At 43.4% G+C, this 71,224-nt stretch overlaps 1 protein-coding gene across 5 annotated transcripts; it reads right to left on the bottom strand.

The window, feature by feature from the left end:
• Nucleotides 1–17,647: 17,647 nt before the first annotated feature.
• Nucleotides 17,648–20,462, bottom strand: LOC121998419. 5 transcript variants are annotated; one of them, XR_006116493.1, is made up of 7 exons: nt 20,089–20,462; nt 19,928–20,003; nt 19,577–19,771; nt 18,278–18,628; nt 18,126–18,183; nt 17,953–18,036; nt 17,648–17,863 (listed from the first exon to the last, which is right to left on the bottom strand). XR_006116493.1 is itself a non-coding variant. In XM_042553350.1 (6 exons), the coding sequence occupies exons 3-5, from the start codon at nt 18,549–18,551 to the stop codon at nt 17,985–17,987; spliced, it is 384 nt and encodes a 127-aa protein (XP_042409284.1). In that variant the 5' UTR covers nt 18,552–18,608; nt 19,577–19,771; nt 20,089–20,462; the 3' UTR covers nt 17,648–17,863; nt 17,953–17,984. The 5 variants fall into 5 exon arrangements, 1 of the variants encoding a protein (XP_042409284.1); XR_006116492.1 differs by having other exon boundaries at nt 18,278–18,608; XR_006116495.1 differs by having other exon boundaries at nt 17,648–17,837; nt 18,278–18,608.
• Between the last annotated feature and the right edge of the window lie 50,762 nt (nt 20,463–71,224).

Raw genomic sequence — 71,224 nt, 5'->3', positions numbered from 1 at the left:
ACGCGTGGACATGTATGAGTGTAAACCAGGGTCTAGATCTCACGTGTAATCATCAAGTGAAACAGTTGACCATTAGTGGTCAACGATTGACATTTTCAGCTCAGTGTGTAATGATGATTCACTAATTTTAATGTTCGGGTACTCACTCAGCTCTACCTCGGAGCACTGGGGGACTCATAACCTGGAAGCACTACTGGAAGGAGGAATCTATTTCAAGAAAATTACGTCAAACACGTATGGGAGAATCAGATACAAAGATCTGATTGTGATTTGGATTTTGAAATTAAAACGTTTGTATTTTTTATATAGTTTTTCAATTCAATGGAAACAACATAAGGATTTTTTTTTTATCAATTTGTTTTGTCCTTCATGGTATCAGAGCTCTCAGTGTCTTTTTTTTAATAAAACCCTAATTTCTTCTCTCCCTGCTCCCCATGCCACTGATCAAACTCAGGTGACCATCCACAATTCTGTCAATCCGGCCTCCCCTCTCATGCTCATCAATATTTCTCATCAAAATAATATTAAACTTACTTCTACCAATTCTATCTCATAGAAACTACAGATTAAAATTATCCTCATTAGATATGATCTCTTCAAATTTCTTGATAGTTCTCACCCATGACCACCACCTACCACTTGTGTGAACGATGTTAACATGCCAATTGCCAAATTCCAATGAGGTCTAGTGGCTAGCGCATGAGGTGTTGTCATAATGAGATCTGAGGTTCAAATCTCGACAAAGTCGAAGTAAATACCTCCCTTATGTGCTAGTCATTATTCCAAAGGCTAGTAGCCGCCCGTGATTTACCTCTTCCGTGTTGGCCTTGGAAGGGGTTGGCGGGAGCGCTGGGGACGAGCATATTCGTCTTTTTTGTCACGATGTTAACATGCCAAATTCGAATTACCTTCCTTAGAATCAACAGGGCAAGCTTTTTTTTTGGTGTTCTTGTGGGCTCCATCTCTTCTCCTCTAATGCCTCTCATTCAAGAAGCAACTACCTCTCATGATGCTTGAACTATTCTTGCTAATACTTATGCTTGTCTGTCTCATGACCACATTAAGCAAATCAAGGATTAGTTTAAATGAGGTGTTAAAGGAGTTGGGTTGTATACCGGTTACAATCGTCAGAAGCTCTGTTTCACACTTCTGAGTTTGTGTCAGATGCACAAATACAACTTACAAACAAGTAGGCTTAAGCAGATAATCTCAAGCTGTCGGCTATAGCAAGCCGAGCCCTGCGTCGAGTTGATATGTCGCCTTCTCGAGCGGACACCGTGAGTTGTTGCCCGTTCTTCGTCGAGAGTCGAAGTTTGATGCTTCCTAGATACCGACTGGATGCCGAGAGCTGCAACACGAACACTGAGTGGATGCCGAGTCCAGCAGAGTGTTGTCTCCTTAAAACAGATTCGTCCTCTCCACCGTGCTCAGAGGATTAGATGGGTGTCTGTTTACCAGGATAAAATGACAGGATCACGAGCACAATCAAGCACTGGTTGTCGTGATGATCTGAACTATACCTAAAAACTCTCACAGATATCTACTGGGCAAAAGATGCACAGTAGAAAAGAAAGAGTACTTAGAGGGGATTCTTGCTCTCAAATTGTTTTGCTCTTAGACAAGAATGGTGGAAAACGATCACAAAGCACTCATGCTCTACTCTGCTTTAAGTCTTCTCCACCTTATATAGATAAGAGTGTTGCAAGCTCGTGGCTTGCATGTTTGCCAAGCAAACCACAACATGGCTGCTTCACAAGATCACACCGTTGCTTAGTTTCCAAGCCACAACGTGGCTTCTTCTTAGCAAGGCAAGCCAATGAATCATGCAACCATAGGTGGCATGCATGCAAGCCAAACATGTGGCTTTGCTTCCAAGTGATACACGTGGTTTTACATGTGTCATTGAGCAAATGAAAGCGACACATGGCCTTTGCCAAAAATGAAAGAGACACATGGCCTTACTTGGCAAACTTACGTGGACATCTCATGTCCCGATCAGTTTGTATGAGCATTCCGGGCCCTGAATTCTCACTTCTTTTGCTCGATTTAGTCGTAAAGCCTAAACCCTAAACTCTAAACCCTAAAGTCATTCTTTCGTTGTGGGACTACAACCCACAAGTCGCGTTTCCATTCAACGTTTTCCAACAAAAGGTTCATAATCAATTTCAAAATATATGCAATTTATTAAATGTTGTTTTGATGAATACTTACATGAAAACTTGATTAATCAGAACTGTCTCAATACCATTCTCAGTCCTCGACCTATTCTCTTCCTGTCACAGCCAATATAGTAATTGGCTGACCTTGATCCAACACACATGATTTTTCTTGGTAAAATTGTCAGTCGTCACAATAACAGTTTGTCTTGTCCAATTCTCTTTTCTTCTGGCAGCTCTCAATAGCACCAACCATGTCTATTTCTTGGAAGGTGTCATACACAAGGCCACACAGTTTCTCAATATCCATTTTTTCAAATTGTATCAGTTCTCATCACAAACTCAGCTTACCCTCTGATATATTCCAATTGGGCAGCCTTGGCCATCTCAAAGGCAGTGGCAACCAAAGGCCAATGTGGCCATTGCTTCAGTCTCCGTCTCTTCAACCTAGCTTCTTGGCAATGTGCATTTCATCATGTTATCTTTGCCCTGAAAAATCTGTCATTTCATTCTCCATATAACAACCCTCATGACATTGTAATTGATGACGGTACTAGGTTACATATCACTCATACTGATTCTACTACCTTAAACATTGTCTCTCATAATTTTAATTTACAGAATGTTTTATGTATTCTCACTATGAAGATAAATATCATCTCTATTTCTAAATTTTACACATCCAACAAAACTTGTATTGAATTTTTCTTCCACTTATTTTTTGTGTGAAGGATTTGCAAACGAGGGCACCACTACACACGGGCAAAGTAGATATGGTGTTTATGAGTGGTTTGCCTCACTAACTTCCTCGCCTTCCATCATTGCAATGTTTAGTGTCAAAGCTTCACCTTCTGAGTGACATCGTCGTTTAGGACATCTGTTTGAGTCTGTTTTTAAACATTTAACTACCAACTTTAATTTAAATTTATCATCTAATTTATCACATTTGTTTCATTGTCATGATTGTCATTGCAATAAAACTCACAAATTATTGTTTTCTAAATCTTCTATTGTCTCTACTGTTCCTCTGCAAATTATTTTTTCTTAGGTCTTGACCTCCCATATATATTTCGTTGACAAATATAAATATTTTATTATTTTTGTTGATCACTTCACCCATTATATCTAGCTCTGTTCCCTTCAACGCAAATCTGATGTCTCTTTAGTTATTCCATACTTCAAAGCTCTTATTGAAAAATATTTTAAATAGAAAATTATCACACTTTATTCTGAAAATGGGGGAGAATACACAACTTTATCTTTGTTCTAGGTCAACATGGCATTTCACATCTCATATCACCACATCACACTCCATAACACAATGGTTTCTCTAAGCATCATCATCCTCACATTGTTGGAACTGATTTTGCTCTCCTACTCCATGCCTCTTTGCATCTTACCTTCTGATCATATGCCTTCTCCATTGCAAGCTACCTCATTAATCACATGCCCACTGCAACTCTTCATATGATATCTCCTTACCATAAATTGTTTGTCTCTCCTCCCAATTACTCCAAACTTCTTACTTTGGAGTGTCTCTGCTACCTTTGGCTTTGTCCCTACTCTTCTCACAAACTTGATCGTCACTCTGTATCTTTTATTTTTCTTAGGTATTCTCTCACTAAAAGTGTCTATATATGCCATGATCCTACCACCTTGAAAGTTTATATCTCTCATCATTTTCGTTTCGTCGAGTCCATTTTTCTGATGTCTAGTGGTCAACCTACACTTCCTCATCCTGATGAGTCTATCAGTTCCACTTGGCTTTTGGTTTCTGTTCTAGTTTCATCCTTATATACACCATCTGTGGTTTGCTTAGGTACAACACCTTTGTCTTCCCCTCCAACACTATGGTACTTGTCCAGAACCCACAATTGATACCACCTATCCCACATGTGCCTTCAACCCAAACATCACCCATCACCTGTTGGTGCGGTTAGTACTAACGGTCTAACTCATGTTTTGATAAATGATAAAATAGATTAAGTTAGTTTCATTATGATCTAACACTTTTACTAATTGTGCAGGAGAAGCCCAGCTAGGTCGATGGGCCGATCAGATAGCTGGCACAAAGCTCAGCTAGGTCGACGGGCCGACCGGATAGTTGGCACGAAGCCCAGACAGGTCTACGGGTTGACAAGATGTCTGGCACGAAGCCCAGCTAGGTCGACGGGCTGATCGGATAGATCACACGAAGTCCAAATAGGTCGACGAGCTGACCTGATGTCTAGAACGAAGTCTAGCTAGGTCGATGGGATGACTTGATAGCTGGCACGAAGTTCAGACGGGTCGATGGGCTGATCGGACGTCTGGCAGGTAAGTTAAGGTAAGTCACTGGAAGAGAGTGACTGTGAGGACGCATTCTCGGGTACAGAACTTAGGCGTCGATCCAACTTAGATCCATTTCAAAAATCTAAGTTAAGATCGTGACTAGATTCCGATCTCGAGGAGACGGAATCTAATTACTACTCTATTTGACTATGAATTGCGCTAACATTTATTTTGCAGGGTAGTATAACTTGTATTTTGCCTTGGACTAATATTTTCTTGCAGAAAAAGAGATTTTCTGGAAAATTGTGGTTCGGGCGCCCGGAAGGGATCCGGGCTCCCGGAAGGCAAATTTTATCCATCGCTCCCATCGCAACGTAGAGCGCTCTGGTTGGTCGGGCTACGTCACACTCCAGGCGCCCAGAAGGGATCCGAGCTCCCGGAGCCTCCTATATAAGGAGGGTGAGCCCTAGAGCAAAAAACAACAATGTCTTCCAACGACTGCTCTACTGCGCTATGCTCCTACAACACTGCTTCTCCGACAACCTGCTAAAGTTTTCTTTCTTTCATTATTGTCGGTATTTTTTTAATAGTTCTTGTACTCAATATTGTAATCTGACTTTGCGAACTATTAGTGATTGTCCAACGAAAGTACTCGACCAGTGCGGACCTTGGAGTAAGAGTCGACCAAGACTCCGAACCAAGTAAATTGGTTTGTGTTAGCATTGTTTTGCTTTTATTCTTCCGCTGTGTTTACTCTAATTCGATACGATAATTTTTAGATCGTTATTCATCCCCCCTCCCCCTCTCCTCTAGCGACTTTCACGATCCAACATCACCAAGCTCAACCCTTCTAATCAACTAGCCCAGGAAATTGAATCAATCTTTGTAACCCAAGCTCTCATGGATCACAAATGGTATCAGGCCTTGTCTATCGAGTTTGATGCTTTTGTTAACAATGACACTTGGGGATTGGTCCCTCAGTCATTGATTCAAAATATAGTTGGTTGACAATGGATTTATCACATTAAATGACTAGCTAATGGTTCTTTTGACAAGTACAAAGCTCGGTTAGTATATTAGGGTTTCCAATGTCGACTATCATGATACTTTTAGCCCTATTGTCAAACCAACTATAGTTCATCTTGTTCTCTCTCTTGCTGTCATCCATAGTTGGTACATCCGCCAACTTAATGTTAAAAATGCCTTTCTTCAATGCACCCAAACAAAGGACATTTATATGATGTAATTGTCATGCTTTATTGATACAAGTTATCATTAGTATGTTTGCAAATTGAGAAAAGTTATCTATGGTCTCAAACAAGTTCATCATGCTTAGTACAATGAATTATGTCAATTTCTCGTCACTTCTAGCTTCCACAATTTCATTGCTGATACTTCTCTCTTTATCATCAACTGTATAAGTTTCTCTCTAGCCATCACTATATCTTCTTGTATATATTGACAATATTATCATCACCAACAATGACATAAGAATTGTTCAGCATTTCATTGATCTACTAGCCAAGCGATACGCTCTTAAGGATCTTGGCACCTTGACTTATTTTCTTGATGTCGAAGTACTCCGTCATCCACTAGGTTTATCACTTTCTTAGCGTCGTTACATTGCTAACCTTCTTGCTTGGACCAAGATGACAAATGCTCGTCCAATTTTCACACCACTACCTACCATGCATACTGTAACGCCCGAAAATTCTCAAAACTATTTTAGGAATATTCTATGATTTTTCTGGATTTATTAGATATTTTTCTAGAATTTTTAGGGTATCGGAAGTAGCAAAAATTATTAGAAAAGTAAAATGGTTTAAGCGGGAATCGAACCCGGGATCTCTCGGATCCGCTAAACCTTTAGTTAGCCTTAGTAACCGGTGAACCCAGCAGGGCCGTGCTGAAAGAGAAGGGAAACATTTATATTTATATTTGAGTTGGGCCTAGTTACCCACTTAATATAAATTGGAAAACTTGAGTAGGTTTTGGATTATTTTTGGGTTCGGCAACTTCTCAACCCTCACCACCGAAACCTCACCGCTGCCTCTTCCCTCTTCTTCCTCTCTCGGCGCACCAAACCCCAAGGGCTCTAGGAGCACTTTCCGGCGAGATCTTCGATACGAGGACGTTCCCCTCCGCGAGAAGAACGCGTGGACGCGAGCGAATCGTCGAGAAGTCGTCTCCACCGGAATTTCTAGCGATTAGATTTGTAAGAAATCTAGCACACGAGGTAAGAAACCCCTCACCTGCAGTATAAGTAGCTCTCGTTTGATTGCATGCTTATAATTTAGTTATATGTAGATTTTTATCGATATCTAGAGTGTATTTAATTCTCTTCGCCGACTTAGGGGTTAGTTGAGTATCTCTGGATGGGTCGGACGCGTTTTACCTCTTCAGATAGAGGTTCTAGACGTCGTCGGGTGCCTAGAGGTGGTTCCCCTATTAGAGAGGAGAGTTGGAGCACACTAGGTGTTCGATAAAATGTTTAGCGCAACATTAGACAGTTTTAACAGATAGTGAAATGCATAGAAGCATTTAAACCAGCATGTCAGTTTATTTCAGCTTTATGGGACTAGATGTCCAATGGGTGGGCTCCCGCTAGCTCTAGGTTCGATAACCTAGTTCTAGGTTCGATAACCTAGCTTGGTGATTAGCATTTCGATTTTACTTTCGTGCATCTTTGGATTAGATATCCATGGGTTGGACTCCATAGTCGTCCCTAGGTTTAGCTAACCTAGTAAACCCTACTAGATTCAAACTTGCAATCCGGGTCTAGTTAGGGATGCGTGCCAGTTGCCAGGGCCCTACAGAGGATGTTTAGTATTTTTATCTATTATGTATAATAGTTTTCCAAATCAGTTTTAAAACATAATGGAATTCAGTATTAGCTCAGCTTCAGCTTAGCTCACTTTTGTATCAACTCAGCTTATTTCAGTTGTTAAATATGATAGCTTCATATACAGTTCTAGACATGTTATGATCAGTTTTATTTTATGTTCAGCTTATGTTATGCCATGCTTTGTATGATACCATGCCATGTCATGCTTGCATATTCAGTATGTTTTTCAAATAGCATGACTTTCAAATCATGAGTGGCTTCGTATGCATTGTTTTTGTGAGTAGATGATTTCTTACTAAGCGAAAGCTTATAGATACTTTTTCCTTATACTGCAGATAAAGGTAAAGGGAAAATGGATTAGCAGAGGAAGCTGAAGGTCAATGCAGTGATGGTGTGTGTGGCAGGAACCTGGAATGGAGATCCTTAGGGGGTTTAGCAAATTAAGAACTTGGTTTCTTTCTTAAGACACTTTTCGGCATTCCTAATGGTTTAAATGCTATGAATTAATAAACCTTGCACTATGTCATGTTAGAATGCTAGTTATTAGACATTAGAATGTTTTCCATGCATTGTATAATTGTTGTGTGAGATTTTGGCACGAACCAGTGCAAAAATCAGAGTTTCAGTGCGAAATCAGAAACTCCGATTGATCCATGGATCGATCTGGGGTCACCGATCGATCCATGGATCGATTGAGGGCTGATTCCGCGAACAGAAGGCTTCTGGATCGATCATCCGATCGATCCAGTCACGTTCTGTCGCGAACAGAAGGCCTCTGGATCGATCGGTCGTTCGATCCAAGCTATCCCCCGCGAACAGAAAGGTTTTTGATCGATCATTGGATCGATTGACCTATGTTGGATCGATCAGCCGATCGATCCAAATAAAGTCCCGTGCACAGAAGCACGCTGGATCGATCACTGGATCGATCAGTGAGCCTGGATCGATCAGCCGATCGAGCAATCGACCCAGCTCAGTCTGGATCGATTGGGAAGTTCAGTTTCGACCAAGAAACTTAGCAGATCAGCTTCTAGTTCATAGGGGATGTAGGATACACCTGGTATTCCTTAGAGTACATCCTTCAGTACATGTAGAACCAAGAATAGTTATCAGTTAGCAACTAAAATTTAAATTAGATCAGTTTTCTGCACAGTTAGCTCAGCATAACTGTAGCGATCGGCCTTACAGCTTAGTAGTAGAAGACGGGTCGTTACAGAATGGTATCAGAGCCAAGTTTCCATACTTCCTACACACACATCAGCATTGTACCTACAGTTTCCAAGTAAGAATACCTCTACTTTATTTATGCTCCTTGTTTGTTAGTACAGTTCATGTTTATACGCCTACTACTTGTTAGTATGTGATAGTTTTTAAACGTGACATCAGTAGTTATATAACTGTGATTACATTAGTTATGTTATGTTCTCTATGTCTTTAGAAATGGCACGAGGACGCCCAGCTAGAAGGGCACTAGCTACTGAGCCCCAGCAAGAGGCAGGCAGTTCAGTGCCTCCTTCAGACCTTACAGCATTAGTGGCTCAGTTACAGCAGCAGCTAGCTAAACAGCAACAGGAAATAGTCACCTTAAAGGCTAACCAGCAGAGTACCCCCACAGTCACCCCGAAACCGAATTTGACGACTCCGGTAGTCTTAGAGGTTCCACCAGCTCAGCCTACAACACCAGCACCAGCACTAGCACCAGGCAGAGCCAGAGAGCTTCTCGGGCACTAGTGAACCATGGGATGCACAAGCTGGTTCAAAACACCGGAGAGCACGATGGAGCTCCTGGACGGCCGGAACACGAGAAAGTGAAGTGTGCCTCCTTACGCACAGAGACGACGTGTGGTGGGAAAGAATCGAATGAAGCGCCCGGAACCGGATGTCATGGGTCGACTTGAGAAGGAATTCTTCGAGGAGTTCTTTCACATCTGGGTTACCAACCGCCCTACGACGAGTTCACCGAGTTTCGTCAGGCAACCTCTCGGTTGAGGAAGCCGTGAAGAAATCAACAGTTGGCTCGTCTATGCCAGCTAGTCAGCACAGAAAGGGAACGGATCCGGTTGATGCTCAAGATGTTGAGGCCGAGAATAGCAATGAACGTGGTGGTGGCATACATAGGCCACAAACCACGAGGAGTTAGTGAGCGGTGCCTTGACCACGAGCATTACGTCAAGCAGCAGAAGCAAGTCTTCTCCGAGTCCAAAGGCCAAGGAAACTCTCACACTCGAAACAACAAGGCCACAACTTTAACTGGAAGGGGAACTCCAACAAGCGCAAATCGTGGAGTGACCCAAAAGGAGGACCATCTAGCAAGCGACCCTTATCCAAAGTGTGCTACTTGTGGAAATTCCACCTGGGGTTTGTCGCAAGGGCACACGAGGATGCTGAATGTGGACAAGAAGGGCATATGGTCAAGCGGTGCCCGAACAAGACCGGTCTTCCTCGGCCACAGCAGATTCAGTATGCAGGCCAGCCAGAGGCCGCTCTAGAAGGTCCACTTATCAGCCAGGGCAGATTAGAAGCCCCTCCAGCTATGGCGAATGCGAGGATCTACTCACTCACCAGAGAGGACGTAGCCAATGCCTCGACAGTGGTCACAGGTCAGATTAGCATTTTTCAGTATAGTGCTACTGTTCTATTTGATACTGGGGCAACCCACTCATATATAGCCAGGATGTTCTCCGAAAAGTTAGAAGTACTCAGTGGTCAGTTTTTGATGGCACTACCTTCAGGAGAGATCATGGCTTCCACGCACTGGCTCAGAGCAGTACCGGTCATTATAGCAGACAGAGAGCTCTTTTGTGATCTGATAGTGCTAGAGATGACCGACTATGACGTGATCTTTGGAATGGACTTTCTGATCAGATACGGTGCTACCATAGAGTGCCGTAAACAGAATGTCATCTTCCAACCTGAAGCGGCAGTGCAATTTGAATACAGCGGGGAACCAAAGAGAAAGGTCAAGAAGTTTCTCTCAGCTATGAAAGCACAGAAGCTACTGGATTCAGGATGTACAGGATTCCTAGCACATGTAGTCAACGCCAGCCAGGACAAGAACCAACAGCTAGCAGAGGTTCGAGTCGTATGTGACTACCCAGCAGTCTTCCCTGAAGAGTTACCAGGTTTAGCACCAGACAGGGAGATTGACTTCGAGATAGAGCTCATTCCCGGTGCAAATCCTATCTCCAAAGTGCCTTATCGCATGGCTCCAGCAGAACTGAAGGAACTTCAGGAGCAACTACAGGAGCTGCTTGACAAGGGTTTCATACGCCCGAGTCACTCACCATGGGGAGCGCCTGTATTGTTCGTGAAGAAGAAGGATGGAAGCATGCGACTGTGCATAGACTACAGATCACTGAACCAAGTCACGATCAAGAACAGGTATCATCTTCCCAGGATAGATGACCTGTTCGACCAGTTAAAGGGAGCAGCAGTGTTCTCTAAGATTGACCTCAGATCAGGATATCACCAAGTCAGAGTCAAGGAGGGTGATATACCGAAGACATCAGGACCGGATACGGACATTACGAGTTCGTAGTCATGCCTTTGGCGTGACAAATGCTCCTACGTTCATGGATCTCATGAACAGAGTATCGAGAGTACTTAGATAAGTTTGTTATCGTGTTCATCGATGACATCTTTATCTACTCAGAAACTCGGGAAGAACATGCAGAGCACCAGAAACTAGTATCTTCAGCAGAATCAACTATATGCCAAGTTCACGAAATGTGAATTACGGCTCGTCCTTCCTGAGTCACATCATCTCAAAGGATGATGTCATGGTGACCCCAAAGAAAATAGAAGTAGTAAGTAGCGAAAAGACCAAGAACGTCTGAAATCGGAAGCTTTACGGGATTAGCGAGATATTACGAGAAAGTTTGTAGAGGACTTCTCCGGATAGCCTCCCACCGATGATCTTACCGGAAAGAATAGGAAATTTCGGTGGACGAGGATCTGGAGAACGACTTGAGCTAAAAGGAGATTGACCGGTGCTATTTTGGCTCTACCCGACAACACCAACAACTTTGACATCTATAGTGATGCCTCTAAGTTGGGATTAGGAGCAGCTGATGCAAAGCGGCAAGGTGATCGCCTATGCCTCCGCATAACTCAAGGATTATGAGAAGAATTACCCTACTCATGACCTTGAGCTTGCAGGAGTAGTGTTCGCTCTAAAAATTTGGAGGCATTACTTATATGGAGCTCAGTGCAGAGTGTATACAGAGTCTGAAGTACTTCTTCACTCAGAAGGATCTGAACATGCGACAACGCAGATGGCTTGAGCTGGTCAAAGACTACGATATAGACATCCTCTACCATCCAGGGAAAGCCAATAAGGTAGCCGACGCACTTAGCAGAAAATCTAGTGCGACCTTATTATCTCTTACAGCCATGTTACCGCCCCTACAGAAGGAGATCGTAGATTTTGATCTCGAACTCATCGTTGGACAGCTCTCTACTATGACCTTAGAGTCTACCTTGCTTGGTGATATTCAGTCAGCTCAGGAGTAGGACCCTGAAGTTCAGAAAATCGAGCAAGGGCTAGCAGAATCAGAAAGTAGAGAATTCAGAGTGTCCGAGAGTGGGGTGTTGTATTTTGGTGACAGACTCTGTGTTCCAGATCAGGATGAGCTACGGATACAGATTTTAGATGAGGCTCACAAGACTCCCTATGCGATGCATCCAGGTTCCACCAAAATGTATCAAGACCTGAAGAACCGTTTTTGGTGGCCCGGGATGAAGCGAGACATCGCCAGATATGTTAGCATCTGCCTCACCGCCGAGGGTCAAGGCGAACATCGGCGACTGTGAGGAGTTCGCGCCTATCTGATTCGAATGGAAGTGGGAGGATATCTCTATGGATTTCATAGTGGGCCGGAACCACGAATGGTTTTGACGCCATCCGGGTAATAGTCGACGGTTGACTAAATCAGCCCACTTCTTAGCTATCAAGATATCTTACTCCATGGAGAAGCTAGCCCAGTTGTATCTCAGACTTCATGGAGTCCCATGCACCATTATTTGATGAGGCAGATTCACATCACATTTACGGGAGTGTACAACAAGATCGGGCACTAAGTTAAAGTTCAACACAACATTCCATCCTCAGACAGATGGTCGACGGAGCGGGTAAATCAGGTACTCGAAGATATGCTCCGGCGTGTGCCTAGACTTGAGGAAGTTAGTGCAAATATCGAGCTTAGCGAATTTGTATACAACAACTATCGTGCCACTATCGGCATGGCACCTTACGAGGCTCTCTGGGCGGAAGTGTAGATCTCCAATCTGCTGGTATGAGTGGTGAACAGAAAGAACTGGAACTTCAGACGGATCTAGTAGCAGATACCACAGCGATCCGCCAGAGGATAGAGATGAGTCAGAGCCGCCAGAAAAGCTATCCTGCACGGCGACGACCCTTAGAGTTTTCAGTGTTCCTCAGAGTGGCTCCCATGAAGGGAGTAATGCGTTTTGGGAAAAAGGGCAAACTTAGTCCCAGATATGTGGGACCATACCTTATCAGCAGAAGAGTGGGCAAGGTAGCATATGAGCTGGAGCTACCCCAGGAAATGTCAGCTGTCCACAACGTATTTCATGTCTCTATGCTGAAGAAGCACACCCCAGGTGCCACCCAGGTGATTGAGCCCCAGTCGGTACAGATCCGCGAAGACCTCAGCTACGATAGTCGGCCTATTCGGATAATAGACCGAGCAGTTAAGAAATTGCGGAACAAGGAAGTACCATTAGTCAAGGTCATTTGGCACAGTCACACAGCAGAAGAGGCAACTTGGGAGACAGAAGCCAGCATGAGACAGAAGTACCCAGAGTTATTCTAAGTTCGAGGACGAACTTTTTATAAGGTATGGGGGATTGTAATGCCCGAAAATTCTCAAAACTATTTTAGGAATATTCTATGATTTTTCTGGATTTATTAGATATTTTTCTGGAATTTTTAGGGTATCGGAAGTAGCAAAAATTATTAGAAAAGTAAAATGGTTTAAGCGGGAATCGAACCCGGGATCTCTCGGATCCGCTAAACCTTTAGTTAGCCTTAGTAACCGGTGAACCCAGCAGGGCTGTGCTGAAAGAGAAGGGAAACATTTATATTTATATTTGAGTTGGGCCTAGTTACCCACTTAATATAAATTGGAAAACTTGAGTAGGTTTTGGATTATTTTTGGGTTCGGCAACTTCTCAACCCTCACCACCAAAACCTCACCGCCGCCTCTTCCCTCTTCTTCCTCTCTCGGCGCACCAAGCCCCAAGAGCTCTAGGAGCACTTTCCGGCGAGATCTTCGATACGAGGACGTTCCCATCCGCGAGAAGAACGCGTGGACGCGAGCGAATCGTCGAGAAGTCGTCTCCACCGGAATTTCTAGCGATTAGATTTGTAAGAAATCTAGCACATGAGGTAAGAAACCCCTCACCTGCAGTATAAGTAGCTCTCGTTTGATTGCATGCTTATAATTTAGTTATATGTAGATTTTTATCGATATCTAGAGTGTATTTAATTCTCTTCGCCGACTTAGGGGTTAGTTGAGTATCTCTGGATAGGTCGGACGCGTTTTACCTCTTCAGATAGAGGTTCTAGACGTCGTCGGGTGCCTAGAGGTGGTTCCCCTATTAGAGAGGAGAGTTGGAGCACACTAGGTGTTCGATAAAATGTTTAGCGCAACATTAGACAGTTTTAACAGCATAGTGAAATGCATAGAAGCATTTAAACCAGCATGTCAGTTTTATTTCTAGCTTTAGACAACCTAGTTCTAGGTTCAGACAACCTAGTTCTAGGTTCAGACAACCTAGTTCTAGGTTCAGATAACCTAGATTCAGCTGATTAGCATTTCAGTATTTTACTTTCAGCAGCGGCACTGTACTGGATTAGATATCCACTGGGTTGGACTCCCATAGTCGTCCCTAGGTTTAGCTAACCTAGTAAACCCTACTAGATTCGGAACTTGCAATCCCGGGTCTAGTTAGGGATGCGCGCACAGCAAGTACAGTTGCCAGGGCCCTACAGCAGCATGTTTAGTATTTTTATCTATTATGTATAATAGTTTTCCAAATCAGTTTTAAAACATAATGGAATTCAGTATTAGCTCAGCTTCAGCTTAGCTCACTTTTGTATCAACTCAGCTTATTTCAGTTGTTAAATATGATAGCTTCATATACAGTTCTAGACATGTTATGATCAGTTTTATTTTATGTTATGCCATGCTTTGTATGATACCATGCCATGTCATGCTTGCATATTCAGTATGTTTTTCAAATAGCATGACTTTCAAATCATGAGTGGCTTCGTATGCATTGTTTTTGTGAGTAGATGATTTCTTACTAAGCGAAAGCTTATAGATACTTTTTCCTTATACTGCAGATAAAGGTAAAGGGAAAATGGATTAGCAGAGGAAGCTGAAGGTCAATGCAGTGATGGTGTGTGTGGCAGGAACCTGGAATGGAGATTCTTAGGGGGTTTAGCAAATTAAGAACTTGGTTTCTTTCTTAAGACACTTTTCGGCATTCCTAATGGTTTAAATGCTATGAATTAATAAACCTTGCACTATGTCATGTTAGAATGCTAGTTATTAGACATTAGAATGTTTTCCATGCATTGTATAATTGTTGTGTGAGATTTTGGCACGAACCAGTGCAGAAATCAGAGTTTCAGTGCGAAATCAGAAACTCCGATCGATCCATGGATCGATCTGGGGTCCCCGATCGATCCATGGATCGATTGAGGGCTGATTCCGCGAACAGAAGGCATCCGATCGATCCAGTCACGTTCTGTCGCGAACAGAAGGCCTCTGGATCGATCGGTCGTTCGATCCAAGCTATCCCCCGCGAACAGAAAGGTTTTTGATCGATCATTGGATCGATTGACCTATGTTGGATCGATCAGCCGATCGATCCAAATAAAGTCCCGTGCACAGAAGCACGCTGGATCGATCACTGGATCGATCAGTGAGCCTGGATCGATCAGCCGATCGATCCAGATTATCACCCGAGCACAGTAGCAGTCTGGATCGATCCATGGATCAATCCAACAGAGAGCAATCGACCCAGCTCAGTCTGGATCGATTGGGAAGTTCAGTTTCGACCAAGAAACTTAGCAGATCAGCTTCTAGTTCATAGGGGATGTAGGATACACCTGGTATTCCTTAGAGTACATCCTTCAGTACATGTAGAACCAAGAATAGTTATCAGTTAGCAACTAAAATTTAAATTAGATCAGTTTTCTGCACAGTTAGCTCAGCATAACTGTAGTGATCGGCCTTACAGCTTAGTAGTAGAAGGCGGGTCGTTACACATACCCTTACACTTTGTGAAGGCACAACCCTCTCTTATCTGTCTAAATATTGTAAAGCAGTAGGGAGCCTTCAGTACTTATCTCTCATCCTGACATTACTTGTGTGGTTAAGAAGCTATTTCAATTCATGCATTGTCTAACTAATGAGTATTGGAATGTTGTCAAATACTTTTTAAGATACATATGTGGCACCAAGATATTTTACTTCATTGTCAATCATTTCTTGCTCTACGTGCCTTCTTAGATGCAGACAAGGCTCGAAACAAAAATAATTTTTTTTTCCACTAGAGTGTATATTCTCTATCTTGGATGAAATATTATTTACTGCAACTCCAAGAAACAACACACTATTGCTCGATCCTATACAAAAGTAGAATATCGCTTGGTCACGATCACGATTGTCGAACTGTGTTGGTCGTCTTCCCTTCTCAATCAGCTTGGCTTCTCTTCCTCCTAAAAAACTAGTCATCTACTACGACAATGTGGGTGCTTCCAATCTCTACTCTAATCTAGTGTTCCACTCTCGTATGAAGCATGTGGCTCTCAACTATAATTTCTTTCATGGATAAATTCACAATGGTGATCTCCGAGTTACACATATGTCTTCTAAGGATCGACTAGCAAATACTCTCACCAAACTATTACCCCACATACGTTTCCAACAGTTTATGACTAAGATTGGTCTCTCCTTCCGGAGGTCTATCTTGTGGAGTCATATTGGAGAATCAGATACAAAGATCTAATTGTGATTTGAGTTTTAAAATTTAAACATTTGTATTTTTTATATGGTTTTCTAATTCAATGGAAACAATATAAGGAAATTTTCTATCTATTTATTTTTTTTCCTTCATGTAGGACTCAACATCATCCTTTCTCACTGCGACACTCGGCTAACTCGACACTTAGAGCACTCGATTGACTCAACAACTTGGTCATACAAGATAGCTCAGTAGTCATCCAAGTAGCTCTTTCTTCCCTGCTTAGCAGTCTGAGATTATCCGCTCAGACTACTCAATAGATAAGTTGAACTTGAATTATAATATTAATTCAACAATTTCTTCTCCATCTCCGACGATAAGATTGTCAATAGGAATCACATGGACAACGACCCAACTACGCCAAATGTACGACACAACCATTGTCCCTTCTACCGCTCGACCGCACATCATCCCACCAATCAACTCCCCTCCTCACGTGTTGGGGGGGGGGGGGGATACATGACGCGTACGACAACCCGCGTGGCCAACGCATCAAGCCATATGAATATTCTCTCTTGTCAACTATATAAGACTTATTGGTACTGGGAACACAACTTTTAACCTAGAAGTTTTGATATATAACTAATGTTAAAGTTAAGTTTGTTATGATCTAATGAATTAATATCAAGTGTGCATGAGTAAGTTACTAGACAAATGGAAAAATCCTAGTGAGTGAAGCTAGGTACTGACAAAGTCCTACTGAGTGAAGCTTAACGTCTAAAGTCCTGATTGCAAATTAAGTATATGTTGAGTCTTTGTTGGAAACTAGCAAGAAAGTTCTAGTTGGGAGCTAGGTGAATGAAGTCTAAGGAGAGTAAGCTGGAAGCTGAATCTTGGCAAACAAAGTCTAAGTGGAATAAGCTAGGAGTTGAAACTTAACATATGAAGTCCAGGTGGAGTAAGCTGGGAGCTAAACCTTGACAGATGAAGTCAAAGTGGAGTACGCACTACAAGAAAAAAGCTAATAGACAACGCTTTTAAAGCGTTGTCTTTGTGCCTGAAAAAGCGTTGTCTTTGTGCCTGAAAAAGCGTTGTTAAAGGCACTATTGTTAAAAGTTTGCTCAACGACAACGCTTTTAAAGCGTTGTCGTTTGTAGCGAAGACAACGCTATTACAACGCTTTAAAAGCGTTGTTATTTTTTTTTACAAAGATAACACTTTTTGCAACGCTTTAAAAGCGTTGTCGTTTTAAAGAAAAAAATTTAAAAAAAATATTTTAAAATCATTATTTTTATATTTACGAAACTATTATTTTTCTTTTACCATGTCTAGATTCAAATTTTACATATAATCAACTCAGCTAATGATTTCAAACTCATACCAAAATAATAGGATTCTGACATTGAAGTAATATTAGTATTTAATTACATAAGAAGCTAGTAAATATCAAAATTAACACTAATTCTGTTTCAAAGTAGATAGTGATATTCCTCTAACTCTTCCTAAATCCAGCTTCAGTTCCACACTGATGGAAACCATCTGCTTCTCTGTGAACTTGGAGACAGACTCTGCATCAAATTCAGCAAATGTCACCCTGCCACACAACATTTCTTTCAAGATTCTAAATTGTTCGAAACAAGTACTTTCCTCTGAATAAAAACTGTTTCTAGCATTAGTTCTAACCTGAATTCATTCCTCTTCTTCAGTATAGTAGTCTAGTCCATCCCCACTTGAGCTCCTGTTAGAACAAGCAACTCAAACAACATCCTGCAAGTTTATCCATTTAAATCTTGTCAACATGTAAATTTAGTTGAAATTTGTGTAGATAAGATGAAGAAATTTGTGGAAGTAATCACCTGTCATCATGAACTGGAACTCCCCATTCCTCATCATGATAAACAACATACACAGGATCTGTGTATACATCAGTAAGAGGATGGAACAATTAGTAATTTGCCCTAATTTTTGTTTGAGTTTATTGTAATTTGTAAAAGCCCTCTTTTGGTACCTGAACTCGGTGTTATGAAGCTGCACTTCTTCTCTTCTTGGGAGGCGCTCATGGCAATGCCGGGACACTCAATAGAACCCGCCAACTCCTCGATCTTGGCCGGAGTCCTCCTGTAGTGGGCGATCTGAAACTTCCTCTGGGCTTGCATGAGCGCGGCGTGCTCCCTCTGCGCACCGACGACACTTCCGGCAACCCTGTTGTGCAGCAGTCCCAAAGAGAAGTCCGCCAACCGGATTTCTCCACTCACCTTCTCTGGCTTCTTGTTCTTATCCATTTTAGAGTGTCATTGTGTTGATTAGAACTGGAACATCTACATCCAAGCGACTAGCCACTAGGATTGATAAGAAGCCACTAATAAGCAGCAGTGAAAATTAATAAGCTGGAGAAACTATTGCTCACAAATCAAATATATTTTACTAGGAAGTCAAAAGGATACGACTAACTAGAGCATTTTATAGAAAAAGTAATATTGAAGACTCTCACTGCAAGATAAAAAAAAATAACTACAAGATATATATCCACTCTAATATAAATTATAACTTTTACATTAGTTTACATTTAAAATGTTTTAAATTTTGTTAGGTGAATCAAGTGCCATCACACAAGTCCTATAACATGACATCTTACAACTAATCTCTATCAAACCCCTTAACAAACAACCACTCTAGGTAAAGCTTAACAAATAACATATTTTTATATTTCTATGACCCATGGTCAAGGTCACAAAATATTACATTAGCTCACATTTTAAAATCTATTACATCTTACAACTAATCAGACAAAGAACAACCACTTTATTTAGGTAAAGCTTAACTGATTAAACACTATATTGTTTTTCTCACAAAGAATGAACCTTTTCTTTCTTGTATAAGAATCTTTGCCTTCCTAAACCTTTTGCATACACAGACCACCTATTTGTATCTACTAAGGGCAGTTCTAATGAGCATATTTGAGCGTCTACCTTATTGGGATTGATCAATTCAGTGTTCTTTGAGTAGCATCGAAACAAACAAGTGATGATAAAGCAGACTTGACTCGATCCCTACAGTAAGAACTCATACATACAGGCTAATAAAAAACCAAACTCAACACCGATTAGTTAACTCAGACAAAGATTCTCTGCATCTTATAGAAATTGAACAATAAAAAACTGTAGAAAAAAAATGCAGAATACAAAATTTCAAGTAAATTAAATAGTAAAAACTCAACAGGAAACCAATGGTGAGTAAAAGGGCAAAAATTGAGCAGTAAAATTCCATATTAAGCATCCAAATCGTAATACAACAAACTAAGCAGTACCTATGGGATGGAGAAGACCTCGAGGAGCTACAAACAGACGGAGACATCCCAGAAAACCCATAACTTCCTTCAGACATGGATGAACTCGAAGCAGCCCCTGGTTGCTTGTTCTCCACACAACTTTGCTCAATCTTCATGACTTCAATAGCCATGGCGCCACCATCTCCCATGCAAGCAGCAACCAGATTCTAAACCCTACAACACCAGATCAAATCACCACATCAAACCCAACTCCAACGGGCAAACATAAACGCCACTATGGTTGTAACCGGAGCCAAAAGCTACTGCACGAGGCTCAAACAGCAAGAGGAAAAAAAACAAAAGGGATCCAGAAAAAAAATAGAAGCAAACCAGAATGGAAGGCAAATCTCCAGAAAAGGATCGATCCGAACAGGTTCAGAAGGGATCCAGAAGCGAGATCTAAATTCTAAAACAAATCGAGGACAAAAAAAACTTAGAGATCTCTCTAGCAGAACCATGAAGCAATCCAGAGGGCTTCAGATATCGAGTACCTTGCGTGAACGAAGGCCGGAAACCGGAGATCGGACTGGATACCCACGAATCGAAGCAACGTTCTCGCGGGATGCTCGGGTTCCGCCGGAGAGTTCAAAAGGAAACCTTTTCGCCTTCGCCCGTTGAAGCAAAAGGAAGAACTGCTCGATATCGGACGGGTAAGAGATTAAACCCACGAATCAAAGAGATTGGGCAGTGTGAAGGAAGCGTGAATGAGGCGACGGAGGCGAAGAGATTAATCCCGCGGTCTTGACGGAGAGGAGATTAGGAGATTGGAGGAGGGGTTCGCGGAGAGGGGTTCGCTAGAGAGGAGTTTGCCGGAGAGGAGTTGGATGGAGAAGGCCGCGTGAGATGAGGAGTTGGGAAAAGGGTTCGGGATCAAAAACAATCGGAAGATAGGAGTTGGGAGAAGGGTTCGGATTTTCTACTCCATACTTAGATCCAACGGTTTGTATTAATCAAGATTTAGATGAGAACTTAACAATAGACAATACTTTTTAAAAAGCGTTGTCTTAGACACTAAAAAAAAAAGGCTAATAGAAAACGCTTTTTATGAAGCGTTGTCTTTGACCCGTAAAAATCACTAATAGACAACGATTTTTAGAAAAGCGTTGTCTATGAATAAGAAAATAATGAAATAGACAATGTTTTTCACTAAAAGCGTTGTTAAAAAAAAATAGACAACGTTTTTTATAAAAAGTGTTGTCGTTTAAGTGTTGTAGAATCCTAATTTTCTTGTAGTGACGCTGGGAGATAAAGCTTGGTAGATGAAATCTAGGTGGAGTAAGCTAGGAGCTGACGCTTGGCAAATAAGTTCAAGTGGAATCAGCTAGAAGGTGTATCTTGGAAACTCAATCTAGATGAATCAACTATGAGCTGAACGTCTAGATCCAACGTAAGTGCAAGTAACTTTAATTTTTTTTTATTTTACTCATTACATGTAACCATTGTAGGGAAGCACGTTCGATGGTCCAAATGACCGGAGGGATTTCGGGATGACTGATTGGTGATAACTCTTGATGAACATATTTTGAAGGGTCTAGGAGACCATATCTGGATTGGGGCAACTGAAGAATATAAACAACCAGAGCAATTTCCAAGCGACGGAGATAAAGTTAATCAGCAATTTGAGTGAGTTTGGTTAAAATCAAATTTGACCCTTTACCAGGTAATCGAAAGGCGTCTGATCTATTGGAGAACTTTGTTAGCATTATCTCATGGATAGAAGTTGTAGCTCGTCAACATGAATACATGTGACCAAGAAGGCTTCAGGCGACCTAACAAGCACTATATAAAGAGCTTCAAGCAGAGCTTCAAGATAATCAATTCACTCTTCTCTTAATCTCTTGTGCTCGTGCGCTCTCGTCTTCTGTACTATGGCACGCTACAATCCGCACTTCATTTTTGATCGTCAACACCTAGAGTAATATTTTTATTTGTTTTTGTATTGCTATATTTTGTTTGATTGTACTTATCTTTTTAGATTCTTTTTCTATAAAGTTTCCCCACCTCCGGAAGCTTTGTGGAAAGGGAAGATTAGAAATAAGATTGATGTGCATGTATATACTTCTAGTTTGGTTAATGTACTACATGCATGCTTAATTTATAGATAAGTTCTTTGCATGCCCACATTGCTTTACTATTGAATATGTTCAAGTAATTTATATTTTTTGTTGTACTACTTTGATTGATTCAATTATTTTTGTTACTATTTGCTTATAAAATTTGTAACGCTATTGATCTCCTTCTAGCGTCGAGTTTGATCCAACAAAACTCTTAGTAGATGAGTGTATAGTTTTTTTTCATGTGCAAAGGCCACTCTTTTCTCATGAGTTGCTCTCCTCCTCGCACACTCACGAGATCCCATCTCTTAGGCTGCATTTGGTGAGGGTAATCAGCCTTGTAATGTAATCAAGATTGATTATTTTGTTTGATACAATTTTAAAGTCGTAATATAATATAATTTGAATTACAAAAGTTAACATAGTTTTGTAATCTGAATTACAAAGCTAATCACATGTAATTCAATTATATTATAAGCCCAATATTTAACTAAAATTTAAATATCAAATATACCTCTAGTTTTATCATTCTTTAGATCAAACCAAACCCTCGATCAAAGTTGAGCGACACCTTAACTCTAAATCTGCATCTCCTTGACAATGAAACTGTCGCCTTGGTCTCCACATGCAAAACTTTCTAGCTAGGCTTCTTCATCCCCAACTAATCCACAAATCGCTACATCAACATATGGTACAACAGGATCCCTGTCCAGACTGTTGTGTGGATTGCCAATCGTCGGAGCCCTATAACTGTTGGTGCAATCAACCTCCAAGGTTTTAATGTCAGACAAATATGTTTAAGTATGTTTAAGTATGGAGCTTGATCTAGGAAAGTCCTAGTTGTAGGCTAGGCAAGGGAAGTCCTAGTTGGAAACTAGGCAAGGGAAGTCCTAGTTGTAAGCTAGACAAGGGAAGTCCTAGTTGGAGGCTAGGCAAGAGAAATCTCGGTATATCGTGGAAACTAGGTGGATAGGTCTGGAGGACTTGATCCCTGGGTAGCCGAATACTGAGTCTTGGTGAGTGAAGCCAAGTGGAGAAAATCCTAAGGGGTGGTAATCTTAGGTTCTGGTGAGTGAAGCCAGATGAAGTAAATCCTAGGGGGTGGTAACCTTAGGTAACGAGAAGTCTTGGAGGAGTGAACTCCAAGCAAGGTTGATCGGACACGCGGTCGACCGGACCAGCGGATCTCAGTAAATCTAGGTTTAGGTTTACCATTGTATTCTGTATTACTATTATTACTGTTGGCTAATGTAGTATTGCAGGAAAAGTCTTAGTGGATCGGGCGATCAGACACTGAGCTGGCAAAAGTCCAAATAGGTCTGGAGGACCAATGTTTGGCAGGTAAGTTAAGGTATACAACTGGAGGAGCGACAGTGAGGTCGAGTTCCTAAATGGAACAACCTTAGGTTGCTGATCCAACTGAAGAAACCGGGAAGGTTTCCAAGTTGAGATTAAGACAGTTCTACTGTCTATATTACTCATGCATTATATTACTATGCTAACCTTTGTTTTGCAGGAATATTGTTTAACTCTGTTTTGCAGATTTGGCCTGATCGGTCGACCGAACAGGAACATCGGTCAACCGAACCAGCTTGACTTAGACCAGAGATCAGTTCAGACCAAAGCGAAGCACAGTCTGATCGAAGCTTGATCGGTCGACCGAACTAGGGATCGGTTGACCGATCCAATCAGTATTAATGGAGCATTAAATGAAGATCTCAGCAGATTTCGATGAACAGGGAAGGAAGCTGTTCGGTCGACCGAAAAATAGGTTCGGTCGATCGAACCCTTAATGACCAGTTAATGCAGAAGATCGAGCCAGCGTCAGACTCCAGCCAGGAAGGAAGGGAGCGGGTTCGGTCGACCAAACCCAAGGATCGGTCGACCGAACGTTAACGATTCTTATAAAAGTGAAGCTCCAAGTTCATGGCTGGGTAACGGGTTCTGATATTATCTCTGTGAAAAAGTTGTTCGTGCTACTACTCTTCTACACATCCATCAAGCAAGTTGTTGTACCATCCAAGAAGTGCTGATCGAGCTACATCTTCTATCTAAGTAATCGATATATTTGTTTTACTTGCATTGTACTTAATTCAAGTAAGATAGTAGGCTGTTACTATCTTACTCTGCTCATTTGTACGATCTGCTTCTTTCCGAGGATTTCGGAAAGAAAAGTTATAGTGGATTGCTCATCGGTGCGATCAAGGATCGCGGGCCTTCGAATAGGAGTCGAGCTAGGCTCCGAACGAAGTAAAACAGACTTGTCTATTCTTTTACTTTCCGTTGTGCATGACTCTGTTTTTAAAAGACTAAGGAAAAGTTTTAAAAAGATGCGATATTCACCCCCCTCTATCGCACTATTCGATCTATCAATAACTTCCCGCTCAGGCAACCTCTCTTTGACCACCGTCGGGGAGCTCGTCCTCACTGATGGAAGCTTTAGCGTCCTTTGGACTTCTAGCGCACTCGATTCTCCCCTCTCAAATCTCGTCGCACGGCTCCTCGAGGATGGGAACTTCGCGATCCATGAAGCTGGCAACGGTAGTGGCTCAGACGAATTCACGTGGCAGAGCTTCAACTTCCCAACAAATACCCATATTCTTGGCATGATTGTGGAGCAAAGGAGGCTGAAGAATGGGACCAATCTTAACATCAACATCACGACGTTGATGAGCGATAGCGATCTAACTCCAGGCTAATTCGTCTACAGCCTTGGTCTGTGAGGAGACCCACAGTTGTTCATTTGGTCAGGGATGCAACAATACTAGTATGCGGGACCATGGAATGGCCGATGGTTCAGCGATGTCCCGGAGATGGTGGACACAACCAATAGACTCCTTAGGTTCAATGTCAAACCCAATCAGATGACCTACCTTCGCAGCGAGCAGTCTTCTGCCCTCTTGAGGTTCATTATGCATTCCTCTGACCACCTATAGCTCATTGTTTAGTTATAAAATAGGCAATCTTGGAATACAATTTGGACAATTTAAACTTGTAATTTCTTGAACAGGATAATGGATACCAAACAATATTGACTCCAAACAAAAGATATTTATAAGAATTTCCTGAACAGGCTTTGCCCATTGTAATTTAGTTATATGGATATTTTTATTATTTTATGATAATATGAATTATATTCCTTATAAAAAATAATGGATACTAAACAAAAGAATATAATCACTCTTGTAATCAAAGATTACCTGCATGGTATACAACTCATTGACCAAACATAGTAATGTAATATTAATTACATTACATTATACATTTTATTACATTACAAACTTGATTACATTACCCTAACCGAACACAATCTTAGCTCTAAGCCGACTTGACCCTCAAAGGAGTCATGCAGCCATATTAACGCTAAGTAAGGATCTAGGAATTAGAGTTAGGATGAACTTGATCTTAATGAGGTGGACTGGACTTTGGTTATGAAAGGAGTGTTTAGTAGGCTAAGTAAAAAAAAATACATAGGTAATTAAAAAAATTGGGCTAACCTAAGCTAAGGATAATATTAATTAGCAAGATCCGTCTCTAGCTGATGGCCACTAACACGTTTTGACTCATAGGAGATTGTGGTCCACCACAATCCGATGTGGCGATGGTGACTATGGAAGAAGAGACCGAGGCTGGGGGACGTAGGCGAGCCTCGGCTGTAACAGATCTAAGTAGCTGCGGGTGACGAAGGGCGAATCCATATTTGGAATTGACATCTAAGTGTCAGACTCGTTGGTGTCAATGATGACGATGTCCAAGGTGGTGCCTGGGGATCAAAGGGTTTTCAGAGCTTCCTTCCAATAGGAATGGGGGGACGTGCAGCGGGGGGGGGGGGAGGGAAGAACTTGAATTGAAGCAAGAGACCCAAGAGGATACACGTAGGGTTCGAACTTACCCGTCTAGGAGCGAGAAGGAGCCTCGGCGACCGTCGTCACTGAGACAAACAACGGAGATCTTGCAATCTTGTTATCCGCGGAGCTATTTGAAGATGAGTGCATTGGGTGAGTGGTCATAATACAAAGGTATTTTTGTCCGAAAGGACAATAAGCAGAGGATGATTTTGAAAAAAAATTATTAATATGAAAATCACATAAAATCTCACACTTATAAGGTAATCATATTCCAAGTTATATCACTCATTTGTTGGCATGACAGTCATGCTCCATTACCTAAAAATCACTCATAACTTGAACCAAACAGATTAGATAACATAATCTTCAGAAAATAATCATGATTATTAATAATGACCTTCAACTAAATATATTTTTAATGAGTTTTATGGATGATATATTTTAAAGAAAAGTCTTCTTAATTGATTAATATCCTTAATCATTATAAAAGTAGCACAATCTTAATCTATCAGAGAGTATATATCCTTAATTGATTGTCTTCTTTTATCAGACAAGTAAAAGAGAAAAAAAAAAGACAACACTAGTTCACTACCTCTGCCAGGCTTGTTTGCGTTCCTAACTGTGAAAGTGGTTGAGCTACTAAAATTTTGAATAAATAAAGTTTAGCATAACCATCAACATCATGTTTTTATGCCAAAGCAACATGGATTGATGATTTGATTAGCAATAGTGATTCCTCTAACAGAGCAAAGCCATTAACTGTTTAATTTGTTGAAACATTCAGCAATAAGGCCTGGTTTCACCCTTGATCAAGATGGAAAGAAGGAAAATCTTGTTAGATTCTCCTTTCCATCTGAAAGAGCATGTGCATCGAGGTGAGAACAATGATTCTAACGACTTTGGCTAACAAGTGTTGATGACAAAAACTTGAAATATGGCTCACCTCACTGACGACGGGAGCAAGTGTTGATGACATACAAGGATCGGAGGATGTGTAGGCTGACGACGTCGACGGGAAACTAGAGCAAAGATCAAGCTTGGACAGGAGGTAGGGAGCGATCAATGATGGCAGGAGACTAGAGAGGCCGAAGGCGTTGCCTCATCGAAGGGAGCGGCGTCGGCGGAGATCGACACGATGAAGGGAGCGGTGTCGACAGAGATTGACGCGACGAAGGGATGGCGGCATCGAAATGTCAAATGGGTGAATGGCGTAGGGTTTTCTGTTTAGGAATTAGGGATTTTATTTTTATCTCACTTATATTATTATTATTATTGATGTGGATATTGATTAAGGGGGCATAGAGGGGATTAAAGAGAAAGGGAGGGGTAAGATGGTCATTATACTGTCTAGGGCTTAAAGGAGGGGAGTTTTGGTGCTTCACGCCATCTACAGGGAGGAAGGGAGGCTTCTCCCCCTCTCGCCGCAGTCACCCTGAGTGATGGATGTCGGTGACGTCTGCCCCTCATCTCCTCTGTCCTTCTCCTCTCGTCGCCGCCAAGGGAGGGGCCCACGCCAACGACGTCGAACCCACGTCCGTCGGCCAGTCATCACTCTCCCTACTCCTTTGCTCTCTCCTCTCCTCCTCTTTCCCAGCGGCCATCGCGGTCACCGTAGCCACGTTCTCCGACGCCTCCCTCGACTCCTCGCGCACACTACGCCTCCAGGCCGATGTCGTTGTAGAGCACTACTGCAGTCCAAAGAGGCCTTCGGCGTCACCGGCAGCGGCCTCCTCCTCCTGAGCTCGTCGGCACGCTGACAGCCTACTGCCCTCATCGTCGTTCATCCGACCGCCTCTGCGGTGGACTGCCTCTGTGGCGGACCGCCTCCTCTCTCCCTCGTAGCTTGCCGGCAACTCTAGCGAGCAGCCCCACGCTGGCAGCCCTTTCTCCCCCTCCGCGTCGACATCGTAGTGCCGCCTCTCTCTAGCGTCACAGCCCCTACACCGGCCCCCTCCCTTCCGGTTGCCATCTCGAGTGGTAGCCCTCGACAGGCCCATTATCTTGGTCGACCTACTGTCCCAGCTGACCCACGGTCTTCGCCGGCCCACGACTTGGGCCAACCGTACAACGTTACTGTCACTGTCGGCAGTCCACGTGTCGATTTCATCCTTGTTGCAGCTTTGTGTTGTGGTTGTGTTCCGGCCTTCGAGCCGTGGCTATGTTCCGGTCTTTGTATCGTTCGACCTGTGTGCCCATATTTTACTCCGGCCTACGTACCGATCTCGTCTCCCGATCTACGTACCGACATCTTATCTCGTTCTGCGTACCACTATCTTATCCCGGTCTACGTATCGGTGTCTTATCTCGGCCTGTGTGCCAGTGTCTTAGCTCGGGCTGCGTGTCGCTATTATCTCCCAACCTGCAGCTCGTCTTCCACCTCCGTGTCGCATCCTGCTTCGCGTCGTCAGATCCCTCTCTCCAGCCTGATCAAAGTCATCTGTGTTGGAATGTATACTGAAAGCCTAAGCTTTGTAAACATTTATTATGAATAAAGAATCACATTTGGTCTAATTGTCTACATTTGTTTGTAGTTGTTCATTTAATTTATATTGTAGATAACATAGTATGTGGTGTCACATACAGAAGATGATGTTATCAGTACCTTATAAATTATAAACAGTAGCTCACGACCAAAATGGAAAAGGAACAAACCATTAGAAGGTCGTAGTGTAATTAGATATTAGTTTATCTTGACTATATAATTACACTAGTACACTCAGAGTGTATTGAGTAGGACCATTTGAGGTCGTTTCTTTTATACTGACTTTATAAAGGAGCAAAGACCTCAGTTATTATGGAAGTGTGTGCTCTTAATCCTAATATAATAACAAGCACATATATTTGATATTTATTTCTTTAATTTATCAATGGGTGAGATTTAGTTCGTTGAATCAATAAACCCGATAAGTTGAGAAATGATATTACTTATAGTGTGTGTTGTTGATTATAGAAGGAAACTGTGTCCTAGAGATACTAGGTTGATAATGTCCTCAAGAGGAGCTCATAAAGATTGTCATGTTAAACCCTGCAGGTGGACTTAGTCCGACATGACAATAAGGTTGAGTGATACTACTCTTGGACTTAGATATTAATTAAATAAGTTGTCAGTAACTCACTTAATTAGTGGACATTCGATATCTTAAACACAGGGAGACTAACACACTCATAATAAGAAGGAGCCCAAAAATGTAATTTGGGATTGGTGCGGTAGTTCAATGATAGTTCTCTAGTGGAATGAATTATCATTGATAAAATTAAGTTGTGTGTTCAAGCGAACACGGGATGCTTAATCGGGAGACCAAAACCAATTCCTCCTCTCGATCCCTATCGTAGCCTCTTATTTATAGAGTTCTATACCCACCTATACCCACCTTCATACCCATGATGGCGGGCCAAGCTAGCTTGGGAACCAAGCTAGGGCCAGCCTAGGTTCGGCCCTAGCTTGAACCCAAGCTAGTAGGGCCGCCAAAAAAATAAAAAGAAATTTAATTTTAATTTTATTATAATGTGGAAGATATAATTTAAAGAGAATTAGAATTAAAATATCTCTCTTGTAAAAGATTTACAAAAGATTAAAGAAAGAGATTAGATCTCTTTCCTTATTTGTAGATTGGAGAGATGTTTTATTTTCTCTTTAAAACTATTCACATGTTAATAAAATTAAAATTATAGATATTTCCTTTTATTAACCATGAAGAGATTTTAAAGAGAAATTTTATTTCTTAAAATTTCCGGAAACAAATTAGGAAGTTTTAATTGTTGATTAAAACTTGTCCTCTTTTGTTTTCCAATGATGGCCGACCACTTGAAATTGATTTGGGAAATTTTATTTTATTTCTCTCAATTAAATCAAGTCAAGGAAATTAAGGAAAATTTATTGTAATTAAATTTCCTAATTTGCCTAGGCCAAGGAATATAAAAGAAGGGGTGAGGGTGCCTTCATAGGACACAACCTCTATTGTTTTCTCTCCCTTTTTCCTTGGTGTTGTGGCCGGCCATTACCCTCTCCCTCTCTTCCTCTTGTGGTGGCCGAATACTTCATCTCTCTTGGAGTTCTTGTGGTGGCCGGATACTACTTGGAGAAGAAGAAGAAGGAGAGAAAGCTAGCATCTCTTGGAGCTTGGTTAGTATTTTGATTTTCTTCTTTGGTGAAGTTCTTCCTTTGTGGCCGAACCTTGCTTGGAGGAGAAGAAGGTGGTTGGTGGTTTCTCATCTCGGTAGATCGTTGCCCACACAACGTCCGAGGTTAGAAGAGGAATACGGTAGAAGATCAAGAGGTTTTTCTACAATGTATAACTAGTAATTTCTATTTCCGCATCATGCTAGTTATTTATGGAAATAATACCAAATACAAGAGGCTTACGTTCTAGAATTTCGAATATGTTTTTTCGAAGTTGTGTTCTTTTGTTTTTTCTTTTCCTTGTGATTTGATTGTTCTCTTTGGTTAACCTAAAGTTATTTTAGGAAATTAAATATTAGCTTTCTATTAAAGGTTTTGTCTAGTCGGTGGTGGTTGCTCCCATATCCAAGAAGGCCATGTGCCTCGCCACGTCAGTACTGGGAACCTTTTATGAAAATTAATATTTAATGAAATTAATAACTTAAGGAGACTTGGGTCGAACGTGTTAAGTTCCGCAGGAGATCCAAGTCAAAACCTAAAAGAACAAATAGATTAAGTTTTGGATCAAACGTGTTAAGTTCCGCAGGCGATCCAAAATTTAATTTAAAAGAACACATGGTAGCTAGGAAAAGGTTCAGACCTTTGTACAAAATTTTTGTATAGTGGAACCTATAGGTTTTCCGAGTAGCAACCAACAATCTGCTCTTCTGGGTCACGACAGCTCAAGTCACGTCCCATCCGAGGGCGCCCCCTAGGCCAGGGTACGTTACCGTACTCACTCTTTATTTATTTTATTATTATTTTGGTATTAGCCTATTACTTATATGTTCGTTGTATCCGCCTAGAGCCTCGGAGTACCAGGGACCTGGGGGACCTGGTTGCTATCTGCAGGATAGCGTTGACCAGAGGACTTCCAAAGACTTGGTCAACACGGGAGCCAGCACACCCCCCTCCGGGACGTCACAACTCAGTCAACGTTCTCGCCACCTCACCCGTCGGTCCATCCGACTCAGCTTACGGACATGATCAAATTTGACATCATCTGTGGGAATCTCCTTCACCTATTCTGGAACGTGAAGATGGACGACATTGGGAGGTTCTCTGCCATTATCAAAGTCTCAGAGGATCCTGACGAACGTATTATCTTCTACACTCACTCCACGGGTATTCGAGAGTCGAGGAACTGAGTTGGAGCATCAACTGGCCGGCAGGTTAGTTTTTCCATTACATTTTTTTCCTGACTCCACAGGTATTCGGGAGTCAAGGGATCGAGACCAACCCTCAACTGGTTTGCACGACTCCTCGATCAGGTACGCTACGGGCTCTGCTCTCTTTCTACAGTTATAGGATCTGCTATACTGCCCTGATAAGAGAGTAAGATCCTAGTTCCTTGATCAAAGACTAGGGTCTTCAATTTTTGATCAGACACTAGGGGCCCAGCTCCCCGCTCATACACTTGGGACACAGCTCCCCGCTCATGCACTAGGGACACAACTCCCCGATCATTGACTCGCAGTATGAGTTCCCGATCAGGATATAAGGGTCTCGCTCTTTGATTACAGGTTAGGGGCTTTACTCTCTAATAAGGGATTAGGGGCCCAGCTCCCCGATCAGTTGTATTATAGGCTCTGCACCCTTCGCCATGAGGCTTTGCATCCTCTTACTACTACCGACTCTGCACTACCGGCTCTGCACCCTTCACCATGGGACTCAGCAATCTCTTACTGCTATAGGCACTCTATTATTATTATATGCTCTGCATCCTCCACCTGTTTTGCATCCTCTTACATCTACAGGCTCTGCTACCTATACCCGCGGTGTTCTACTTTCTTTATGGTTACAGGCTATGCTCCTTCATATGGCTATCGGCTTCACTCCCTGGGACGGTCAAGGTTCAGATTATTCTCTCCCTGACTCCGCGGACATTTGGGAGTCAAGGGATCGACATTATTTCTCTCACTGACTGTACGGACATTTGGGATTCGAGCCAGTCGGTTGACATCACTTCGCCACCAGGTATGATAAAGACTCTGTTCCCTCACATTGCTATGGGCTCCGCTTCCATGGGTTTCAAGGCATATCCTCCCCCGGTCGGGGTCGAGTTATCGCCACTGGTCTTGGATCAGAGTATCGCTAACGATCTCTCAATCGAGCTTCTAGACCAATTCTTGGTCAGATCTCTAAATCAAGTCTGGAGCAGACCTCCAGATCAATTCTTGGTCAGACCTCCAGATCAATTCTTTGTCAGACCTCCAGATCAAGTCTAGGTCAGACCTCTAGATCAATTCCTGGTCAGATCTCCGGAACATTTCTTGGTCAGGCCTCCAGAACATTTCCTGGTTAGACCTCCAAAGCATTTCTTGGCCAGGCCTCCAGAACACCTCCCGGTCGGGATTCCAGACTCTCGCCTCAGTGCGAGTTATAAGTGAGCATGACTCTCACGCCCAACGACCTTCACAGTCGGTTGTTCCAGACTCTCGCCCCAGTGCGAGTTATAAGTGAGCCCTGCTCTCACACCTCCAGACGCTCGCCCCAGTGCGAGTTATAAGTGAGCTCTGCTCTCACGCCTCTCGGTCGACACTCACCGCCCCCTTGCCGCTCTGCCCGGCACTTATCACATTCGCTTCACTTACCGCTCTACCTGACACTCATCATATTCACTTCACTTGCCGCTCTGCCCGACACTCATCATACTCACTTGACGCTTTGCTTGGCACTCATCATTCGCGTTTAGCTCACCATTGTAGCTCGATTGGCACTCACCGCTCACTTGCCGGTCTGCCCGGCACCCATCATACTCGCTCTACTCGCTGCTCTGCCTGACACTCGCCATTCACATTTTGCTCATCGCTGCAGCTTGACCATTAGCTCGGCCACTCACTGGTACCACACGGCTACTCGCTTTATGCTGATCGGCCTATCGCTTAAAGGTTTTCTTAGTTGTGCACTCGGCATCGTGCGCCCGTTTTTATTCTGCTCGATAGGCATTCTCTATTTCCGGAGCGACATTTTTCGATTGCCAGGTCACGACTTACTGTCGCTCAGTCGGCACTCGCTCGGTCGCGCTCACGACTTTGCGCATCCATCATTCTCTTTATTATCCGGTCGTTCTCTTTATGGTCGCTCGGCCAACACCTTCTCGGTCGCGCTCACGACTTTATGCATCCATCATTCTCTTTATTGCCCGGTCACGATTTACGGTTGCTCGGTTAGCACTCGCTAAGTCGTGCTCATGACTTTACACGTCCATCATTCTCTTTATTGCCCGGTCGCGCTTTACGGTCGCTCGGTCACGCTCTTTATTGCCAGGTCGCGACTTACTGTCGCTCGGTCGGCACTCGCTCAGTCGCGCTCATGACTTTGCTCGTCCATTATTCTCTTTATTATCCGGTCATGCTTTATGGTCGCTCGGCCAGCACCTTCTCGGTCGCGCTCACGACTTTATGCGCCCATCATTCTCTTTATTGCCCGGTCGCAATTTACGGTCGCTCGGTCAGCTCTCGCTTAGTCGCGTTCACGACTTTGCGTGTCCATCATTCTCTTTATTGCTTGGTCACGATTTACAGTCGCTCGGTCAGCACTCGCTTGGTCGCGCTCACGACTTTGCGCATCCATCATTCTCGTTATTGCCCAGTCACGATCTATGGTTGCTCGGTCGACACTTTCTCCGTCGCGCTCACGACTTTGCTTGTCCATCATTCTCATTATTGCCAGGTCGCGGTTTTTTGTCGCTCGGTCATCACTTTCTCCGTCGCGCTCACGACTTTACTCGTCCATCATTCTCTTTATCGCTCAGTTGCGATTTATGGTCGGTCATCACTTTCTCAGTCGCGCTCACGGCTTTGCTAGTTCATCCTTCTCTTTATTTTATCTGATCGCGATGTATCATCGCTCGGTCGGTATTTTTTCGGTCGCTTGATCCTGATTAATTGTCGCTCGATCGCACGCTTGACGTCATGCACCCATCGTCTTTCGACTCGCTCGACATTCTCAATCACTCGGTCGATACTTTTTGGTTGCCTGGTCGGGATTGATTGTCGCCCGATCCCCATGCTCTCCTGCTCGGCATCCAATCGATCGCTTGCCCGGCATTGCCATAGTTACTCATTCGACATTATATGACAGACCTGCGATATGACTTTGCATTCAGTAGCGATTCTGTTTTTTGTTTGGATGGGTCTAGTCAGTCGGAATTGCGTCTCCTTCGACTAGACTTGGAGGAGAGACTTGTGATGTGGATATTGATTAAGGGGCATAGAGGGGATTTTAAAAAAAAAAGGGAAGGGCAATATGGTCATTACATTGTTTAGGGCTCAAAGGAGGGGAGTTTGGATTGCTTCGGGGTGTGCCCCGGGGGAGGAGGGGAGGCTTCTCCCCCTCTCGCCGCAGCCGCCCTCGAGTGATGGACGTCGGCGACGTCCGCCCCTCCTCTTCCTCATCTCCTTTGTCCTTCTCCTCTTGCCGCCGCCAAGGGAGGGGCGCACGCCAGCACCGCCTTCCCCATTCCAACGACGTCGAACCCACGTCCGTCGGCCAGTCATCACTCTCCCTACTCCTTTGCTCTCTCCTCTCCTCCTCCTTCCCAGTAGCCATCGCGATCACCGTAGCCACATTCTCCGACGCCTCCCTCGACTCCTCGCGCACACTACGCCTCTAGGCCGATGCCGTCGCAGAGCACTGCTGCAACCCAAAGAGGCCTTCGGCGTCACCGGCAGCGGCCTCCTCTCCTGAGCTCGTCGGCACGCTGACAGCCTACTGCCCTCATCGTCGTTCATCCGACCGCCTCCTCTCTCCCTCGTAGCTCGCCGGCAGCTCCAGCGAGTAGCCCTGCGCTGGCAGCTCTTTCTCCCCCTCCACGTCGACGCCGTAGTGCCGCCTCTCTCTAGCGTCACAGCCCCTACACCGGCCCCCCTCCCTTCCGGTCACCATCTCGAGTGGTAGCCCTCGACGGGCCCACTATCTTGGCCGACCTGCTATCCCAGCTGACCCACGGTCTTCGCCGGCCCAGGACCTGGGCCAACCCTACAGCGTTACTGTCACTGTTGGCAGTCCACGTGTCGATTTCGTCCTTGTTGCAGCTTTGTGTTGTGGTTGTGTTCCAACCATCGAGCCGTGGCTATGTTCCGGTCTTTGTATCGTCCGACCTGTGTGCCCATATTTTACTCCGGCCTGCGTGCCGATCTCGTCTCCCGGTCTACGTACCGACATCTTATCTCGGTCTGCGTACTACTATCTTATCCCGGTCTACGTACTGGTGTCTTATCCCGGCCTATGTGCCGATGTCTTAGCTCGACTTGCATGCCGCTATTATCTCCCGACTTACAGCTCGTCTTCCGCCTCCGTGTCGCATCCTGCTTCGCGTCGTCAGATCCCTCTCTCCAGCCTGATCAGAGTCATCTGTTCTTCCGGATCACGACAGCTCAAGTCGCGTCTCATCCTAGGGCGCCCCCTAGGCCAAGGTACATTACCGTACTCACTCTCTATTTATTTTATTATTATTTTGATATTAGCCTGTTACTTATATGTTCGTTGTATCCGCCTCGAGCCTCGGGGTATTAGGGATCGGGGGGACCTGGTCGCTGGCTGCAGGGTAGCGTTGACCAGAGGACTTCCAAAGACTTGGTCAACACGGGAGTCATCTCAGCACACCCCCCTCCGGGACATCACGACTCGGTCAACGTTCTCGCCACCTCACCCGGCGGTCCATCCGACTCAGCTTCCGGACTGGATCAATTATTATTATTATTATTATTAAAACCGGGGCGAGTTCGGGGATGGGGATAGCATACCCATAATCCCCCGGTTTAGTTTCGAGGATTTTAAAATTCCCAGAACCCGAATCCATACCCAAATTAACTCCCCAAACCCGTCCCCATTTCGGATTTTCTCTACGGGGTCCCGAACACATGGGAAAAATTGGCACCCCTAATCTGGGGTGACCAGTCCGACTCCACAAAAGTTTTCTATCAGTCGCTAAGATAAATCAAGAAGTGTTCATGATGAATGACCTAAAAGTATAGTATCTCTTAATTACAAATCTTATTTAGGAAAAAAAATTCTATAAAATACATCGTAATTAAAATTTAATTGTGAATATCCAGATGAAAATTGAAGCACCGTGGAATAATTATACAGTGGAATAAAATATTTTTTGATAAAAAATTATTAAAATGCACATTGGAAAAAATCTAAAAGATAAAGGCGTCCTTTTAATTTTTGCCAAGTGTCCATTTGCTTTAATAAGTTTTTTATATAGAATTTTATTATTTTTATTATTTATTGTTGTTAAATTGTATATAAAAAAAAGTAAATTAAAGAAAAATCTCTAATCACAAAGTTAACTTGGCATGTAATCTTCATTTCTAAAAAATTTTATTTTCATTTTTGTATGTAAAGTTTTATTTACTTTAACTCCCTACTACAAATATCATTACCTATGATCCGGTTGTAAGAACAGGGGCCCACGTCCGGAGGAGTCAACGCCACGTGGAAGTCAAAGTAGCAGATGGCCGGGCGGAGAGGGGCGGGTTCGACCGGTCGGGCGGCCGACCGGTGTCTAGTTGATGGTTGAAGGTGTCTCGTCGAAAGTCAGGGTTCCGGCGCTCAGCGGACAAGATCGCAGGGCCGATCGGATTGCACGCTCGGCCAAAGCCATCAGTTAGCACTGCTAACAGTCTCCACAAAGTACGTGAGTAAGAATCTCCCCAAGTAAACCACCGCATACGTCCGGCTGGATGTCGCGGAAGCCGGCCGGTCGGACTCTCTCCCGGGAGTAAGGGCAAAAGGACAAGGGACATCTTTTTCTGACAGCGGGTATGTTCCACATGTAGGCCATACTGCAAATCTTATGACAGGGGGTTCCGCTATCCCATCGAGGACATGCTTGGACTGTAGCTGTATGGGTCAGGTAAGCTCACTAACAAGTCCTTACTGGGGTATGGGCCGCTGACACGTGTACACCTCGGTAGGTGTACACTCGCTTCTCCACCGCTCTATATAAAGAGCCTTATACTTCGCCGGAGGTATGCGTTGGACACCTTTGGAGCCACTTTTTTCACTACTTGCTTACCTGACTTGAGCGTCGGAGGGTTGACGCCGGGAACCCCTTCCCGGCCCGACTTCTGTGCAGGTTCGCCGGAGGTTCGTGCAACCAGTCGAAGATCCACGTCAGCAGCCGGGGAGCGTCACGTGCCCAGCGTCCGTTGATTAGCATTCGGGCAGGATCAATTTGGCGCCGTCTATGGGAACGCTCCTGCATCCGAACGGAAACAATGGACGAGGCTGGACGACAACACACGGTGACGCTTTCCACGGAGGAACTCGACACTCTAATCGAGTTGAGGGTCGCGAAGCTTGTGGAGCAAAAACAGAAAGCAACAGCCGAGCGGCCGGAGCAGCAAGCAACGTTAGCGTCTGGTGGTCGAGCGGAAGCACCACCGGCCACCGTTGCATTTCATCGGGCCCTATTCCGCACCCCCGAAGCCGCCGCAACTAATAGAGATCGGGGATCTTCTTCTGATGAAATGCCTAAACGAGATGACAGAAAAGGAAAAGCCCCCCGAGCGGACGCATCACCCGAGCGGATTAATCGCCAATTTTCAGAGGCTATCCTACGAGACCCTCTGCCCAAGCACTACGTGCCTCCGACGATCGGCGAGTACAATGGGACAACCGACCCGGATGATCATCTGGGTAAGTTCGATAACACAGCTACTCTCCATCAATACATAGATGGAGTAAAGTGCCGAGTTTTTCTTACCACTCTATCGGGATCGGCTCAACGATGGTTTCGGAGGCTGCCGGACGGATCCATCACAAGCTTCAAGGACTTCCGAACGGCCTTCCTCCATCATTTTGCAAGCAGTCGGCGCTATTAAACTTAGCGTCATCAGCCATCAAACAAGAAGCCCGTGAATCGCTCAGAGCTTACATCCGGTTCAACAAAGTGGCCATGGATATTCCAACGCCACCTCGGAGACCATGATGAATGCCTTCACACAAGGCCTAGTGGATGGGGATTTCTTCCGATCGCTCATCAAGCCGCTACGAGACTATGACCACATGCTACGCAAGACCCAGAATACATCAGCGTGGAGAAGCCCAGCGGCCGGAAAAACTCCAACGGCGGGCTCCTCCGAGCGGATGCCTCAGGACCGAGGCAAAGCAATCCTCTCCCCATGCGTCTCACGTGCAAGAGGTAGCTGCCCCGCTGCCCAAGCAAAAGAAGACCCGATGTTCTGCTCCTTCCACCGGACGGATACACACAACACAAGGGATTGTCGAAGTCTTCCCTTAATTGCTCATCCCGTTCCCCGGAATGGCGGCCGACGGTCTCCCTCAGTCGACAGGCGACAGAGAACTCATGAAGCCGATCGGACGCGAGCCGATAGGCGACAACAACAGACTACCGATCGGCATCGCTCTCCAAGACAGGAGAATCACCGAACGTCAAGAGAACGGTCCCGACCATCCACTCGGGAAGAAGAAAATAGAAGTAATACTTCCCGAGGCGAGATCAACATTATTGCTGGCGGGCCGACCGGAGGAGATTCCAACCGAGCAAGGAAGGCGAGCGTCCTGCAGCTCCAGATCCATGCGGTCGGCTGCAGCCAGGAACGGGCGAACGGACCCGAAATCAGTTTTGGGCCGGGGGACTTGGAAGGAGTTGAAGTACCCCACGACGACGCTCTGCTCATCAAAGCGGTAATAGCCAACTACACTATTCATTACGTTTTTATTGACACAGGAAGCTCGGTCAACATAATATTCAAAAAGGCGTTCGATCAACTACAAATCGACCGCGCCGAGCTGCTGCCCATGACAACCCCGCTCTACGGGTTTATGGGCAATGAAGTCCTGCCAGTCGGGCAAATCCGGCTGGCTATCTCGCTGGGAGAGGAGCCGCTCAGGAGGACACGGACAGCAAACTTCGTGGTAGTCGACTCTCCCTCATCGTACAGCTCGCCGGTGCTACATCGAGATGGTCAAGACTAAGTCGCGAGCCGCTCAGAAGGCGCAACGGATGGAGGTAAATACAATTCTGGAAAAGTCACCCATGCTGGTCTATGAAGAGAAAGAAGAAGTACAAGTGCACCCCAACTGACCGAAGGTCACTACCTTTATCGTGGTCGATCCGAGGACAGAAAAGAAGGACGAGCTGATTGCCTGTCGGAAGCAAAACCATGATGTGTTCATGTGGGAAACGCATGAGCTATCGGGTATTTCACCGATGATAGCATAGCTATCGGGTATCTCACCGATGATAGCATAGCACGAGCTACATGTATGACCGGACGCCAGGCCAATAAAGCAAAAGAAGAGGGATTTCAACTCAGAACAAAACCAAATTATCTCAGTGGAGGTGGAGAAGTTGCTAGATTTCAGGATCTCAACAAAGCTTGCACGAAGACTTTTATTCTCTGCCGGATAGATCAATTTGGTGGACTCTACGGTTTGCGAATTAATATGCTCGGCGCTTACGGGCTATCATCAGTGCCCTCGCGTGAAGATCAAGAAAAGTCGACCGTGACGGGCGGCACCCTCTTTGCTATAATGTGATGCCGTTCGGATTGAAGAACGCGGGAGCCACTTATCAACGCTTGATGAACAAAGTCTTCAAGGAGCAGATCGGGCGGAATCTGGAAGTTTATGTGGACGACATTCTTATCAAGTCCGTCCGAGCGGCCGATCTCTTCAGAGACATGGAGGAAACCTTCCGAACGCTACGGAAATATGAAGTCAAGTTAAATCCCCAGAAGTGCCTGTTCGGAGCAAAATGATGGCGTTTCTTAGGTTACATAGTGACCGAGCGGGGAATCGAAGCAAATCCCAGCAAGGTGAAAGCTCTACAAGACATGTCGCCTCCAAGAAATACAAGGGAAGTACAGCGTTTGACCGGTCGGATAACTGCTCTGTCCAGATTCATCTCCAAAACCGCCGACCGGAGCCTTCCTTTTTTCAAAATCTTGCGCAAGGCCAATAAGTTTCTCTGGGACGAAGAATGTGATCGGACGTTCGAAGATTTGAAGGCATATCTGGGCTCTCTCCCGGTATTAGCCAAGCCGACTGCGGGTGAGCCACTTTGTATTTACTTGTCTTCAACTGAGCAAGCAATCGGCTCGGCATTAGTGAGGACGAGCGGAGAAGGGCTTGTGTATTTCCTTAGTCATATTTTAAAAGATGCTGAATCTTGCTACACTGGGCTCGAGAAGTTGGCTTTTGCTCTGGTCCTCGCCGCTCGGCGTCTTCGTCCATACTTCCTGGCGCATACCATCATTGTCAAAACCAATAGCCCGCTCGGGCGTGTATTATTGAATCCAGAAGCGTCCGGGCGGCTCATCAAATGGACGACGGAGTTAAGTGAATTTGACATCCAATACCAGCCCCGCTCGGCAATCAAAGCGCAGTCCTTAGCAGATTTTGTGACTAAGGTGCAGAATTCAGAGCCGGAAGCTATGTGGAAAATATTTGTGGACGGATCATCCACTCGGCTCGGGAGCGATTGGAATCTTGCTGCTCTCTCCTCAAGAAGAAAAGATGCACTTATTCGTCCTATTGGATTATAAAGCTACAAACAATGAGGAGTATGAGGCCCTCATAGCGGCCACGACATGTGGGAGCGGTTGGGTAGCAACCATTCGATTCGATTGGCTACTCGGCTCTCGGTACCTTGAAATCAACGATGCTCGGCTCAAGCTATCTGCTGAAGCCTTTGAGAAACTTAAAGCCAATTTTAGAAGTTATTGTCGAGAAGATACCAGAGCAGAAAAGCGGCCGATGAGTTAGCCAAACTCACGAGCTCAATAACGTCGGTCTCCATTCAACCAATTGAACAAGTATTGTTGGTGGCACCGTCGACCGTATGGAAGGCCTTACGCTCCGGCGTGGAGGACACCATTATGGAATTTGGCTCGGGTGCCACCGTCGATCGAGAATGAAGCCAGTGCTGAGGAGGAGGCTGGTCGGTTCACACTCATCGACGATCAGCTTTACAAGAAGGCTTTCGCGCATTGTTGAAATCGTGAGCTCGGAGGACTCGACATCCTCCAAAGTACATCAAGGATCATGCGGAGGACATCCGGGCGGACAATGGCTAAGAAGATCCTATTGGCCGGGTACTTCTGGCACCGCTCGGACAGTGTCGACGTGCCTTTCGTGCCAGAAGTACCATAACTTCTACCACCGACCGGCAGAGGAAATGAGGGCATCAACAGTCTCATGTCCGTTCGATCAATGGGGAATGGATATCGTCGGTCCATTTCCTATGGCGACCGGACAGCGGAAATTTCTGCTAGTGGCGGTCGATTATTTTTCCAAGTGGGTGGAGGCCGAGCCGCTAGCCAGGATCACCGAACAGATGGTCAAAAAGTTCATATGGCAGCACATCATCTGTCGGTTTGGCATCCCTCGCCGACTGATTTCCGACAACGGGCGGCAATTCACAGGGAAGTTGCTCGAAGATTGGTGCAAAAGCTATGGCATTGAGCAACAATTCACGTCCGTGGCCTATCCCCAAAGTAACGGTCAGGCCGAAGTAGCCAATCGGGAAATTCTCCGTGTTCTGCGTGCTCGGCTCGACCACTTGGGAGGAAGCTGGGTAGATGAAGTGTCGGGCGTCCTATGGGCCATCCGAACGACTCCAAAGGAAGGAACGGGCGTCACGCCTTTCCATCTGGTATACGACGGCGAAGCGGTGATTCCCATCGAAATCGGTGTCGAATCCGTCCGGATCCAGTGTTACGATGAGGGCAACGCCGAGCGGAGGAACATGGAACTGGATTTGGTTGATGAGGAGTGAGCCAAGGCGTCCGTCCGGCTGATGGCGTATCGTCAACGGATGAAGCAAAACTACAACAGGCGCGTAATCCCCAGATCAAGCCGGTCGGCGAGGTCGGCAAGCTGGAAGCTCCCTGGGCGGGCCCCTTCAAGGTTATCGAAAAGCTCCGCTCGGGCGCTTACTACTTGGAGGATGAAGACGAGCGGCAGCTGGACCGACCCTGGAGCGCAAATCATCTCCAGCCTTATTGAGCTGGGTGAAAGGTGCACTGATGTAACTCACTTTTGTGTATATTCTAGTCGCCCATGTCCTTGTAATACAGGAAACAAACTTAATTCAAAGGATGGCTAATGGGTTTGCCGAGCAGCAGTATTAAAGTTAACCTTAAAAAGGCCGTCGAGCTCCGACGTTAAATATCGAGAGACGAGCCGGCGTCTATAAACCCTCCGAGCGGAAGACCGTCGAGCTCCGACGTTAAATATCGAGAGACGAGCCGGCGTCTATAAATAATCCGAGCGGAAGACCGTCGAGCTCTGACGTTAAATATCGAGAGGCGAGCCGTCTATAAATAATCCGGCGGAAGACCGTCGGCTCGACGTTAAATATCGAGATGAGCGGCGTCTATAAACATCCGAGCGGAAGGCCGTTGAGCTCCGGCGTTAAATATCGAGAGGCCCGGCGTCTATAAACCCTCCGGCGGAAGACCGCCGAGCTCAGGTTAAATATCGAGAGCGAGGCGGCGTCTATAAACATCCGAGCGGAAGGTCGTCGAGCTCCGGCGTTAAATATCGAGGGCGGCGTCTATAAACCCTCGAGCGGAAGACCGTCGAGCTCCGACATTAAATATCGAGGGAGGCCGGCGTCTATAAACCCTCCGGCGGAAGGCCGTCGAGCTCCGACGTTAAATATCGAGAGACGAGTCGGCGTCTATAAACCCTCCGAGCGGAAGACCGTCGAGCTCCGACGTTAAATATCGAGAGACAAGCCGGCGTCTATAAATAATCCGAGTGGAAGACCGTCGAGCTCCGACGTTAAATATCGAGAGACGAGCCGGCGTCTATAAATAATCCGAGCGAAAGACCGTCGAGCTCCAACGTTAAATATCGAGAGACGAGCCGGCGTCTATAAACATCCGAGCGGAAGGCCGTCGAGCTCCGATGTTAAATATCGAGAGACGAGCCGACGTCTATAAACATCCGAGCGGAAGGCCGTCGAGCTCCGATGTTAAATATCGAGAGACGAGCCGGCGTCTATAAACCCTCCGAGCAGAAGACCGTCGAGCTCCGACGTTAAATATCGAGAGACGAGTCGGCGTCTATAAACCCTCCGAGCGGAAGACCGTCGAGCTCCGACGTTAAATATCGAGAGACGAGCCGGCGTCTATAAACCCTCCGAGCGGAAGACCGTCGAGCTCCGACGATAAATATCGAGAGACGAGCAGGCGTCTATAAACCCCCGAGCGGAAGAGGCCAATAAAAAGGATGCAATTGTCCAAGAAACTCGCCGTCAATATCGTTCGATCGTCTCTACGTTCCGCTCGGCCCAGTACCCAAAGGTACTTCATCGGTGTCTAGCGAGCGATCTCTGCTATCAAAGCGGAATGTTGCATATTGGAAATATTACATATTTAGCCGAGCGGAAGGGCAACGACAAATACTTGAATCTCATAATAGGCGAGCGGGCAACACACATATTCACCAGCGAAAGGACAGAGTACAGGAAAGAAAAACATTGCATTAAAATTGAAACTTTCGGCCGAGCGGCCTAAGTACAGAAAAGACCATTTTTCGGCCTAGCGGCCCGACTACATTTACCGACAGTCTACTCAATGTAATCATAGAGGGTCTTGGGGATGTTATCCAGAAGCGCCACCTGATCGCCGGCCGGAATATTAGTGGACTCCGGAAGAAGGCCCTTAGACTTCAGATATGTCATGGTGGTGGTCATAGCCAAGTCGAAAGCTGTGTACATCCGCTCGCAGATTTTCTCCGAGAATTCGGGCGAGCGGATGTAGCCCTGTCTCAGAGCAGCAATCCGACTCGGCTCGGCCTCTTGGTATTGTTTGAAGGCCAATTGAGATGCAGCGAGGGATTCCTGCAAAGTGGTCAGCTCGTCCTTATGCTTGGTGGCGTCGGCCGAGCGGCCCACCTTCTCCCTGTCAAGCAGCTCCGTCAGCTCCTTTACCTTCAGCTCCAGGCCCCGAGCCTCCACGTTCTTCTTTTCTAAATCAGAAATGGCCGTGTTTTTCCAAGTGGTGGCCAAGGTTATTTTTGTGTCAAGCGACTTGACTTGTCGCTCGGACTCGGCTAGGGCGTGGGTCTGATCGGCCGTCTTTTTCTGCTCGACCGCCAACAAATCTTGAGCCTTCTTCAGCTTCTTCTGCAGCTCGGAGTACGACGGGCCTTGAGAGCCGAACGTACCGCACGCCGCCTTCAGCTGCCTTAACTCCTCATCCACCATGGCTAGGCGGTTGGAGACTGCAATCTCCTCCACCCATCTCTGGCAAAAGAAAATTAGAATTGTTAGTGGCCGATCGGAAAGAATGCATACAAAACTTCGGAGAATGCGAACTTACCCCCGTGGCCTCCTGCATGTGGCTATTGGCCAAGTTTCGGAGGGGGATCAGCGCGATGCGTGCCCGAGCATCAGCCCACATCTCAGCTAGGGGCCCTTTCAAGGTAATGGTGTGCTCGGGTGCGGTTGGTCGGTCGGCCTCTGGCAGCAGCTCTTCAGTCGGGAGATGAAGAGTGACCTGAATCGTGCGGCCATGACCGGGGGTCGTCCGACCGGCGGTCGGAAGGGGATCAGAAGCCGGCACAGAAAATTGGGAATGAATGGTTGAGCGCTGGACTGAGTGACGAGCGGGCGGAAGGCTGCTGACCGGAGTAGCCCCAATTGGTGCAGCCGGCTCGTCCCATTCAGAAGGCGTCCGGTCGGACGATATGGCTTCGACCTCTGGCGCCTTGCCCCGAGCAGTCGCAGTGACCCGCTCGGATGGTTGGACCGCGGAGGTAGCCGACCGAAGGGGAGTCTCCACTCGGAGCCTCTTTTGTAGAGGTTGTCCCTCTTCCCGAGCGGAACCTTCTTCAGGGGCAGTTTGTCCTCCGCTGGGAGTGGCTATGCTTGCCACGTTTTGTTGAGAAGTCAGAGCGGTTGACTCAGCCTGAGTCCCGCTTTCTCCTTCATGGGATCCGACCGGATGGATACCCAGTGCTTCCATTTCTTTGGCTGCCGCGGCTTCGAGCGCCGCCGCCTTTCTCTTCAGAATGCCAGCCATCACCGACTCCATGACGATGTCCGCTGCAAAGGAAAGGAGAAAAATCAGTTAGCAATCAAAGCAAACGCCGAAGTAAAATTCTTACCGAAACCGGTCGGAAGAGGAGTCCGTATGGGACTCAATGCGAAGATATATATCACTCCTTCGTGAAGAAGCTTATTGATGTCAAGGCGCAGACCGGCTAGCATATTTGCAACATGGAGGTAGTCCGGTCGGGTCTTGAATTTCTTCAGCTCGGGAGTGGGGGGTAGGCTGACCTGCCACTGGGTCGGGAAGTTGGCCCGATCGGGCATACGAATGTAAAAAAAATACTCCTTCCAATGTTTATTGGAAGAGGGTAGTTTGTTGAAGAAGACTGTCTCGGCTTGCTTGGGATAATAGAAATAAAAAAAGCCCTCCGGTCAGAGGGGGATGTTGTGAATCTTGAACAAAACAACAACACCACAGAGGAGACGAAAGGTGTTGGGTACCAGACTGCCGAGCGGCACACCGAAAACATTACAAACATCTATGATGAACGGATGTACAGGGAAACGCAGACCGGCGGTAAACTGGTCGCGGAAGACACAGAAAGCTCCGCGCGACGGCTTGTGCGGCCAAGCGGAAGGACCGGCTAAATGAATTTCGAGATCTTCTGGGATTTCAAAATTGTCTGTCAGAACATCGAAGTCCCGCTATTCGAATCGGGACTGCATAGTAGTGTACCATGGACCGAGGAACTGGTCTTCAGGATGAGAAGAACTAGCCATGATCCGAGCGGGAGAAATCAAAAAGGCAGAAAGGTAGAAGAAAGACGGTATCAAGTGAAAAGAGCAACCTGGAAGCGAAAACTGGGGAAAGAAATGCAAAGAAAGTACCGGAGACGAGAAAGAAAAAGAGAGAATCTTACGGAAAAAAAAAGAGGATCGAGGGAAGAACACCGAGGATCAACGAAAGCAGGAGAACACGATCGCCGGAGCTCTAGAACGAGACGAATAACTGGGGGCACGCGCAAGGAGGAGTGAGGCAACGGCGGAGCAAACGAAGATTTTATAGGGTGGAGGCCGGGCGGCCTCCACCGTTGGATCCAGGTCACGGGAATCAAAGCGCACATCGCGCCGTCCATTTCGAACCACCTCGATCCCATCAAAGCACCACACCGTCGCCGCCGTACGATGACGACAGTTCGACACGTGGCGTTTGGTCATTCGATGCATTTAATGAGCGCATGCTCAGCCTTAATGCTGAAGATTGGCACGGGTTACGAGGAGATCCGAGGAAGGTTGCCGTTGACCAACCTTACAAGGCCATCCCTGCGGGAAGCCGATCGGAAGAGGAGTTCCTGAAGATGCCGCCCGGCTAGGCTAGTAGTCCAGTCAGTCGGACTAATCGCCTCCTTCGACTAGACTTGAAGGGGAGGCAAGTGATCCGGTTGTAAGAACAGGGGGCCCCGTCCGGAGGAGTCAATGCCACGTGGAAGTCAAAGTAGCAGATGGCCGGGCGGAGAGGGGCGGGTTCGACCGGCCGGGCGGCCGGCCGGTGTCTAGTTGATGGTTGAAGGTGTCTCGTCGAAAGTCAGGGTTCCGGCGCTCAGCGGACAAGATCGCAGGGCCGATCGGATTGCACGCTCGGCCAAAGCCATCAGGTAGCACTGCTAACAGTCTCCACAAAGTACGTGAGTAAGAATCTCCCCAAGTAAACCACCGCATACGTCCGGCTGGATGTCGCGGAAGTCGGCCGGTCGGACTCTCTCCCGGGAGTAAGGGCAAAAGGACAAGGGACATCTTTTTCTGACAGCGGGTATGTTCCACATGTAGGCCATACTGCAAATCTTATGACAGGGGGTTCCGCTGTCCCATCGAGGACATGCTTGGACTGTAGCAGTATGGGTCAGGTAAGCTCACTAACAAGTCCTTACTGGGGTATGGGCCGCTGACACGTGTACACCTCGGTAGGTGTACACTCGCTTCTCCACCGCTCTATATAAAGAGCCTTATACTTCGCCGGAGGTATGCGTTGGACACCTTTGGAGCCACTTTTTTCACTACTTGCTTACCTGACTTGAGCGTCGGAGGGTTGACGCCGGGAACCCCTTCCCGGCCCGACTTCTGTGCAGGTTCGCCGGAGGTTCGTGCAACCAGTCGAAGATCCACGTCAGCAGCCGGGGAGCGTCACGTGCCCAGCGTCCGTTGATTCAGCATTCGGGCAGGATCAACCTAATTGTCCTTAAGATTTTTTAAAGTACAAAAAGTCAAAAAATAAGTATAATTTCTCTTGAATTCAACACTTTAAATTAGAATTAAGTATATTTTCTATCAAAATTGTTCCCTATATTTTATTTTTTTTGTTGCAAAATGTCCAAAAATTGATATAATTTTTGTTAAATTTAACACTTTAAATTAGAATCATGTATATTTTCTATTAAATTGAGCACGACTTTCTAATTGCCCTTCAACTTTTTTAGTTACAAAAAATCAAAAAATGGTTATAATTACTCTGGGACGAGGTGACCCTCTACTGAACCTGTAACAAGGCCGAGTCGGGAGGGGTTTTCCGGCTATGACCCTCGGACGCTCAAGTCAGGAAACAAAGAAGAGAGGCAAAGTAGCGCTACTGTAGCTACAGTGATCAGAAATCCATACCTCCGATGAAGTCTGGGGGTCTTTATATAGGACCCCGGAGAGGCGCATGCACACTTTTTGAGGCGTGCACACTTCTCCAAACATACCTCAAACGCGGATGTCAGAAAAGCATGCCTACCGCCATTCCGCAATCGTCCGGGCGTATCTCTGGCATGACAGTGGAAGTTCCCACCATACGATCCTCTGTACGGCTCGGCCGCCAACCATGCTGTTTGTCAGCAGCCGGTGTCTCGAGGTTGATATCGTCAGCTGCTCCTTTTGTCTCCTTCTGGGTTTTGTCATCTAATGGTCCGGTCGGGACGGCCACTCGGTTCTCTTGGCGTACGGGGATATGAGTGTATCGAACCGACCGGGAAAGTCCACGGTCACATGCTTGGATGAGATTGTGCCTTCTTGGTCTGCGATTCTTCTGAGCGGCCTGGCCACTCGGAACGACAGTTCTTTTACCTTGAGCGTCGGAAACCCAACCCGTGGTCAAGCTGCCTTACGTCCGTCCTGGGGGATTTCCGACCGGGCGATCGGATGACCTATCCGCTCGACAGGACTTTAGGGGTGACCCTCTTGACCTTTGACCTCCACGGGTCCTTACTACCGGATCACGTGTCTCCCTCTCAAGTCTAGTCGAAGGAGGTGCTAAGTCCGACTGACTGGACTGTGAGTCTATCCGAGTGACAGCCGATCTGCCACTTTCGATAATGCCCTTCCGCCCGGCCTAAATGGAGTCACGTACTGCCGTTCGGCCGACTACTGATGATTATCCTGTCGACCCGCTGGCGGTCAACCCAGACACCTCTCGGATCTCCTTGGAATGCGTACAAATCCTTGCCATTAAGGCGGAGCACGCTGCCCCTGCTCCGTAATGGGGCTGATAAAATGCGCTCCTGTGACCAGATGCCATGTGGTGTTGTTGTCGTCATCGTACGGCGGTGGCGTCGCGCCCGATGGGACCTTCGGCGGTTTGAAACAAACGGTCAGATATGGGCCTCGGGTCCCGTGACCTGAATCCGATGGTTCGGCGGGACCAAGCTCAACCTTATAAAGCTCTCATCATTCTTCTCTGCCGCACTTTCGCCTTCGCGTATCCAGAAGCCTTCTCTTGCGCTCAATGCTCCGGCGACTTTGTTCCTCTGCATTCCGGCGACCCCTCGCCCTCTTCTTTCGGCCGCCTTCTTTTCCGTAAGGATTTCTTGCCTCTTGCTCCTCTGTTCTCGTATTTTTCCCACATTCTTCGCTGTGTTTGTGCTCCGTGGTTATTGTTCTTATCGTCTTTCCGTCGAGCCCCCTGCTCTTCCTTCTGCCTTTGGTCTTTCCACTATTCCGACAATGGCCAGCTCTTCCCAGCCCGCAGACCTCACTCCTGGCCCATGGTATACTACCATGGAGTCACGGTTCGATCGGCGTGATGCAGAGAGCTTAGTTAACGCCTTCGATCTCCCTTCTGATTTCGAACTTAATTTGCCCTCGCCTTCCGCTTGGCCGTACAAACCGCCACGTGGCACTGTTTATTTTTTCCGCGATCAATTTACAGCCGGTCTGCAGTTTCCTCTTCATCCCTTTATCATCGAAGTCTATAATTTCTTCGATATTCCGCTCGGCCAGCTGATGCCAAATTCTTTCCGCCTTTTGTGTGGAGTTGTTGTGTTGTTCAAAATCCACAACATTCCCCTTCGTCCGGAGGTTTTTTTACTACTTCTATTTGTTGGTGTGGTTAGCACTAACGATTTAACCCAGATTTTGATGAATGACAAATCAGGTTAAGTTAGTTTGTTGTTATCTGACACTTTGATCGAGTGTGCAGACGAAGTCCAGACAGGTCGACGGGCTGACCGGATGTCTGGCACGAAGTCCAAGCGGGTCGACGGGCTGACCGGACGCTTGGCGAGAAGTCCAGCTAGGTCGACGGGCTGACCGGATAGCTGGCGAGAAGTCCAAGCGGGTCGACGGGCTGACCGGACGCTTGGCGAGAAGTCCAGACGGGTCGAAGGGCTGACCAGACGTCCGGCAGGGAAGTAGGGTAAGTCACTGGAGGGGAGTGACTGTGAGGACGCGTTCCCGGGAAGGGAACATTAAGCGTCGATCCGGCTTAGATCCATTTCGGATATCTAAGTCGAGATCGTGACTAGATTCCGGTATCGGAAAGACGGAATCTAAGTCATACTTCTTATGTCAAACTTATAAACTGTGCTAACACTCTGTTTTGCAGGATAGATATTATTTATTTGCCTCGGACTAACCTTGTCTTGCAGGAAAGCTGGTTTCTGGAGAAAGGTGGTCCGGGCGCCCGGAGGTCTGGGCGCCCGGGAGGTGATGTTTATCCCGATTGCGCGTCGCCACGTGGAGCTCGTTGGTTGGACCTGCCACGTCTCACCAGGGCGCCCGGAGGGGATCCGGGGCGCCCCGAGCCTCATATAAAAGGAGGGTCAGAGGGGAGCTTCAAGACAACAACGAAAAGAAAGTCTTCCACTGCTTGCTCTGCGCTTCTGCGACGCTAACAAAGATCCGACAATACGCTTCTTTCCTTTTCTTTAAATTTCTTGTCGGTATTTGCTTTATTTTCATTAGCATTCCTGTACTTTAAATTATAATAATTTTCGAACTGCTAGTGATTGCCCAACGAAAATACTCACGGAGTACGGGCCTTCGAGTAGGAGTCGTCACAGGCTCCGAACGAAGTAAAAAACACCGTGTTCATTTATCTAAGTTTTTTTATTCTGCTGCGCTTAACTTTTTTTAACGCTATCTTTTCGAATCGATATTCCCCCCCCCCCCCCCCCCTCTATCGACGTTTCACGATCCAACAAGTGGTATCAGAGCAAGTTGTCGCTCTGATTTGGTGCAACTACCAATCAGACAGGGTGTGAAAATATTTTTTCTTTTTTTTCACTTAATTCTAATCTGATATTATTATTAATTTAGGAATTTTTTCGTTATTTTAGATACTCCTATTTTTCCACACTGCTAATCCAAGACCAAGTCTTGGGATATTTTTTTATTGTTTACTTGTGTGCAGGATGTCACAACTAGAAGGCTTTAGCACAGTACGTCCTCCCCTATTCAACGGGGATGACTTCTCGTACTGGAAGAAAAGAATGGAGGTATACCTAAAGACAGACTACGATCAATGGTTCATCGTCATAAAGGCGTACCGAACTCCAGTCGACAACTCCGAAAATCCACTAGACCCGGAACAGTGGACTCCGGACATGAGGAAAAAGGCATCAATAGAAAACAAGGTAATCAACACGCTACACTGCGGCCTAACACGAGAAGAGTTGAATCAGGTCGGACCGCATCAGAACGCTAAAGAATTGTGGGACAAACTGATCGAGCTACACGAAGGAACGAGCGATGCAAAGGTAACAAAAAGAGACCTACTTTTAAATAAAATATTTAATATAAAAATGCAGGAAGGGGAAACGGCAAGTCAACTGCATGCGAGAATCAAGGACGTCCTTAACGGACTCCACGCGATAGGCCACCAGATGGAAAATAGAGATTTAATAAGGTACGCACTAAATGCCTTTCATCGTAATAGCTTGTGGGCATCAATCGTAGATGCCTACAAAATTTCGAAAAATCTATCTAAGTTAAAATTAGACGAGCTTTTCTGTGAGTTAGAATTACATGAACAAACTAATGCTGGAGCCGAGAAAGGTATTGCTTTATTTGCAGACTCATCCAAAGAAAAGAAGAGCAAGCCTGAATCTGAAGAAGATTCCGATTAAGATTCCGAAGACGAAGAACACCTGGTGAACCTGGCAAGAAAAATGTTCACCAGGAGAAAAAGGAGCTTCAGCAAGAAAGACCTTCAAAAGATCAGTTCTCCCTCGGAACAAAAGAACGTGACGTGCTTCAGATGCAATAAAAAGGGGCACTACAAGAACGAATGTCCAAGACTAAAGTTCGACAAACCGAAATCGACCAAAAAGAAGGCCCTCAAAGCAACGTGGGACAACTCCTCCTCAGACGAATCGGAAGTAGAAGAGCAGAAGCACCAGAGCCACCTCGCGCTGATGGCCTGCGAAGCTGAAACGGAAGACGAGTCGGGAGATGAAGACGGATCCGAACCCGAATCAAGCCACGAGTCCGTACTCGTTTCCGAAGGCCCGGATGAGGTACATTTTAATTTAAACAAAAAGTTTTTTAAAATTATTTCCTGCTTAAATAGCAAGTTAATTAAAATAGAAAATGAAAACAAATCACTCCTTGAGGAAAATCAAAACCTCAAGGAACAAATAAAAAATTCAAATCCAACTCAAGATCTAATACTTGAAGAGAATTCATCATTAAAATTAGAAATTAATAACTTAAAAGAAATACTAAAAAATTCACTACAAGATCGAAAAATCTAGACTTAATCCTGAACAATCAAAAAGCATGTTATAATAAAACCGGACTTGGATACAAGTCGAAATCAAATAAAACCTTTAAATCATTAATAACTCAATACAAATCGACTAATCAAGCTTGGGTTCCGAAAGAGTATTTGACCACGCAAGTAGGAATTAATCAATATTACATACCTAAAGAAAAAGTATATTATATAAACTCGAATAAACCAAATCAAAAACCGAAATACAAATCAAAGAAATCAAAATTTAAACATATTAAACAAAATGTAAATTATCACCAAGTTAATTATAACTATAAAAGATATCGACACAAACCTAAAACGAAAATTTAAATCCAAGGCCAATAATTCAGGGGGAGGCTCCAGAATAGCTGGCACCTCCAAAACTAACTTACCCGACAGGGTAACCTAAACAAACTAACCCGGCAGGGTAATTAGGATTAGTTAAAAAGAGACCAAGTTTAACTTGAATCATGGTACTGGTGAAGTTTTTGGATGATAGTAGTTAGGGAAACTTGGGCATCGCATGTCTAGAAAGATATGGTTTCGATCTGGTGCATTTGGCCAAGTGGAACTGACCGAAGCTACCCTTAAATGGATCCTAACTAGTTAGACCAAGGTTTAGTACTAAGCTCAGTGGATAGTGTAAGACCGTTGGATTCGATAGAGGGGGGGGTGAATATCGAATCGAAAATCTCGAGTTAAAACGCAGCAGAAATGTAAAGAAGTAAAGAGATGAACACTGTTGATTTTTACTTCGTTCGGAGCCTGTGACGACTCCTACTCGAAGGCCCGTACTCCTTGAGTACTTTCGTTGGGCAATTCACTAGCAATTCGGATAATTACAATTTACGTACAAATATTGCTAATGAAAGGAAGGAAAACAAAGCTAACCGACAAACAATAAATTAAGAAGGAGAGCCGGAGTGAGTCGTCGGAGCTTTGTGAGCGTCGTTGGAGCGCAGAGCAGCAGAGTGATTGGATTCAGAGTTCTCAGAAGACTGATATGTTGAAGCTCCTGCCTGGGGCTTCTTTTATATGAAGCTCAGGGCGCCCCGGATCCCTTCCAGGCGCCCTGGTGAGACATGACAGGTCCAACCAGTGAGCTCCACGTGGCGACGCGCAATCAGGATAAAGTTTGCCTCCCGGGCGCCCGGATCCCTTCCGGGCGCCCGGAGTCCTTCCTGCAAGAAAAGGTTAGTCCAAGGCAAATGTACCCTGCAGCAAAGATTGTTAGCACAGTTTTATAGATAAGCAAAGTATGACTTAGATTCCGTCTTTTCGAGACCGGAATCTAGTCACGATCTCGACTTAGATATCCGAAATGGATCTAAGCCGGATCGACGCCTAATGTTCCTTTCCCGGGAGCGCATCCTCACCACCCTCCTCGATGACTTACCTTACTTACCAGACGTCCGGCCAGCCCTTGATCCGTCTGGACTTCTGCCACTATCCGGTCGGCCCGTCGACCTAGGGGACTTCTCGCCAGCGTCCGGTCAGCCCGTCGACCGCTTGGACTTCTCGCCACTATCCGGTCAGCCCGTCGACCTAGGGGACTTCGTGCCGGACATCCGGTCAGCCCGTCGACACTTGGACTTTTCTACACACTTGATCCAAGTGTCGGACAACAACATAACTAACTTAACCTATTTGTCATTCATCAAACACAGGTTAGACCGTTAGTGCTACCTGCATCAACAATCTCCCCCTTTTGATGGAATGACAACTCGTTAAGTTAAAGATATCTGAAACAACATGTATTTATGTGGTTTTTAAGTTAGTTTGTGTTTTCAAATTGGTTTAGCTAACTTAACCACCTAACCCTTCTCCCCCTTTGGCATTCATCAAAAAGTAAGCAGGGGTAAACAAGCATAGTGTAGAGTAATAAAAAGTTTAGTTTAAAAATTCAAAGATACTGATAAAAGTACAATTTTTAACAGCAAGTTAAAAAATAGTCAAGTTGACTTGGGGGAGTTTAAGCTTTTGAAAAATTTGTTTAAAGCATTAGCTTTTAGCTTTTAGAAAGCTAGCTAAGTTTAGATAGTTTCATTTTCAAACACAAAAAACCAGAATTCCAAAACTAAGTTTGAAAAATTTATTTTTCAACACTAAGTTTGTAAACGATTTAATTTAAAACTTAAGTTTTGACAATGATTTAAGTTTGAAAAATCTCACTTTCATAATTTTCAACACTGAGTTTTTGCAAATCAAATTTCAGTTTGCAAATATTGATTTTGAACTTTACTTTTAGTTTTCAAAGGAGTTTGGTAGAACTAATTTTGATAAAATAAAATAATTAAATCTAATTTTCAAAAATCAAAATTTTAAAGTTCAAAAGTACTAGTTTCAAAACCATGGTTTAAAATACTTGAAAAGTTGAGTTTTCAAAAACTAAGTAAAAAGGATAAAAAGTTTGTGATTTAAGAGAAACAATTTTGAGTTGATTTAAAAAATTTTCACAATTTTAAGCAAGTTGATTTTGAAACTTGATTTTTAAACTTTGATTTTCAAAATTAAGGAAAATGATTTTGAGAAGCTTAGTTTGTAAACTTAAGTTTTGAAAAATCTAATTTCCACAATTTTCAAAACTAAGTTAAATCTAATTTTCAAAATCAATTTTCAATAAAAAGTAAAACCCAATTCTTAAAAACAACTTAGTTTTATAAGAGTTAGTTTTCAAAAGTAGGTTTAAGAAATTTTTTAAGAAAACATTTTTCAAACAAAATTTAAAATATTTTATATAAAGGGAAATTTTTAATTAATTCCTCCCCCTGAACCTGACATACAATTTGAAAATATTTACTAAAAATATTCAAAGTAGATATATATTTATTTTTTTAAATTGAGGTAGAATTTTCTAGAGAGATTTTAAAGAGAAGATTAAAAAATAACACTTCAGGAGATAATTAAAAAATAAACCTACCCCTTAATTTGATACTCCTTTAATTTATAAAATTTTACAACCGTAACATATTTTTGTACCTAGTGTTTTAGACGATTGTAAAATTATCTTTATAAAATTGTTCATTTAAATTTGACTAACCGTAATTAATGTTAGATTAAGTTGAAATAAATTAACCTTTAGTGTAATGTTAAGTAAGATAAGTTGTTATTAATTCAATAATTGATCGATATTAATAATTTATTGATTAAATTTTGCTATAATCTAAATTTTGTATTAATTGATGAAGGTGTTAGTTATAATTTAACTTTTCATTTACTTCCTTTTAAGTTGGATTGACTTAGTTTAAAGTTGGTGGTAATTTGAAGTTAAACTCATTATTAAACAAGGTTAAGTAAGGTTCAATTTAAGTCAAACTTTAATTATGTTTTAATAAAAATAATTAATATTTTAAAGGTTGATTAAGAAAAATGACTTAGAGTAATTTTAATATTTTTACTAAGGTTAAACCTAGGTTCTAATCAAATCAAGCTTAGTTCTCAAATAAAGTTAAACTTAAATAGTTAAGTTCTACTTATTAATTACATAATTAAGTTTAAAGTTGAAGTTAACGGAATTTAAGTTTTTAAGTTAGGTGTCTAAGTTTTAAATGAATTTAAAAGAATTATAATAATTATTATTTTTAAGGGATTTCTAACAGGAATTTAATGACAATTAATATACGTTCAATTCAGCTTTCATTTTAGATTAAAATTAATATCAATGATTAATTTAGCTTTAAGTTTTAAGTTTAAGTTAAATTTTTAAGTTTTAATTTTCAGTTAGGTTAAATTAAAAAATAATTTTAAGGTTAAAATGATGTTTAAGATTAAAAATGAGTTTAAAGTCAAAATAATAATTTTTAAATTGAAAATAGTCTATAGAAATAATTTATTATTATTACTATTTTTTTAAGTTAAAAGAATTTTATTATAGTGAAAAAATAAGAAGAATTTTTCAAAATGATACATAATTTTTAAACTAGTTTTTAAATGATTTTTAAAAGATTTTAAAATAATTTTTGAAATAATTTTTAAGTTAAAATAATTTAAAAATATAATTTTTATATTAAAATAATTTTAAGTTAAAATAATTTTTAAGTTTAAAATAATTTTTATGTTAAAATAATTTTTAAAATAACAATAATTTTGAAAAGGTTTTAAAAGAATTTTTAAAAGAATTTTTTAAAGTTTTTGAAAATGATTTTTAAAAGAGTTTTTTTTTTAAAATAATTTTTAAAATGTTTTAAAAGAATTTTTAAAAGAATTTTTTAAAGTTTTTAAAATGATTTTTAAAATAGTTTTTTTTTAAATAATTTTTAAAATAGTTTTTAAAATAATTTTTAAAATGTTTTAAAAGAATTTTTTAAAGTTTTTAAAATGATATTTAAAATAGTTTTTTAAAATAATTTTTAAAATAGTTTTAAAATAATTTTTAAAATGTTTTAAAAGAATTTTTTAAAGTTTTTAAAATGATTTTTAAAATAGTTTTTTTTTTTAAATAATTTTTAAAATAGTTTTTAAAATAATTTTTAAAATGTTTTAAAAGAATTTTTTAAAGTTTTTAAAATGATTTTTAAAATAGTTTTTTTTAAAAATAATTTTTAAAATAGTTTTTAAAATAATTTTTAAAATGTTTTAAAAGAATTTTTTAAAGTTTTTAAAATGATTTTTAAAATAGTTTTTTAAAATAATTTTAAAATAATTTTTAAGTTTAGAATAAAATTTTTAAGTTAAATATAAAATTTTTAAAGTTAAATTTAAAATTATTTTTTTTTTAGAGTTAATTTTTGTTTTAAATAATTTTTTTTAAAGTTAATTTAATTTTTAAAATAATTTTTAAAGTTAATTTAATATATATATATATTTTAAAATTAATTTAGTTTTAATTCGAAATTTAATTTTTAATAAATTCAAAATTTAATTTTAATTTGAAATTTAAAATTTGGTTGAATTTCAATTTGAAATTTAATTTTAATTAATTTTAATTTAATTTGAAAATTAATTTGATCCTTATTCATCTCACCCGATCTAGATTATCTATCAGGGAATCCTATAATTTTGTGAGATGAATTAGATTTAATTACAGAGTTTGGTTTAACTTTTGTTAGATTCAGGTTTAGCTTTGGTCTCAACAAATAGGCATTCTTCGGATAAACTTCTAAGCTTGGTGAGTCACTTGGACATCATTAGAAGTAGTCAACCTTTCGAGGTTTTCCGAATAGTCCTATCCACGGAGCTTAGTATTAAACCTTGGTCTAACTAGTTAGGATCCATTTAAGGGTAGCTTCGGTCAGTTCCACTTGGCCAAATGCACCAGATCGAAGCCATATCTTTCTAGACATGCGATGCCCAAGCTTCCCTAACGTACTATCATCCAAAAACTTCACCAATACCATGATTCAAATTAAACTTGGTCTCTTTTTAACTAATCCTAATTACCCTGCCGGGTTAGTTTGTTTGGGTTACCCTGTCGGGTAAGTTAGTTTTGGAGGTGCCAGCTATTCTGGAGTCTCCCCCTAAATCATTGGTCTTTTTAATTTAAGATTTTTGTATAATTAGAGTTGGTTTTAGTTAAGTTGTAATGTTTAATTTGTAATTTAAATTTAAGTTTTTAATTTTGAATTAATTAAATTGGTCAAATTATCTTTTAAGAGAGTGTATTTAATATTTGAATGTTCTTTCAATTTCAATTTTATTGGGTTAATTGAATTATCTTTCTTTAATAGCTTATTTTTAAAGTTTAAGTTTTTATTTATTTTTAAATTTGAATTAATTAAACTGTTTGAATTATATTTTCTTAATGGTTTATCTTTTAGCTTTTTATTAATTGTTAATTTTGAAATTTCTAGATTATTTTTGTTTAATATGTTATCTTTAACATTTAATTTTAAGTTTGTTAAATTCCGTTTTGATTTTATCAAAGTGTTTGATTTTATCCTTATATTTTCTTTACCTTTTAAGTTGATATAATTAGTGGAATTTATTAAATAAGTCTTATCATTAAAATTTAATTTTTTGTTAATTAAATTATCTTGGGTTTGGATAGAATTTTCCAGATTGATATTGTCTAGATTATTAAATAATTTATTAATTATGTCTAGATTAATATTGACCTTGTCATCCTTTTTGTTCGAATTTTCAAATTTGTTTAGGTTTAAATTCGAATTTTTAGATTTATTGATTATTTTTAGATTTTTTGTATTTTCTAAATTAATTATATTTATTTTATCAGAAAATATCCTAGGGGTATTTTCGCAAGTATTGTCATGTATACTATTTTCATATATACTTTCAGACATATCCAAATTAACATGCACATATTTTAAACTACTACTAGAAAGGGTGTTTTGGTAATTATTACTAACCTTGAGCGCAACCCCTAATTCAGCAGGCTTCTCCGTTGGATCTGACTCGAGTCCGGATTCGACTTTAACTTGATCTTCTAGCTCCATTGGCGTCTCGTGAAGCTTGATCAACTGGGTCCATAGCTCATATGCATTCTTGTATTTTTCTAGTCTGCATATAATATTGTTAGGTAAAATATTATAAATAATTTTACTTACGTTTTTATTCAGCTCCGAGTTCTGAGAAGGTTTTTTCAATATTAGCATATAATCGATATCTACGCTTCCTAAGAAGCATTCCATTCTTCGCCTCCAGTAGTTGAAATCTTCATCGTACGGTGGTGGTTCATTGGGGTTCCATCCTTCTTGAAAAGACATTGTTCTTGCACACAATGAAATAAAGACAAAATCCCAAGACTTGGTCTTGGATTAGCAGTGCTGGAAAAAACTAATATTTCACTACAAATTTTTTTTTTTAAATAATAAAATATTATTAAAATATTAATAAAAAATATTATCTCAAATTTTTGAATATGTAATATTTTGTCGATACTAAATAATAGTGAAAAGATGACGATGTATTTTTCAAAACCAGTTTTGGAGGGAATATGTAATTTTTCTTTAAAAAGACCCCCTCTTTGTCTGATTGGTGGTTGCACCAAATCAGAGCGGTACCTGCTCTGATACCACTTGTAAGACCGTTGGATTCGATAGAGGGGGGGGTGAATATCGAATCGAAATCTCGAGTTAAAACGCAGCGGAAATGTAAAGAAGTAAAGAGATGAACACTGTTGATTTTTACTTCGTTCGGAGCCTGTGACGACTCCTACTCGAAGGCCCGTACTCCTTGAGTACTTTCGTTGGGCAATTCACTAGCAATTCGGATAATTACAATTTACGTACAAATATTGCTAATGAAAGGAAGGAAAACAAAGCTAACCGACAAACAATAAATTAAGAAGGAGAGCCGGAGTGAGTCGTCGGAGCTTTGTGAGCGTCGTTGGAGCGCAGAGCAGCAGAGTGATTGGATTCAGAGTTCTCAGAAGACTGATATGTTGAAGCTCCTGCCTGGGGCTTCTTTTATATGAAGCTCAGGGCGCCCCGGATCCCTTCCAGGCGCCCTGGTGAGACATGACAGGTCCAACCGGTGAGCTCCACGTGGCGACGCGCAATCAGGATAAAGTTTGCCTCCCGGGCGCCCGGATCCCCTCCGGGCGCCCGGACCCCTCTTCTCCAGAAAGTCCTTCTCCTGCAAGAAAAGGTTAGTCCAAGGCAAATGTACCCTGCAGCAAAGATTGTTAGCACAGTTTTATAGATAAGCAAAGTATGACTTAGATTCCGTCTTTTCGAGACCGGAATCTAGTCACGATCTCGACTTAGATATCCGAAATGGATCTAAGCCGGATCGACGCCTAATGTTCCCTTCCCGGGAACGCGTCCTCGCAGTCACTCCCCTCCAGTGACTTACCTTACTTACCTGCCAGACGTCCGGTCAGCCATTCGACCCGTCTGGACTTCTCGCCAGCTATCCGGTCAGCCCGTCGACCTAGCTGGACTTCTCGCCAAGCGTTCGGTCAGCCCGTCGACCCGCTTGGACTTCTCGCCAGCTATCCGGTCAGCCCGTCGACCTAGCTGGACTTCGTGCCAGACATCCGGTCAGCCCGTCGACCTGTCTGGACTTTTCCTGCACACTTGATCAAAGTGTCAGACAACAACATAACTAACTTAACCTATTTGTCATTCATAAAAACTTGGGTTAGACCGTTAGTGCTACCTGCACCAACAGATAGGACTATTCGGAAAACCTCGAAAGGTTGGTTACTTCTAATGACGTCCAAGTGACTTACCAAGCTTAGAAGTCTATCCGAAGAATGCCTATTTGTTGAGACCAAAGCTAAACCTGAATCTAACACAAGTTAAACCAAACTCCATAATTAAAATCCAATTCATCTCATAAAATTATAGGATTTCCTGATTGAAAACTCAGATCGGGTGAGATGACTAAGGATCTAAATTAAAATTAAATTAATTAAATGTCGAATTAAATTAATTAAATTTCGAATTAAATAACTAAATGAACTACGTTAAATCTTAAATTAAAAATCATTAAATAAAATTTAAAAATTATTAAATAAACCTTAAAAATTAATTTTGAAAAACTACTTTAAAAATTATTTTAAAATTAAATTAACCTGAAAAACTATTTTAAAAATTATTTTAAAATTAAATTAACTTTAAAAACTATTTTAAAAAAATTATTAAAAATTATTTTAAATTAACTTTAAAAAAAACTACTTTAAAATTAAATTAACTTTAAAAACTATTTTTAAACTAACTTTAAAAACTATTTTAAAAATTATTAAAAAATTATATTAAATTAACTTTAAAAACTATTTTAAATTAAAAATAAAAGACTAACCTTGATTCATACTCATTGTAGGAAACCAAGTGGATTTTGGACAGTGGTTGCTCCAAATATATGACTGGAGATCACACCAAGTTCACTCAACTCACCTACAAAAGCTTAGGAACAGTTGCCTTTGGAAACAACGGCAAACTCAAGGTAATCGGAATAGGTAATATTGAATTAAAAATAGATTTCATAATTACAAATGTTCTACTTCTCGATAATTTTAAATACAATCTCCTGAGTATAAGTCAATTGTGTGATACTAGGTATAAGGTTAAATTTCTATTCACAGAGTGTTTAATCAAACATCTAGATAATCCTACCATAAGCCTAAAAGGTTTTAGAAAAGACAACATCTATGCTATCAACTTAACCTCCTCTTCAATTAAGTGTTATTTAACACAAAAAGAAGAAACTTGGTTATGACATAGGAGAATGTCTCACACCAACTTTAGAAATATAAGCAAATTAAATGGACTAGTGAGAGGCTTACCGAAATTACCTAACCTAGATTCAACCATACGTAATGCTTGTCAACAAGGTAAACAAACAAAATCCACTCACAAACCAACCAATCAGCCACAAACCAACTTGATATTAGAATTTCTACATTTAGACCTTTTTGACTCCCATGGAGTCAAATCCATAAATGGAAACTTATACTGCTTAGTAATAATAGATGACTATTCTAGGTTTACTTGGGTTAAATTCTTAAAACATAAAGACGAAACTTTTGAAATCTTTACAAACTTTTGCAAACAAATTGAAAACGAAAAAGATCTTAAAATTAAAAGAATTATAAGTGACAACGGGGGGGGGGGGATTTAAAAATCATAATTTTAACAAGTTCTGTCTTGAGAATGACTACCATCACGAATTTTCGTGTCCTAAAACCCCCCAACAAAATGAAATTGTAGAAAGAAAAAATAGAACTCTACTAGAAGCCTCTAGAACTATGTTAAACGAATATAACTTACCTAAATATTTTTTGGCAGAAGCTGTTAGTACAGCCTGCTATGTGCAAAATAGAACAACATTAAATAAAAGACATAATAAAACGTTCTTTGAAATGTTTTATAACAAACAACCCAACATAAAATATTTTAAAGTATTTGGGTGTCCAGCCTACATCTTAAATACTAGAGAACACTTAGGAAAATTTACCTCTAAAATAGAAATGGAATTTTTGTAGGATATTCTCTAAACAGTAGGGGTTACAGAATATATAATAAAATTACGTTAAAAATCGAGGAAACCACAAATGTAAAATTTGAAGAAATCCAAGGACAAACTCAACTTCAACTTATTGAAAATAATTCTGAAGAAACCAATCGATCCCTAGATCATGAAGAAGATGAATACACTCAAGCAAATCAACCCCCTAGAACTATAAGAGTCAACCCTAACCATCCAACTGATCAAATAATTGGTGACCCAGACCTAAGGGTTCAAACTAGATCATCCTTTAGGAACCTAAGTCAAATTTCCCTGATTTCAAAAATTGAACCCAAAACTGTAGCTGAATCCCTACTTGATCCAGATTGGATCATCGCTATGCAAGAGGAACTAGCTCAATTTGAGCGTAATGAAGTTTGGGATCTAGTACCACCACCTAAAAATAAAAAAATAATAGAAACAAAATGGGTATTTAGAAACAAATTAAGTGAAACTGGGGAAATTACTAGGAATAAGGCTAGGCTAGTTGCCAAAGGGTTCAGTCAAGTTGAAGGACTTGACTACGATGAAACCTATGCCCCAGTAGCCAGATTATAATCCATTAGAATGTTACTAAGTTATGCAGCCCATAAGGGATTCAAACTATATCAAATGGATGTTAAGTCAGCTTTTCTTAATGGACTGATAAAAGAAGAAGTTTATGTAGGTCAGCCTCCTGGATTTGAAAATTTAGAACATCCTGATTATGTCTTTAAGTTAAAGAAAGCATTATATGGACTTAAACAAGCACCCAGGGCATGGTATGAAAGGCTAACATCTTACTTAACATCCAAAGGATTCAACCAAGGTCAAATTGACCCAACCTTGTTTGTTAAATTACTAAATAACAACATATTTATAGCACAAATATATGTAGATGATATAATATTTGGTTCAACTAACTCAGTCTTTTTAGAAGAATTTATCAACCTAATGGAACAAGAATTTGAAATGAGTTTAGTAGGAAAATTGACATATTTTCTAGGACTACAAATTAAACAAACAAATGACGGAAATTAGATTTATCAACATAAATACACTAAAGAATTACTTAAAAAATTCGGAATGAAAAATACAAAAGAAATAAAAACACCCATGGCAGTAAACACAATCTTAGACAATGACCCAAATGGAAAACTAGTTGATCTAAAGTATTATAGAAGTGCAATAGGTAGTCTACTTTATTTAACTGCAAGCCGACCTGATATCTTATTTGCAGTTAGTATGTGTGCTAGATACCAAACGTGTGCTAAAGAATCCCATTTGACTCAAGTCAAAAGGATTTTTAGATATCTTAAGGGAACAACAAACGTAGGAATTTGGTATCCTAGGACCAGTGACTTTGAATTAATAGGATATTCTGATTCAGATTATGCTGGATGCAAATTAGATCGCAAAATCACAAGTGGTGGATGCCAACTACTAGGCCCATCACTTGTTAGCTGGTTTAGTAGAAAGCAACATTGTGTTGCACTATCTACAACTGAGTCAGAATACATAGCCATAGGAGAATGTGTATCCCACTTATTATGGATGATGCACACCTTAAAAGATTTCAACTTAAAAATCACAAATGTAAAAGTTTTAATTGACAATGTCAGCTCAATAAATTTAACAAAAAATCCAGTGCATCATTCAAGAACCAAACACATTGAAATCAGACACCACTTTATCAGGGATCATGTTACTAAGGGTGACATTGAGCTCAAATACATTGAGTCCAAGTCAAACTTAGCTGACATATTCACTAAACCACTCCCTGAAAGTGAATTTAGCAATTTACGTAGAAAACTAGGAATGTGCCTAATAGACTAGGAGTTTCAAATTTCAAAAAAATATTTTCAAAAATGATTGTTTTCAACTCATAGGTTAAAACATGTTTAAAACCTTCCTATTTTTAGTTTTCTTTAAAATGTTTTTAGCCTTAGACTAGTTCAAAATCCTTAGAAAGCATGTACCCATAGGACTAGTTTTGAGCATCTCACCAAAACCCTAGGCTTACCTTGCTTGTGTTTGACGAACATAGAAAGGGGTGAGATGTATAGGCCACTTGCCTAAGACTTAAGATGTTTATTTCAGTGCATCGATATAAGTCTGGGCGTTAAATACAAAATATACATTAATCAAGTTAAGGTTGACCTTAACTTGACTAACCAAGTGAAAGCTGCTATCTTCTGATAAGTCAGTCAGTAACAAACTGGTTAGACATTTGATTTAATGTCAAGTTCAGGGGGAGAAATAAAACTACTTCAGTTTTTCAAATTAAATTTATTTTTGAAAATTAAAGTTTAAACTCAACTTGGTTAAACATGAGAAAATTGTTTTTGAACTTTGAAAATTTGATTCTGGAAAAAGAATTTTACAAGATTATTTTTCCTTTATTTTAAAAAATCATTCTACTTTGAATATTTTTAGCAAATACTTTTATGTCAGGTTCAGGGGGAGGTATTAATTAAAATCTCTCCTTATTTTAAAATTTGTGTTTGAAAAATACTTTCTTAAAAATTTCTTAAACCTATTTTTGAAAAACTAAGCTGTTTTTAAGAATTGGGTTTATATCTAACTTAGTTTTGAAAATTGAATTTAAAACTAAGCTTCTCAAAATAATTTTCCTTAAATTTGAAAATTGAATCTTTTACAAACTTAGTGGTGAAAATTTCAATCAATTTTTGAAAAATAAATTTGTTTTCAAACTTAGTCCTGAAAGTTTGATTTTGAAAACTTGTTTGAAAAGAGTTTCAAAGTTAAAACTTGATCTTGAAATTTAGAACTTAAACACTTATGTTTGAAATTTGACTATCTAAACTTAGCTATTTTTCTAAAAGCTAAAAGCTAATAAGTGTTAAACAGTTTAAACTCCCCCAAGTTAACTTGACATCATTTCTTACAAATTTTTCCTTTGTCTGAAGTCTATATTTATGCATACTTAACATTAGTTCTTTTGATGAATGACAAAGGGGGAGGGTTAGGTGGTTAAGTTAGCTAAACCCAACCAATTTGAAAATATAAACTAACTTTAAAAACCACATAAATGCATGTTGTTACTTGCATATGTTTTCACTAACTTAATCAGGTTGTCATTCCATCAAAAAGGGGGAGATTGTTGGTGCGGTTAGCACTAACGATTTAACTCAGGTTTTAATGAATGACAAATCAGGTTAAGTTAGTTTGTTGTTATCTGACACTTTGATCGAGTGTGTAGACGAAGTCCAGACATGTCGACGGGCTGACCGGATGTCTGGCACGAAGTCCAAGCGGGTCGACGGGCTAACCGGACGCTTGGCGAGAAGTCCAGCTAGGTCGACGGGCTGACTGGATAGCTGGCGAGAAGTCCAAGCGGGTCGACGGGCTGACCGGACGCTTGGCGAGAAGTCCAGACGGGTCGAAGGGCTGACCGGACGTCTGGCAGGTAAGTAGGGTAAGTCACTGGAGGGGAGTGACTGTGAGGACGCGTTCCCGGGAAGGGAACATTAGGCATCGATCCGACTTAGATCCATTTCGGATATCTAAGCCGAGATCGTGACTAGATTCTGGTCTCGGAAAGACGAAATTTAAGTCATACTTCTTATGTCAAACTTATAAACTATGCTAACACTCTGTTTTGCAGGATATACATTATTTATTTGCCTCGGACTAACCTTGTCTTGCAGGAAAGCTGGTTTCTGGAGAAAGGTGGTCCGGGCGCCCGGGAGGCGATGTTTATCCCGATTGCGCGTCGCCACGTGGAGCTCACTGGTTGGACCTGCCACGTCTCACCAGGGCGCCCGGAGGGGATCCGGGGCGCCCCGAGCCTCATATAAAAGGAGGGTCAGAGGGGAGCTTCAAGACAACAACGAAAAGAAAGCCTTCCACTGCTTGCTCTAATGCTCTGCGCTTCTGCGACGCTAACAAAGATCCGACAATACGTTCCTTTCCTTTTCTTTAATTTCTTATCGGTATTTGCTTTATTTTCATTAGCATTCCTGTACTTTAAATTGTAATAATTTTTGAACTGCTAGTGATTGCCCAACGAAAGTACTCACGGAGTGCGGGCCTTCGAGTAGGAGTCGTCACAGGCTCCAAACGAAGTAAAAAACATCGTGTTCATTTATCTAAGTTTTTTTATTCTGCTGCGCTTAATTTTTTTTAACGCTATCTTTTCGAATCGATATTCACCCCCCCTCTATCGACGTTTCACGATCCAACACTATTACCCCAAGCAATCCGAGCTGGGCACTTATCTGTTCCAGTCTCAGATCGGCTTGGTCTTCTTCGATAAAATGCCCACCTCCAACAAACATTGGAAGGAATACTTTTTCTTCCTCCGTTTTCCCGGACGGCTCCCCTTTTTGACCAAGTGGCAGGTCAGACCGCCCACCTCTCCCAAACTGAAGAGATATAAGACCCAACCAGACTACCTTCAAGCGGCAAATATGCTAGCCAGTCTGAAGTTCGACCTCAACAAGCTCCTCCCTGAAGGAGTGATGTACATGTTCGGCTTGAGTCTGAGCCGAACCAAACTCCCGAGCAGCTTTGGTAAGAAATTTACTTGTGCATTTGCCTTGAGTTCTAACTGATTTCCTTCTCTTTTCTCTGAAGCGAACATCGTAATGGAATCTGTACTGTTTGGGATTCTGAAGAAAAAGGCGGAGGCAATCGAGGCGGCAGCGGCTAAGGAGATGGAGCAGATGGGTATTGCTCCGGTCGGTTCTCACGAGGGTGAGAGTGAGACCAATGTGGGGGAGTCGGCCGCTCAGACTTCTCCAGTGGAGGTGACAGGTGGTGCAGCCTCCAGCAGGGAATCGACCGTTCGGGAGGAAGACTCCGATCCGGAGGACAAGCTCCCACTCAACAGGAAAAGGTGGCGAGCTGAGATGCCACTTCGTTCGGCTACCTCCGCAGTGCAAGTGTCCGAGCAGATGGCCCTCTGTCTCCCCGAGGTAAGGCTCCTTCCGTCAAAGCCCTTTCCTCCGACCGGACCCCCTCCCAACTGGAATCGCCTGCAGGTCCCATCGCGGCTCAGCCGGTCAGCTCCCTGCCTCCGGTGTCTCAGAGGCCTCGCCGCTCAGTCATACTTTCCAAGCTGTCTGCCCTCGCATCTGATCCCTCTGCATCCGCTCACACGACGTCGGGCGGGCGCCGTACCATTAAGGCCACTCTGCATCTTCCTACTAAGGATTACCTCGTGGAGTCGGATCGGCCCAAGGCCCCTGAGCACATGATCGCCATCCGGGGGCCGCTCGCCGAGGTATGGGCGGATGACCGAGCCCGCGTCGCCACAGTGCCTCCCGACCTGCTAGCTAACAATCACATGAGGCATGCCACCGGCGTAAGTCTTTTGTCCGCTCAAATTTCTTTATATCGCCCCCCGTTCGGCATTAAAGTACTCCATTTTTGTTAGCGATGGGTGGAAGACATAACGGTTGCCACTCGTCTAGAGCTGCTGGAAGATGAGCTGAAGCATCTCAAGATTTCTGGTGGGTCATCCTCTTCTCAAGGCCCTTCATATGCCGAGCTGCAAAAGGAGCTGGCCAAGACCAAGGAGCAGCTAGAGGCCGAACAGAAGAAGACGGCCGACCAGGCCAACATGCTAGACCAGCTCGAAAAGCAGGTCAAAACTTATGATCGCAAGATAGAACTCGCCACCACTCGGAAGAATACCGCTATCGCTGATTTGGAAGCGAAGAATGTGGAGGCCCGTGCCCTGGAACAGTGGGTAAAGGAGTTGGCGGATCTGCTGGACCGCAAAAAGAAGGGTCGTTTGGCCGAGGTGGTGGCTCTCAAGGACAATCTGAAGGCCCTGCAAGAGGCTCTCGATGCTTCCCGTGCTACCCTCAAAGAGTACCAGGAGGCTGAGCCGAGCCGGTTTACCGTACTGAGACAGAAGTACATCCGCTTGGTTGAGTTTGTTCAGAAGGTGTGCGATTGGCTCGTCCTGGCATTCGAGTTGGCCATCACTGCCACTGCGGACCACCTGAAGGCCCAAGGTCACTTGCAGGAGTCCTTTGTCATCCCCGTCCGGGAGCATGCAGCGCTTCTTACCACTATACCGAAGAGCGTTTTTTATTATCTCGAATGAAGTGTCTTTTGTATTTTTGTATTTCTGCCGCTCGGTCAGCCAACTTTTGTTTTAAATACCACTTTTGAATGTAATTTTTGAATGCAACTTTTGTTCTGTTATCTTGTTTTCCCCTGGTTGTCATTAACAACCTTAAGGCCCGAGCGGAGTCTATGCCCAAATGCTTCTACTCGCTTGTTCCTTCTAGGATTTAGGATAGTTGCTCGCCTGCCATTAAGTGCTGGGCTTTAACGTCGCTGCATGACGGCCTTCCGAGCGGAGCATTTATGGTCGTCGGTTCGACTCTAGAGTTTAACGTCGCCGCTCGACGGTCTTCAGGCCGGGGGGTTTATAGTCGTCGGTTCGACTCTAAAATTTAACGTCGCCGCTCAACGGTCTTCAGGCTGAGGGGGGGTTTATAGTCGCCGGTTCGACTCTAGAGTTTAACGTCGTCGCTCGACGGTCTTCAGGCCGGGGGGTTTATAGTCGTCGGTTCGACTTTAGAGTTTAACGTCGCCGCTCGACGGTCTTCGTGGAGTTTTGCCGTTCGGCACCAAATGCTCATATTCTTGTCCTTTTTAATTTTTACTCCTGCAGCCAAAGGATACAAATCGAACGGGTCATACATGAAATAAATTACACTAGTGCACCTTTTACCCCGCTCGGTATGGCTGGAGGTGGTTTGCACTCCATGGTCGTTCTAACAGCCGTTCATCCTAATCTTCTAGGTAGTATTCACCCGATCGGAGTTTCTCGACAACTCTGAAGGGCCCCGCCCAGGGAGCTGCCATCTTACTCACATCGCCAACCGGCTTCATCTTCTTCCATACTAGGTCGCCGACCTGGAATGCTCTGGGAATTACACGCCTGTTGTAATTCTGCTTCATTCTTTACCGGTACGCCATCAGCCGGACAACTGCTTTAGCTCGTGCTTCGTCAACTAGGTCCAACTCCAGTTGTCTCCGCTCGGCGTTGTCCCCATCGTAGTTCTGGATCCGATCGGACTCGACTTCGATCTCGACTGGGACGACCGCTTTGCCCCCATATACCAAGTGGAACGGTGTTACCCCCGTCCCCTCCTTTGGGGTTGTGTGAATGGCCCATAGCACGCCGGGCAGCTCGTCCACCCATCTTCCTCCCATGTGATCGAGCCGAACCCGAAGCATTCGCAGGATCTCCCGGTTGGCTACTTCGGCTTGACCATTGCTCTGAGGATACGCCACGGAAGTGAAGTGTTGTTCGATGTCGTATCCCTTGCACCATTCTCCGAGCTGCTGACCAACGAATTGCCTCCCGTTATCCGAAATGAGCCGCCGAGGAATGCCAAATCGACAGATTATATGCTGCCAGATGAACTTCTTGACCATCTGCTCGGTTATTTTGGCTAGTGGTTCGGCTTCGACCCACTTGGAGAAATAGTCGACCGCCACTAATAAAAACCTCCGCTGCCCGGTCGCCATGGGGAAAGGTCCTACTATATGCATACCCCACTGGTCGAACGGGCAGGACACAATAGACGCCTTCATCTTCTCCGTTGGCCTATGGGAGAAGTTGTGGAACCTCTGACAGGAAAGGCAAGTGGCGACGATCCGAGCGGCGTCTTCCTATAGAGTTGGCCAGAAGTATCCGGCCAGCAGGATCTTCCTAGCCAACGATCGCCCGCCCGGATAACCTCCGCAAGATCCTTGATGTACCTCCTGGAGAATATATTCTGCGTCTTCCGAGCTGACACACTTCACCAGCGGGCGGGAGAACGCCTTTTTGTAAAGTTGGTCCCCAATGAGTGTGAACCGGTCGACTCTCCTCCTCAGTAGCTGGGCTTCCTCCCGATCGAACAGCGTGGATCCCGAGCGCAAAAATTCTGTTATGGCTGTTCTTCAATCGCTTGGGAATGTGAGATCTTCCATCCGGTCGATATGCGCCACCAAGGACATTTGCTCAATTGGCTACTGGATGACGATCGGCGATATTGAGCTAGCGAGCTTGGCTAGTTCGTCCGCTGACTGGTTCTCAGCTCGGGGGATCTTCTGTATGACAACCTCGATGAAGTTAGTCTTGAGATTTTCAAAGGCCTCCATGTAGAGTCAGAGTCTTGCGTTGTTTATCTCGAAAGACCCCGAAAGTTGCTGAGCGGCCAATTGGGAGTTAGAGTACAGTATCACCCGGCTGGCTCCCACATGTCGCGCGGCTTGTAGGCCGGCTATGAGGGCCTCATATTCCGCCTCATTATTGGTTGCCCGGTAATCCAGACGGATGGATAGATGCATCTGCTCTTCTTGAGGAGAAAGCAGCAAGATATCGATTCCGCTACCGAGCCGAGTGGACGACCCATCCACAAATACCTTCCACAAAGCTTCGGGTTCAGGATTTTGTACCTCTGTTATGAAATCCGCCAAGGACTGCGCCTTGATCGCCGAGCGGGGTTGATACTGGATGTCAAATTCATTGAGCTCCATTGTCCACTTAATGAGTCGTCCGGACGCTTCAGGGTTTAGGAGTACTCTTCCCAGTGGGCTGTTCGTCATAACGATGATAGTATACGCCAAGAAGTAAGGACAGAGCCTCCGTGTGGCCAGGACTAGGGCGAACGCGAGCTTCTCGAGACCAATATAGCGGGAGTCAGCATCTTTTAAGATGTGGCTCAAAAAATACACAGGCTGCTCTTTTCCGCCTTCCCTCACCAGCGCGGAGCCAACAGCATTCTCGGTTGATGACAGGTATTTACGGAGCGGCTCGCCTATATTCGGTTTAGCCAGTACGGGCAATGAATTCAGATAGGCTTTCAGCTCCTCGAACGCCCGGTCGCACTCCTGATCCCATTGGAATTTGGTGGCTCGGCGCAAGATCTTGAAAAATGGCAAACTCCGGTCGGCTGTTTTAGAGATGAATCTCGACAATGTCGTTATCTGGCCGGTGAGGTGTTGCACTTCCCTTAGATTCTTGGGAGGCGGCATGTCTTGCAGTGCTTTCACCTTGCTAGGGTTCGCCTCTATGCCCCGCTCGGTCACGATGTATCCCAAGAGGCGCCCGCATTTTGCTTCTAACAAACATTTTTGGGGGTTTAGCTTGACTCCATACCTCGTCAGTGTTCGGAAGGTTTCCTCTATGTCTGTACAAAGATCTGCCGCTCGGAGTGACTTGATTAGTATATCATCCATGTAGACTTCCAGGTTGTGCCCGATCTGCTCCCGGAACACTTTGTTCATTAGCCGCTGGTATGTGACTCCGGCGTTTTTTAGTCTGAACGGCATCACGTTGTAACAGTAAGTGTCGTCCGCAGTAACGAAGCTCACTTTGTCCTGATCTTCCCGGGCGAGTGGCACTTGGTGGTAGCCCTGATATGCATCCAGCATGCATATCAACTCACATCCAGCAGTAGAGTCTACCAATTGGTCGATTCGGGGTAGAGGGTAAAAATCCTTCGGGCATACCTTATTTAGATCCCGGAAATCGATGTAGACTCTCCATTTGTTGCCTGGCTTGGAGACCAGCACCACATTGGCGAGCCAGCTCGGGAATTGCATCTCCCGTATGTAGTCGGCCTCTAGAAGCTTCTCAACTTCAGCTCGGATAATGACATTCTGTTCGGCGCTGAAGTCCCTCTTCCTCTGCTTCACCGGCCGAGCGTCCG

The sequence above is a fragment of the Zingiber officinale genome, chromosome 6A (assembly GCF_018446385.1).
Source record: "Zingiber officinale cultivar Zhangliang chromosome 6A, Zo_v1.1, whole genome shotgun sequence".
NCBI lineage: Eukaryota > Viridiplantae > Streptophyta > Magnoliopsida > Zingiberales > Zingiberaceae > Zingiber > Zingiber officinale.
This window is presented reverse-complemented; position numbering and strand designations above follow the sequence as displayed.

What these genes read in the sequence shown, in the direction of transcription:
- LOC121998419 (XM_042553350.1), bottom strand. Translation starts at nt 18,551, where the DNA reads ATGGATAAGAACAAGAAGCCAGAGAAGGTGAGTGGAGAAATCCGGTTG. An exon ending in CTTCATAACACCGAGTTCAG is followed by an intron (nt 18,184 to 18,277) that starts GTACCAAAAGAG and finishes ATGTATACACAG; the next exon opens with ATCCTGTGTATGTTGTTTAT. An exon ending in GTTCCAGTTCATGATGACAG is followed by an intron (nt 18,037 to 18,125) that starts GTGATTACTTCC and finishes ATAAACTTGCAG; the next exon opens with GATGTTGTTTGAGTTGCTTG.